We start from the raw sequence: 72,089 nt of genomic DNA on the forward strand, positions 1-72,089 counted from the left end.
ATTCAATGAGCATAGGTGCATTGCAGGTAGATACTGGAATGTACATAGCTGGGCTTTTGGATCTAGTGGAACACCTCCTGGGCTTTCAGAGCTTATTTCCATATTATTTACTTTTTAAAGGCTTCTATTTCGGCACTGGACAGGTCAATCTTAAACAGCAAGATATTCGTGAAATCAAACTGAAAAGCCCTATATGACTATGCACTTAGTATAACCTCCTAACATCATGTCAAAGGTCAGCTTAATTTTTTTTATCTACTCTCTCATAATCAAAAAATAACAATTCCAAGTGTCTACATAACATACCTCGACCTCCTCTATCTATATTGGTGTGGCCCAAAATTTTACAATTTTACAAGTACAATCATTTTTCCATTTTGGCTATATCATAATGTATGACAGAATTGTCCTTCTCTTTCTTCCGAGTCTTTAAGATTTCCAGTGCAAAATTGTTGGGGGAAAAAAAAAGCTTATGGAGAAGGTTCTGTATATCGGTTACACAAATCTACACATTACAGTATACAAATTTGTAATTTGATTATATTCCTGTTTTTTTTATTTGTAGTCGGGATCGGTGAGAAAATAAACAATAAAAGGCTAATGTGGCTAACTATTGTGGGGGTCAATATGTCTATTTCTTCTAGGCAAAAAAAAATCTTTTTTTTTTTTTTTAACGCTATTTTTTTGTTTTTCTCCTTATAAAATAGGACCTTTGTACTAGCAGCTAGTAACTCTTACCTGTGTAATTTATAGCACTATGACCTAAGACCTGGATTTTATTATTGCTATGAGCTAAGCACAGACTTATTTATTGTCCTGACCGATTGTAACGCCCTGTTTTCTTCGGTAACCAGCTGTCTTTTTGGTTACCTGCATCCGTTTCTATTTGCCTTTGGTAATAGTTGAGTGTTAGTTTTATGTTTTTATTTTTTTATATCTTTAGGGTATAAACCCACACACCGTATATGCAGCGTATTTACTGCTGCGATACGCAGCAAACTCGCAGCAAACTCGCAGCAAAATCGCAGCAGATTAGATCTAAATAACTGAACACAGCATCAAATCTGTACCAACAAATCTGCTGCATATTTGTTGCATATCTGCTGCATATACGGTGTGTGGGTTTATACCCTAAAGCGGAACAAATCTAACCTGCTGATATGTCCCTTCTGTGCAGGAGGCGCTGAGGAGGAGGGTATGTGTCTCTTACCTTCACCCTCCATTCCCATGCACTTAGTCACTCCACGGTCCGGTGAGGCCATTTGGAGCACTGCCCCACCCTAATAGCGCCAATCCGCCCCCGGACAGCCCACTCCTTCTAATGATTATCAATGGAGCGGACCGGGCGGGTACGGGCTGGATCGTCACTAGAGGGCGGGGACAGATTCGTCTAACCTGCTGATAGTTCTCCTTCAAAGAATTTGTCTAGGAAAAAATAATAGATAGTCTATCAATAGTTCTGACACCTGCTCCTGCCAATCAACTGTTCAGCATCCTTATTATGGGGACAACGGGGCAGGAAACATCCATATTCCTCCATATTCCTTGAGGCCATGTTCACACACACTGTAAAATAACGTCCGCCATTTGAATTTAGAATAACGACCGTTGTTTTCATTCTTCAACGATTTAGCATTGAAGTCTACAGAAACACCGGTCATTGGTTCACACAATGTTTAAAATAACAGCAGCTGGTCGTGTCATTAATTTGCGGACGTTATTGCGTGAACAGTGGACGTCATTTTAAGTCGTTCACACATAGTATTTTTTTTCCCACCGCCCTTTGTAATAAAATCAGTGGACGTTTTTAATTAAAGTCACACCCAAAAGGGCCGTCTCTGACTTTAAACTAGGATGACGTTATTGCAATGACGGCTGCTGGAACATGCTAAGCCACGGCCGTTGTCTGGTGCTCAAAACAATGGGCAGAATTTTGAGTATCAAATAACGGCCGTAGAAAATCGTGGTGTGAACATAGCCTGAAGAGGCGGCATTGGGTTACTGTATAAGCTATATATAGTCTATCAATTATTTTTTTCCTCTTTAAGATATGCAAAACCTGAACATATAAAAAATAATAATAATAATAATAATAATAATAATAAAATAAATAAATAAATAATAAAAAACATTCATTAGGTTGAAAAAAAAAGTATTGAAAGCCCTGCAGTTCTCAACACAGCAGATAGATTTATTCTCTGGAGTACCCCTTTACATACTGTACCAGGAAAAACGTTTAAAATTTTTTTTATTATTATCATCCTGAATGATCCTATGAAGTTGTGGACCGTTCGGATTTCATGGATAGAGAAGAACAGGTCAGCAATATTAATGGGTGTCCATGCATCATTGTGTTGCACCAGGGTGGAGAGTCTGTGCTGTGGACAGGCAGATTCAACCAACAAAACACAGTAATCAAGGAGACCAGTGAAAAAATTAATTCCAATGAAGTCCTCAATCAAGAGTCCGTGGAGTCTCGGTTGCGAGTCTCAAAACACGGGATAGCCAGATATCTCTAGCTCGTTGAAACGGGGTGCCTCCATGATGGGGAGAGCACCACACCACCCTGATAGGTAGCCCCTTAGGTCCTACTTGGTTGTGAGTTTTTTAATTTGGGGGCATCAGTGGAGACTCTTGATTGAGTACTTCATTGGAATTTTTTTCACTGATCTCCTTGAGTTCAGTGATTACAGTGTTATGTTGGTTGATTTGTCATTGCCCCAACTATCCAGACTCCTGCTCCACACTGACGAGGGGCAAATACCCTAAAACAGCTGTCTGTGGATGGCTGGAGGCAAGCCCTTGTCATGATCACTATACTCGCACCTTGAGTTAGTTATTGACAGAAAGGGGCCACCCTGGTGTTTCCCTATTTATGTTCCAATACTCGCAACCGAATGGGACTTAAGGGGCTATTTATCAGGGTGGTGTGGTGCTCTCCCCATCATGGAGGCACCCCGTGGCAACAGGCTACAGATATCTGGCTATCCCGTGTTTTGCGACTCGCAACTCCACAGACTCTTGTTTTGCAACAGGCAGATTCACATTTACATTGAGGAATAAAGATTGGGATTGTTTTACAATGCTGCTGGAAGATAACTTATTAATATGTAACTTCCCCCCCCCAGGTTTATTGTCCCTTCTAAGCCGCCTATCAGTGCGGTGACACAGATCAGACGGGAAGGTCTGCTCCATGTGCCGATGTCTCCTGGAATGTGGATTTTCTCACGCTAATCAATAGCTGCCAAGCTTAATACTTTGACAAATATTTTATTGATTTTATCCTTTCCAATATGACAAAGATGCAAACACAGCGACAAAGCAGCAGTGACAGCAGGTAATCATAATCACATTACAGTCAGTAAAGATGACCGAATGGCTGAACTTCATAACAAGTAAAAAAGAAAGGTAAACTTACATCTTAAAGCGACAGTACCATCAGGTGCATGGCTTTAAGTTTTTTACATGAATGGATCGGTGCCGGTGCGGGGATGATGGTGCCACAGCCTTTTTTTTAACCTCCTCTCTGTTCCACTGCACGGCGCCAGTCTATTCCCCAGCACCAGCCCGGCATGAAGCATCGGCGCCAAGTGTGACGATCTCCCATCTGTGACGCAGTTCCATTAGAATAAATGGAGCCGCATCACAGAGGGGAGGGGGTTTTATCACACTGGGTGTGGGCGGGCCCGTCTCCAGTGCTTCATGCCGGTCTGGTGTCGGGGAATAGACCAGCACCGTGCACGCAAGCCAGACGGTGGTTCAAAAATAGGACTGTGGCACCGGCATCCCTGTGCCGGCACTGATCCATACATATATACCCTTTTTCTTGTGGTCGGTGACCTGCCGGGTTGTGAGGGGGTCCCTTGAGCAAATATCACAGTGGTCCGGAGTGGATTTGTGACCCACCCGGACTATCGGTACCGCCACCTCAAAGGGGAGATGACCCAAGATGTGGTTTCCACTGTGTAGGTGCATAAACAAGAATCACTGAGTCCCGTTAGCATAAATAAATCTTCTTTACTGAGAGTATACTTTATACAGCATTTAATAGCAGACTGTAGACTAGACAAGACAGGAACGGACCTTCTGAGTGAAAGAGTAGAGAGTAGTTGAGAGGAGTTAGTGTTGAGAGTTTAGCGTGGCGGGGAGGAGTTTGTACTGCAGGTTCAGAGTAGAGGAGAGGAGTGTGTCCTGAGAGTCCCAACCCAGGGTAGAAGTGTACTCTGCTGGAACTTTGGAAGAAGAAGTAGAATACTGTAGACTTGAGAGAAGACTTTTACTTTTGCCTGTGTTTTGACTTCTTGTCTTTAAACCACCTACGGCCCACCAGTGTTGGGTGACCCGTCCTAGAGGGTGACACAAGCCCCAGACCCTGTTACCTGGGATGAGCAGAGTGGCCAAGGTTTCCTGGTGACACCCGCGCTGTGAGATACAGTATATAGGCTTCTAGCAACTTTGCTCTATCTAGATCAGTTCCTCTTGTTATCAGGAGACTGTCCTGCCCTTTTAGACTGGTTCTCGGTGTGGGTTGGGTTTTTCTCTGACTTGTCCTCTCCCTAGAGTAGCTTAACACTGCAAAGTGCTGTTTTCAAAAAACTGGTGATTAAGTCTCCCATATACGTCTACTCTGCTCAACCACTAGACTAAGAACTTGCCGAGTGTAGCTCTCTCTAGAGTTGGGACCTGGCAAAGCCAGAGCCCAGATGGACCTGCAACAATCCCTGTGAGTGGTTGGATGCAACAATCCCTGTGAGTGGTGGAGAAGAGAAATATAGAAGAAAGGAGCTCAGAGATAGGCAGAGAGAAGAGAAGGTCCTCATTGGTACACAGATCGCAATACACCATAACTCTTTGGTTACCTACAGCTGTGAAAAACATAAGTACTGTTACATTCAAAAGTGACATCTTGTGGCGAAACTTAGGTACTGCTTCATCACCGCAGTTTGCACCAGACTTTTGCAAAGGGTGTAACCATAAGCAACACCCGTGGTGGGACACCACACCAGGTCGAGTTAGGATAGTCCCTCTAGACCTAAGGAAAGTAAAACAATATTTGGGTCTCTTGGCAGTGTCACTCTGGTCACCTTCTATATTTGCTTGAATACCTGCCTCCAGATTGGTAGCACCAATGTACACCTCCACCAAATAATGGCATAATTGTACCTGTATCTTTAAGACATCTCCAACACACATTGGAGGCTTCTGGATATATCAGTGAGAGGCGGTAAGGAGTAAGGTACCACCTCAAGCACCTGAAACAAAACTCTCTGTGTTGTCTATCAAAGGAAAAGGACATTGTTCCGCACTACGTTTGTGATATTTTTGCTCAGCTGTCAATCCCTGTATTGCACTGAAGAGATTTCTAGGTAAAGTTCCACCTTGGTTAAGTCTTGGAGTCAGTCCTTACTCCGCACCTGCACCCACACATTGTGTTACCCTTACAAAGCTAGTGCCAGTGTGTATGGGGGTGGGTATCACACTGTGACAAGTGGCCATACAAAACCCCAGCTGGCCCACACCTGTTACCACCAAGCTACCCCGGGTCATGGCATGTAGCGTTGACTAGACTAAACTACAGAACTAACTGGAACCCCCTAAACTGGCCCCACCAGCGCTAAAAGAAAAACAGTTTTGACGTATTAGTTCTCATTTTAGAGTAAAATTAATGTAAGAGGTGAAAGTCCTTACAGAACAAAGTAGGTCCTGACTTTTAGTAGCCACATGTGCCGTTCTATGATAAGATGGTGCTCGCCCATGCATAGGTTTTTGTTTCACTGGTGTATTGTACACTTCTTGTAATTTTTTTTTTTTTTTTTTTATAGAGCTCAAGTATATGATGAGAAACAGCAGAGGCAAAGGAAACTTTTGTCCTTTCACATGTGTCAGATTCGCAGAGGAAGTGTAAGAGGAACCAGAAGCCAGGCAGGAGGAAGGCCGCACTATCTAAGGAGACAACAGCACCTACTAAAGAAACCTCAACATCTACAGCTCCTGATCCGGCAACCACCCCAGCCCAACGTCCCACATCTGTGGTTTGAGTCTCGGGAAACAGTTGGAGGTAGAAAGTGAAGCCCTGTCCTTTTTTATTTGGCTTCTTTAGTTAGAGGTTTGCATTGTGTTGCCTTAGGATGCCTTTGTGGTGGCTGCCCTGCAGCTGCGACTGGTCACTTAATAGGTGGTACTGTGTGGCGCCACTCGTATGGTGGATGGTCGGTTGAATATAGCTCAGCCGGTTAGGAGGTTGTCGTGACACCAGTCCTAACTCAGCTCACAGGTGTGATGGTATAGTGGCTTTTAGTTTTTTGTGGCTGACTATATTGATCCCCAATGGTTGGTGAACTGCCGGGTTGTGATGGGTCCTTTGGGAGCTTATAACAGTGGTCTGGAGTGGAGAGGTGACCCACCCGGACTGTTGGTACCACCACCCACAGAAAGGGGAAATGACCCAAGGACGGTGTAGCTTGTGTGTAGGTGCTGGTGCAATGATCACTGAGTCGGTAAAATAAATACATTTTTCTATACTAGCACGTCATGACTGTTAAGATACAGACTTGCGTTCACTAGATCTGTGCGGAGAGATACTGAAGTAGAGAGCGAAATTGCTGTGCTGACTTGGTTGCGTGCTGAGAAGAGTAGAGAGTTCAGAGTAGTGGAGAGGAGTTTGTCATTAGAGTCTCAACCCAATGTAGTACTGTGCTCTGCCGGAACTTTAGAAGAAGAAGAATACTTGAGAAGAATACTTGACAGAAGAAGAATACTTGTGCCCATGTTTTGACCTTTGCTGTTATACCACCTTTTGTCCTGCAGTGTCGGGGTACCCGTCCTATCAAGGTGACACAAGCCCCAGTCTTAGGTACCTGAGATGAGCTAAGTGTCCGAAATTTTCCGGTGTCACCTGCGCTGCGAGATAGAGTACGTAGGCTCTTGGCTGCTTTGCTCTATCCGGATCAGTTCCTCTGCTTTAGGATACTGTCCTGCACTTTTAGAGATGTTCACAGCGTGGGTTGGGGTGATCCTTGACTTGTCCTCTCTTTAGGTGTTTGGCACTGCATCTTTAGTGGAAAGGTTGCTTCAAGAAAGAAAGTCTCTGTGTTCTGTACACTTCAGCTGATCTGTCCCAGACAGGGAACCTGGCTAACCTCAGCAGGTATGCCTGGTCTGTGTGTCTTGCTCCACTGAGAAACAAAGAAAGAAAGACTGAACTAAGTCTGGATCTACACTTCCTCTCCCCAAATGACTCCTTCCTACAGGGTGTATGTAACAGCTCCTGTGAGTGGTGGAGAAGAGAGCGTGAGAGATAGTAAGATAGAGATAGGTAGAAGGAAAGAGTCTCTCTCATTGGTGTACAGAATCACACGATACAATACAGTAACCCTTACATGACTACAGCTGTGCAACATATATACATCAATACACATAATACTGACATCTAGTGGCCAAACTTATACAATACTTCATAACCACTTTAGTTTTGAGGTACCAGGCTTTTGCCAGGGGTGTTCCAAACAGAAACACCCGTGGTGGAATACCACACCTCCTTCTGATAACTTTGTGTCATCCATCTATACCACGGCAGCATTCGTCAGTTTGCTAACTTTTTTCTATACTCTCTCTCCCCACCCACTACAGCAGTAGGCCCAAAGAACAGCACCAACCCTATGACTCCTCCACCCTCGAAGACTATCCCCCCTTCTTTTTACCAATTATGGGTGGAGGTGGAGCATCAGCTTGGAGGTGGAGGTGTAATTTGCTTACTTCTTTAGTTTCATGTAGTGATTTGTAGGACAACTCCTTCTTATAAAGATTTCTTTAAAAGGAGTCCAGCCTCCAGGGTGTTTTATTTAAAGGGGGAAATAACAAAGGGTATTAACTCACCTCTCCCTGTGCCTCTTTAGCATGTCCATCAGCCAGGACTAGCATTTTCCCCCGAGTTATGACGTCATCACAACTCGGAAAGTGCCTTCTGGTGGGACATCAGATGGCGCGTCATGGGCACAGGGAGAGGTAAGCAATGCTTCATTGTTACTCTCTCCCCTGCCCCTGCCACCTATGAAAAACTGGCTGAGGCCAGACTTCTTATTTAAATTGATTTAAAGTAAAAAAAAAAGGAGTTTTCCACAAGGCTACAGGAATATTAAGGGATTCTCTGGCAAGTCCTGGTTGTGTACTGCATGTGACCTCAATCTCCTGTATTCTTCATATGTAAGAGCTGTGATATTCTTCTTTTTCTATGTGCATACTGATGTTTCCCAGGGGGCAATACACCTAGGATTTCACTGTATTGAGCGCTGCATTTAGCCGACAGTGTCTTCTTTGGCTGGTCTCCCTGAGAACAGGGATCTTTTTGCTGTATCTTTTTCTATTAAAGGGGTTGTACACCAAAATTTTTTTTCTTTCAAATCAACTGCTGCCATAAAGTGCCAGAGATTTGTAATTAACTTCTATTAAAAAATCTCAAGCCTTCCAGTACTTATCAGCTGCTGTATGCCCAGCAGGAAGTTGTATTATTTCCAGTCTGGAGAGCAGGAGAGGTTTTCTATGGGGATTTGCTGCTGCTCTGGACAGTTCCTGACATGAACAGAGGAGGCAACAGAGAGCACTGTGTCAGACAGGAAAGAAAACACCACTTCCTGCAGGACAAACAGCAGCTAATAAGTACTGGAAGACTTAAGATTTTTTAATAGAAGTGAATTACAAATCTCTGGCACTTTATGGCACCAGTTGATTTGGAAGAAAAAAAAAATTGGTGAACAACCCTTTTAATGCACCATAATAAACACATAAAGACAGGAAAAGAATATCATGGTCATTACTATATCCATAGAAATGCTTTATACCCATTAAAATGTTAAATTTAACATTTTTAATTGTTCCTATTAAAACATAGGAAGGACTACAACAGTGTAGTGTCCCATCATTAAGGACAAATATAAGACAACATCAGGTCCACCTCGTTCTTGATGATTGGAGGTCCTGGGTGGATGTCATCTGGAAGATAGTGGCAGGACGTCATGTCCCAGACATCCAGGATTACGACCCTGGTTCCCTTGAAGGCTGCCCTCAGTAATGTGTCCAGCTGAAGGGACAACCAGTCACTGCCGTATATTGTCTTATAACCTGTGTTGGCCGATTTGATGATCACCGTCGTCTGAGGGCTTCGAAACAGCAGAGATGATATTGACTGACGGACTCTCTCCAGTCGTTCTATGTAAACCCTCACAGGGTAGGTGGTAAAATGAGCCCATAGAGTCAGCACTATGACAGTGTGAGGTCCTCCACCAATCCCAGCCAAATCAGCTGCTTCATAGTGGAGGTCAGCCATCATGGTCTTGGTAGTCCTTAAAGGTGGTCCATGGGCGCGCCATCGCATGATCAGACCAGCATCAGCATCTACGGCTATGAGAGGTCCTGACTGGTAGGTAACGTGCAGGTCTATCCTCTTGAGACCTTCAAAAGAAGAAAGTGAATGCTTAGAGGAAAAGTGAGAAAGGTAAGTATTTTCCCACACCCCCTCCCAACCTGCAGTTTGTTAAGACAACATTTCGATTTATAAAATCCTTTGAATTTCTTACTGGGAATAAATCTCTCCAGATATTCAAACCACTGGCGGAGAGTTGAGTCTCCAAACATGTGGATGTCTTTCCCTTTCAGGCAGGTGAGAGCGTCCACAGGTCGAGGGAAATGGCGTCCTAAGCATGTGAGTGATGTCCAGCTATCATTATAATAGAACCCAGAGGGCCGCCGAGGCTCCTGGCCAGGTCTGCAGACCGAGAGGTTAGAGGTGAGGCCTACAAGACAAAGGAGAGATAAGGGATGAGATGGGGAGAAAGTGAGCTTTTAAAATTTCACATCTATCTATATAAATACAATATGCAACAGGATATAGGTAAATCATCTCTACCTTACTGAATATATATTGTTGTCTACAGAAGAGACTGATATAGTATTTATATTTGAATCTCTATGCAAGCAGTATTATAGTAGTTATGTAAACAGTGAAGACAGAGGTCCGGGCACTCACCGATCTTCAGGAATCTTTATTCAGGCACAGTATACATCAGGGAAGGGAGGACGGGTGAAAGTGCGGGCGTACGCTACCCCAGGACAGCTGTTGGGAAACAGCTGTCCTGGGGTAGCGTACGCCCGCACTTTCACCCGTCCTCCCTTCCCTGATGTATACTGTGCCTGAATAAAGATTCCTGAAGATCGGTGAGTGCCCGGACCTCTGTCTTCACTGTTTACATTACACATTCTTCTGTTGTACGGAGCACCCCGTTGGAATTTCTGTGTCACTGCATATCCTCCTGCTATCACAGCGTCAGTGGTGCCGACCGCATTCTGCTTTAGAGATTATAGTAGTTATATTCTTGTATATAGGAGGCAGTATTATAGTAGTTATATTCCTGTATATAGGAGCAGAATTATAGCAGTTATATTCCTGTATATAGGGGGCAGTATTATAGTAGCTATATTCTTGCATATAGTAGCAGTATTATAGTAGTTATATTCTTGTATATAGGAGGCAGTATTATAGTAGTTATATTCCTGTATATAGGAGCAGAATTATAGCAGTTATATTCCTGTATATAGGAGCAGTATTATAGTAGTTATATCCCTGTATATAGGGGGCAGTATTATAGTAGTTATATTCCTGTATATAGGAGGCAGTATTATAGTAGTTATATTCCTGTATATAGAAGCAGTATTACAGCAGTTATATTCTTGCATATAGGAGCAGTATTATATTAGTTATATTCTTGTATATAGGAGGCAGTAATACAGCAGTTATATTCCTGTATATAGGAGCAGTATTATAGTAGTTATATTCCTGTATATAGGGGGCAGTATTATAGTAGTTATATTCTTGTATATAGGAGCAGTATTATAGTAGTTATATCCCTGTATATAGGGGGCAGTATTAAAGTAGTTATATTCCTGTATATAGGAGGCAGTATTATAGTAGCTATATTCCTGTATATAGGGGGCAGTATTATAGTAGTTATATTCCTGTATATAGGAGCAGTATTATAGTAGTTATATTCCTGTATATGGGGGCAGTATTATAGTAGTTATATTCTTGTATATAAGAGCAGTATTATAGTAGTTATATTCTTGTATATAGGAGCAGTATTATAGTAGTTATATTCTTGTATATAGGAGCAGTATTATGGTAGTTATATTCTTGTATATAGGAGCAGTATTATAGTAGTTATATTCTTGTATATAGGGGCAGTATTATAGTAGTTATATTCCTGTGTATAGGAGCAGTATTATGGTAGTTATATCCCTGTACATAGGAGCAGTATTATAGTAGTTATATTCTTGTAAATAGGAACAGTATTATAGTAGTTATATTGTATTTAGGAGCAGTATTACTGTAGTTATATGTTTGTACATCAGAGCAGTATTATAGCAGTTGGTGTTGGTAATAAAATGAATTCCTTCAGGGAAGTTGAGATACGAAAATTGTTCTGTCAGAGCAGTACAGTTGCATAGCGTATACCCTGTAATACTGCATCTTACCTATTGAGCAATAGTCAGACATGACAGTGATTGGAGGTAGTGAGCCAGGTACAATCTTATTGGTTACAGAGCTGAAAGAGGATAATAAGAGGTAGAATAGAATGAGCTATAGGATAAATACAATTAGCCTTTTGGCCCATGTTTCCACATTTACGTTAAGAACTGCTCTGCATAGATAATGCTTTATGAGCAGCAGAACATGATTTACTAACAGTCTTTACCATACACAATAGGACATGCCTGGTAATGCTGATCACATTTCAGACAGACAATTTCAGTATAGAAACTGGGAATGTGGGAACACAGCCTAAACCTGGTTTTGAGGTAGCGGATAGAATTACACTGCATGTGACCTATGTACGTTTACTGTTACTGCAGTGTCCCAGAGCAGGCCCACTGTCTTTTCTAACAAGTATAAGTCGGTACCATATGTTTTTGTAAACTCTGAGACTGAAGTCTGTAGTATGCATCTTCCACCACCAGATGTCACTGTTCTATTGAATGGCTGATAGTCAGAAGTGTATAAGGGTTAACTGATGTTTCTATTATTGAATGTGTATTTACTGCCACTCACTTCTGATTTCTACCAACCAATCGGTTATTACTAAGCTTATCAGATCCCCTCCTGTTTGCTATATATATATATATATATATATATATATATATATATATATATATAGTGGGGTGGGAGTAGTGGGTTTAGTAGTATTGTTAGTGTATGAGAGGGCATACCTTCACAGAGCCTGCTGACCGTGTTCTTCCAGGCCCTGGCCTGCTGCCAGTAGTCTTGTGCAGGACTTCTGTTAATTCTTCTGACTGCTGGATCCTAGCTATGTCCAGCTAGAGCACCGCATGTAGGGACTGCGGTAAAGGACGGGACTAACCTATTCACACTGAAGGACTGTCTTCTCTACCTCTGCTACCTCTGAAGGGTTCTACAAGTAACTAAGGTACCAAACTAGTCAATAGTTTAGCTAAGTGCAAGGTTCTCCCGGACAAATAGCTCTTCCAATAGGTGGACCAGAACTCCCTGATCATGTGACATTCAGCGTCCTACGTGTTAGTGTAGGCGGATGTCTCTCTACATGGATTCAGCCCCAGCTGAATCACTGTGTTTGAATAGTCCCCGATTCCATGGCCATCAGTACCCTAACTTAACCCTTTCATGTCAGCAATACATAGATATACGTTCCTGCTGCACATATCCTGTGCAGTAGGAATGTATATGTACGTTCCTGACAGTGAGGGGCTGTAGATGTGTGCGGGACCGCTGAGAGCGGTCCTGCACACATCAGTGTCCGGGGATCCAAGCATAATGACAGGCAGCTGCGATCCTGCAGCTGCCTATCCTTAACTCCTTAAACGCTGTAATCTATAGCGTTCACGGCGGTTAAGGTACTCACTAACAATACAAGGTCCTGTCACTGAGTGATCACTTACCTCGGTCCTGTCGGATTGGTTTTCTATGCAAAGAGTTTTATCTCAGGCAGGCTCTATGCATAGATCGCTGATAACACTGATCTATGCTATGCTAGTTCACACCAGTGGAGTCACGCTGTTCCATCTAACCTATGACTGTCCATCACTGCACACCGGCAGGGCAGGCCACCATACTTAGTCACCCCCTTTTTGCATTCTGACTTCTCTACACAGGTGTAATGGGTAAGTTTTGCAGTTTTCATACCTTATTTTATATCATACGTCATTATGCTTGTTCCAGTAAAAAGTGATCTTTTATCATCTGCGGATTGTGCTACCTGGGCAGGGCTTCTCGACCAAAGCACCACTTAGCCCCGCCCACATCGCCCCGTGGGCCGTGCCCCATGATGTAATTGATGCATAGGCCCCGCCCCCTTAAGGTCTAGGCCTATGCATCGATGACATCAGGGGGGCGAAGCCTATGGTGGTGACATGGGCGGGGCTAAGTGGCGCTTCTACCGTGAAGCCTTGTCCAGGGAGCACAGTGCGCAGATGATAAAAGATTACGTTTTTATGGAACAAGCACCATGACGTATGATATAATATAGGGTATGAAAACTGCTAAATTTACCCTTTACACCTGTGTAGAGAAGTCAGAGGGGGAGATTTATCAAAGGGTGTAAAATTGAGACTGGTGCAAACTGCCCACAGGAACCAATCACAGCTCAGCTTCCATCTCTGGTGAAAGGAAAGAGGAGCTGTGATTGGTTGCTGTGGCCAGTTTGCACCAGTGTCACTTTAAGGCCAGGCCGGTGCTTTATAATAAACCAACGCTGTGCACAAGATCTGGGCCACGGTTTTAAAAATGACCGCGGCACTGTCTTCCCTGTGCCAACGCCGGTCTATTCATGGTAAACACAGAAAAGCAATGTACCGCAGGCACATTCGCTTTAATTTTATGAGTTCCTTTATAGTTGTCTACTCTTTGATATGAATATACAATATAAAAAAGAATAAAAGAAAAAACACAGAATGAAAAGGTGTGTCCAAACATCACCCACTCACTGCACTCACCCATCCAGCAGAGAGTCCTCAAGATGGTTTGTCACCTTGCGGTATCCACCCATGGAGTGATAGACCAGGGAGTTACACGGCATCTTCTGTGGTCGCACGCACTGCCAGATGTCTCCACTTACAGGGTTCTTATATGTGCACACGTCCTGTCCTGACACCTCCAGGTTACACTCCGTCACCGCACTGCTGCCATTAAACTGGAAATACCCACTAAAATACACCTGCAAAGGGGAAGCATAGGATATAATTGTACATAGAAGGAATATTATAGTTGTTATATTCTTGTATATAGGAGCAGTATTATAGTAGTTATATCCCTGTATATAGGAGCAGTATTATAGTAGTTATATCACACAAGCTACAAAGAGATGTCGGCACTATCGCATTCAGTGGTAAGCAATGCGTTCACAAATGTGTTTTAAGTGTAGGAAGTGTCACTTATGGTGTCTCGGGTAACGGGATTGTTTAGACCCGATAGAGTTGCCTTTATGTGGTGCTCAGACAGGTATGCAGAGGTAAGTTAATCCAATATAATGCACAAGCCAAGTAGTGAAGCAGCAGAAAGATGACCCGTAGCACTCACCAGTCTTCAGGCAGTACGTATCTTTATTTCAGGGTGACATCAAACAGGTTGGTGTGGGGCAGGGGGAGACAGATCCAGCAGATGCTGTGCCCTCGGGCTACAGCCGTTTCGCGGGTAAACTTCCCGCTTTCTCAAGCCACTGAGGTTCAAACCCGGGAGTCAGTTAGTAACCTCTCACTCTGACGTCACCGGTGGGGGGTGTGACAGCACACAAACATAAACACAAACACACGTGGTGGAAAAGTGACACATTAAAAATGTAACAAGATGTGGAGGAAAGATGGGTTAGTTACATAAAGTACATAGTATTAGGGATCGAAGTGATCCTGAACATTGCTGGCCGCTTCTGAGTAGAATCGGTGTTCCAGTAGTTTTGCCAAAGCAAACTTTATGAATGAACTGTAGAGTAGTAGTGTAGTACCGTTCTTGGCCACACTGGTGCTGCACTCATACCAGCTTCAGCTAATGTGTCAGTTTTGTATCCAATTGGAGATGAGGCAATTAAATGTGGCAGAAACTTCAATGGGCAGACTTGGTTACAGGAAAGCCACCAGTTCATTGCGCTCATTTAGTCCCAGGCCTCCTAAGGCGTTTGTCCTAGAAATCCATTTTGCCTCTTTCCTTAGAAGCAATTTGTGGCGATCTGTGCCTGGGGACCAGGTGTTAACTCTTTCTATCCCAGCAAAGGACAGGGCATTCTGGTCACTGTTGTGCGCGCTTCTGATGTGGTCGATCAGCCGATAACATCCTTGTCCGGTCCTAATGGATCTAAGGTGTTCTTGGAATCTTTTGAAGAAGCTTCTTATTGTGGATCCTATATAGAACCTCCTACAGGGGCAGAAGATAGCATATACTATGTAGTCGCTACGACAGCAAATGGGTTGGCGTACTTCAGCCTGATAGGCTCCCAGTGTGACCCGGGGGCCTTGTTCCATGAAGTTGCAGTAGTTGCACCTGCCACATTTCTTGTTCCCTGCGGGGTTTAGTTGCTGTAACCAGTTCTTCTTCTGGTTGCCTGATTTAAAGTTACTTGATACCAGGACGTTTTTTAATGTTTTGCTTCTTCTGAATGAAATGAGAGGTTTTTTTGCAGCGATCTCTCCTATGGCGTTATCACTTTCCAGTATATGCCAATTGTTATATATCACTTGTCTTATAGTGTTAGCTGCTGGACTGTACTTGAAGGTGAAGATAAATCTTTGATCTTTTTCTTCCTTTTTCTTTTTTTTAAAAAGGTCCTTCCTGGGTATTTTTCTCACTTTTTCCAGGGCTGTATTTATTACGTGCAGTGGGTACTCCCTTTGGAGCAGGTCAGTTTTGAGTCTTGCTGCTTGTTCTTCAAAGTCCGAATCAGCTTCATTTATTTTTCTAAGCCTGATGAATTGGCCGTACGGGATCGCTGTTTTCACATGTGTCGGGTGATAACTGTTGAAGTGCAGGTAGCTATTTGTTGCTGTGGGTTTTTTAAAACCTTTTGTGGTGACTCCATCGCAGGTTTTTTCAACTTTTACATCCAGAAACTCTATTGAGGTTTCACTGAAATTGCTTGTAAAGTACATATTGAAAGTCTTATTTGCATTCAGGTATATTATGAATTGATCAAATTCTTCTTTAGTGCCTTCCCAGGCAATGAAGATGTCATCCACAAATCTGGTATATTTTTTAATCTTTAGTATACATGGGTTGGTGGCATTAAAGATAAACTTTTCCTCAAAAGCAGCAAGATAAAGATTTGCAAATGTGCATGCTACCGGCGTCCCCATTGCAGTCCCGGATCTCTGTGTGTACCATTTGTCATTAAAAGTGAAGCAGTTATTAGTGAGTATTAGCTCTAGAGCCTCACAGACAAAGCTTATGAACTCCTCACTTTTTTCGGCTGCTTGTAAGAAAGAGACGATTACCTCGATCCCTTTTCCCTGTGGGATCTTGGTGTATAAGCTCTCGACGTCTATCGAAGCTAAATTCCAAGAATTTTCCCACGTGCCATCTTTAAGGATTTTCAGGAATTCGGTCGTATCCTTGCAATAGGATGGAGTTGAGTCCAGTATTGGTCTGAGCAACCAGTCGATGTACTTGGATAAGGATTCGGTGGGGCTGCCTATCCCCGAGACTATTGGTCTACCTGGGGGGGCTGTGAGAGACTTGTGAGTCTTGGGTAGGAAATACCATCTTGGTCTCTTTGGGTTTTCAGCCACTAATTTCTCTGCAGTCTTTTTACTGATCACATTCCTTTCCATGCTTTTTCTCAGAAATGTCTGGATTTTACTCTGGATTTTCACCGTGGGATCAGAGGGGAGGGGTTCGTAAATTTCTTTGTTCAGGAGTTGTCTTTCTGCTTCTTTTAAGTAGTAGCCCTGTGACATCACTACTATATTGCCGCCTTTGTCGGCCTTTTTTATGACTAGATCTGTGCGGGATTTTAACCATTTGAGGGCTTTTTGCTCTTTTTGGGTCAAGTTGGGGTCCGCTTGGGGGTAGATGAGTGCCTTCATGTCCCTCTGTACTGCATTGTGGAAAACATCAATATTGCTGCCTTTTTGTATTTGGGGGTTAAAGCTGGATTTATTTCCCCCTTTGAACTCTGACATGCTGGGTTCAGTGGTATTTATGGCAGTGTCATTACTTAATTCAGCCAATGTGATTATACTGGCACGTTCCTCTGCTGAGAGGTCTGAGGCTGCGCTGAAGCCTAGGGGTCCCACTACTATCTGCATTTCACCTTCCCGTTTTTCTTTATTTTGGTTATTATACTTGTTCTGCTTGAAAAATTTGCATAGATTAATTTTTCTGATGCCCTTATAGAGATCAATTTCGAAGTCAGCACTGTTGAATTCTTCAGGTATGCAATAGTTAAGTCCTTTTTCCAGTAAGTCTAAACAGTCCTTATCAAGATCCACTCCAGATAAATTTACGACCGAGTATTTATTGTTTTTCTTTGTTAGTGGAGGTCTTTCCAGGTGACCTTCCTCTTCTTCTCTGCTGTTCTGGTCGTTCTTTTTTGTTTTACCCCTTCCTCTCCGTGTTCTTCTCCTTCTAAAGGGGTTGGTGTGGTTTTTGGTGCGTTTTTTGATGTTCCTGCAGCTTCCGATGTGCTCCTTCCTGGATTCCCTGTAGTTTTACTTTGCTCATCTGAAGAGCTAGATTCCGTTTCTGTGGTCCAATAATCTTTTGTTTTGCGGGTTTGTTTTGGTGTCTTTTTCCTGTAACTCCTGTTTGTTTTTTTCTTTTCTTGCCAGGAAAAAACCTTTCCTTCTTCGTAATCTTTTCTGTCACGTATAAATTTGTCTTTTTTTCTTTCTTTAATTTCTGTTTGTAAGGGAACTAGTCTTCTCTCTAGTCGCCTGCAGAATTGCTGGTTTTGTTGTTCCGTTTGTCTTGTCCTCAGTTCAATCTTTGCCTTACATAGCTCTGTGGTCACTTTTTCATACTCTTCTTCATTGCGTTTAAGTGTCAGCAGCATGAATTTGAATGAGCTCTCGAGTTGAAGTTCAGTCCACTCTGCAAGGAAACTCTGATCTTCTTGGAACTGTGATACTTCTTTATATATTCTCAGTCCTCTTGGGACCCTTTTGGCATTTTTATACGATTTTAGTGATTTTACAGTCCAGAATAATCTGATTTCTTTCTCTGCCAGCTGGATGATTTTGAACTCGAGGCTTTTGGTACTTATAAGTTGTAAATCTTCTTTGAGATCGCATTGCTCAAAGAAATCCTCCACACCTTCTCTCCCTGCACCCAGAGCCAACTCTGCCACGTCCTGAACCAATAATTCTTCTTTCATATCACTTGCAGACATAAATCAGAACTGAACCACCGCGATGTGCTCAGACAAAAGTACAGTCAATTAAATCACACAAGCTACAAAGAGATGTCGGCACTATCGCATTCAGTGGTAAGCAATGCGTTCACAAATGTGTTTTAAGTGTAGGAAGTGTCACTTATGGTGTCTCGGGTAACGGGATTGTTTCGACCCGATAGAGTTGCCATAAATACCACTGAACCCAGCATGTCAGAGTTCAAAGGGGGAAATAAATCCAGCTTTAACCCCCAAATACAAAAAGGCAGCAATATTGATGTTTTCCACAATGCAGTACAGAGGGACATGAAGGCACTCATCTACCCCCAAGCGGACCCCAACTTGACCCAAAAAGAGCAAAAAGCCCTCAAATGGTTAAAATCCCGCACAGATCTAGTCATAAAAAAGGCCGACAAAGGCGGCAATATAGTAGTGATGTCACAGGGCTACTACTTAAAAGAAGCAGAAAGACAACTCCTGAACAAAGAAATTTACGAACCCCTCCCCTCTGATCCCACGGTGAAAATCCAGAGTAAAATCCAGACATTTCTGAGAAAAAGCATGGAAAGGAATGTGATCAGTAAAAAGACTGCAGAGAAATTAGTGGCTGAAAACCCAAAGAGACCAAGATGGTATTTCCTACCCAAGACTCACAAGTCTCTCACAGCCCCCCCAGGTAGACCAATAGTCTCGGGGATAGGCAGCCCCACCGAATCCTTATCCAAGTACATCGACTGGTTGCTCAGACCAATACTGGACTCAACTCCATCCTATTGCAAGGATACGACCGAATTCCTGAAAATCCTTAAAGATGGCACGTGGGAAAATTCTTGGAATTTAGCTTCGATAGACGTCGAGAGCTTATACACCAAGATCCCACAGGGAAAAGGGATCGAGGTAATCGGCTCTTTCTTACAAGCAGCCGAAAAAAGTGAGGAGTTCATAAGCTTTGTCTGTGAGGCTCTAGAGCTAATACTCACTAATAACTGCTTCACTTTTAATGACAAATGGTACACACAGAGATCCGGGACTGCAATGGGGACGCCGGTAGCATGCACATTTGCAAATCTTTATCTTGCTGCTTTTGAGGAAAAGTTTATCTTTAATGCCACCAACCCATGTATACTAAAGATTAAAAAATATACCAGATTTGTGGATGACATCTTCATTGCCTGGGAAGGCACTAAAGAAGAATTTGATCAATTCATAATATACCTGAATGCAAATAACACTTTCAATATGTACTTTACAAGCAATTTCAGTGAAACCTCAATAGAGTTTCTGGATGTAAAAGTTGAAAAAACCTGCGATGGAGTCACCACAAAAGGTTTTAAAAAACCCACAGCAACAAATAGCTACCTGCACTTCAACAGTTATCACCCGACACATGTGAAAACAGCGATCCCGTACGGCCAATTCATCAGGCTTAGAAAAATAAATGAAGCTGATTCGGACTTTGAAGAACAAGCAGCAAGACTCAAAACTGACCTGCTCCAAAGGGAGTACCCACTGCACGTAATAAATACAGCCCTGGAAAAAGTGAGAAAAATACCCAGGAAGGACCTTTTTAAAAAAAAGAAAAAGGAAGAAAAAGATCAAAGATTTATCTTCACCTTCAAGTACAGTCTAGCAGCTAACACTATAAGACAAGTGATATATAACAATTGGCATATACTGGAAAGTGATAACGCCATAGGAGAGATCGCTGCAAAAAAACCTCTCATTTCATTCAGAAGAAGCAAAACATTAAAAAACGTCCTGGTATCAAGTAACTTTAAATCAGGCAACCAGAAGAAGAACTGGTTACAGCAACTAAACCCCGCAGGGAACAAGAAATGTGGCAGGTGCAACTACTGCAACTTCATGGAACAAGGCCCCCGGGTCACACTGGGAGCCTATCAGGCTGAAGTACGCCAACCCATTTGCTGTCGTAGCGACTACATAGTATATGCTATCTTCTGCCCCTGTAGGAGGTTCTATATAGGATCCACAATAAGAAGCTTCTTCAAAAGATTCCAAGAACACCTTAGATCCATTAGGACCGGACAAGGATGTTATCGGCTGATCGACCACATCAGAAGCGCGCACAACAGTGACCAGAATGCCCTGTCCTTTGCTGGGATAGAAAGAGTTAACACCTGGTCCCCAGGCACAGATCGCCACAAATTGCTTCTAAGGAAAGAGGCAAAATGGATTTCTAGGACAAACGCCTTAGGAGGCCTGGGACTAAATGAGCGCAATGAACTGGTGGCTTTCCTGTAACCAAGTCTGCCCATTGAAGTTTCTGCCACATTTAATTGCCTCATCTCCAATTGGATACAAAACTGACACATTAGCTGAAGCTGGTATGAGTGCAGCACCAGTGTGGCCAAGAACGGTACTACACTACTACTCTACAGTTCATTCATAAAGTTTGCTTTGGCAAAACTACTGGAACACCGATTCTACTCAGAAGCGGCCAGCAATGTTCAGGATCACTTCGATCCCTAATACTATGTACTTTATGTAACTAACCCATCTTTCCTCCACATCTTGTTACATTTTTAATGTGTCACTTTTCCACCACGTGTGTTTGTGTTTATGTTTGTGTGCTATCACACCCCCCACCGGTGACGTCAGAGTGAGAGGTTACTAACTGACTCCCGGGTTTGAACCTCAGTGGCTTGAGAAAGCGGGAAGTTTACCCGCGAAACGGCTGTAGCCCGAGGGCACAGCATCTGCTGGATCTGTCTCCCCCTGCCCCACACCAACCTGTTTGATGTCACCCTGAAATAAAGATACGTACTGCCTGAAGACTGGTGAGTGCTACGGGTCATCTTTCTGCTGCTTCACTACTTGGCTTGTGCATTATAGTAGTTATATTCCTGTATATAGGAGCAGTATTATAGTAGTTATATTCCTGTATATAGGAGCAGTATTATAGTAGTTATATTCTTGTATATAGGAGCAGTATTATAGCAGTTATATTCTTGTATATAGGAGCAGTATTATAGTAGTTATATTCTTGTATATAGGAGCAGTATTATAGTATTGAAAACTCTATTTTCTTTTTGTCTTTTGTCTGGGAGCACCACAAGTACAAGCACATCAGGTCGGTGTTTCCACTATACGTCCTGCACTCTACTGCTTCATTATAGTAGGTATGTCAGTGTAGGGACCCGTGTGAACCCGGGGACCTGCACGTGGTACACGGGGCTATAATGGTTTGATCAAATTATATACCGACACCCTGACGGTTTTTAAAATAGGCCTAGCGGCACGAGTGTCAGCCATATGTGGGATGTGCAGCCGCTCCTCTCTCTCCATGTCGTGTATCATAGTAGTTATATTCTTGTATATAGGAGCAGTATTATAGTAGTTATATTCCTGTATATAGGGACAGTATTATAGTAGTTATATTCTTGTATATAGGAGCAGTATTATAGTAGTTATATTCTTGTATATAGGAGCAGTATTATAGTAGTTATAGACACAAACCAAAAAGACAGAAATGGCTGCACATCGCACCCATGGCTGACACGAAAGCTTATTCAGCTTCATTTAAAACCAACATCAGAAGTTAGTATATAATTTGGCCAAACCATATTGCCTCATGTACCACGTGCAGGTCTTCTGATACACATGAGTCCCTAACCAAAAAACATCACTGTGTCGGTCAGCGACCACAATCCCCGCAAAACGTGAGCAAGCAGAGAAGGGGGGCCACGGAATGGCTCTGCAACCCCATTGTCACAGGACCAGACCCTAAAGGGCCCCCCCGGACCCCGCAGACGCCACCGGCGGAAAAGTGGACGCCAAGAAACACAAGTGTGAACAAGCTCTTACCTCTCTCCATTCCTCTGCAGGTAGAATGGGAGAGTACTAGGAGATCCTCCCCTTATGTACACAGGTGCTTCCTGCTAATTTGGATCACATGGTTCTTACAAAGCACGAGTGCTAGCCACAATTAGCAGGAAGCACCTGTGTACATAAGGGGAGGATCTCCTAGTATTCTCCCATTCTACCTGCAGAGGAATGGAGAGAGAGGGAAGAGCTTGTTCACACTTGTGTTGCTTGGCGTCCACTTTTTCCGCCGGCGGTGCCGGCGGGGTCCGGGGGGGCCCTTTAGGGTCTGGTCCTGTGACAATGGGGTTGCAGGGCCATTCCGTGGCCCCCCTTCTCTGCTTGCACACGTTTTGCGGGGATTGTGGTCGCTGACCCGCACAGTGATTTTTCTTGGTTAGGGACTCGTGTATCAGAAGACCTGCACGTGGTACATGAGGCAATATGGTTTGGCCAAATTATATACTAACTTCTGATGTTGGTTTTAAATGTAGCTGAATAAGCTTTCGTGTCAGCCATGGGTGCGATGTGCAGCCATTTCTGTCTTTTTGGCTTGTGAATATTATAGTAGTTATATTCTTGTATATAGGAGCAGTATTATAGTAGTTATATTCCTATATATAGGAGCAGTATTATATTAGTTATATTCTTGTATATAGTAGCAGTATTATAGTAGTTATATTCTTGTATATAGGGGCAGTATTATATTAGTTATATTCTTGTATATAGTAGCAGTATTATAGTAGTTATATTCTTGTATATAGGAGCAGTATTATAGTAGTTATATTCGTGTATATAGGAGCAGTATTATAGTAGTTATATTCTTGTATATAGGGGCAGTATTATAGTAGTTATATTCTTGTATATAGGAGCAGTATTATAGTAGTTATATTCTTGTATATAGGAGCAGTATTATAGTAGTTATATTCTTGTATATAGTATCAGTATTACAGTAGCTATTTTCTAGCATATTTTCTGGCAAATCTGGAATATGCTGGCATCCCATTCCCAGAAATGATGACACATATCATAAATGACATATAGCCTTGTATCAAGTGTGAGCCCAGACTTATTGTCTAATCATCCTTTTTTTGAGCTTTTCTTGTACCTTTCCTGGAGAATCTTCTCGTTTCTTCTTCAGGACATCAACAGCTTCACTGGAGTGAATGAGCCTGATCTGGACTTGGGCTTCTCCGGCCCATGGAAGAAGGAACGTGACCAAGTAGCTGCCATTTCTATAGTCCGTCACATGTCCGGTCACTCCGGCTTTCAGTGTCGGTGAGTGTAGTTTGGCCTGAAAGAAGTCTCCCCCATATTGCTTTGGTTGACCATTGTGGTTCCGAGCGGTGATGATCACTCCTATGTTCTCCCGGGTTCTATAGACTTCTTGTGGATTCAGCAGATAGTAATTACAATGTGTAGGACTGGTGGAGAGGGTATAGTCACTGACAGGAGTTGGGGGTCCCGGCCAGTCAATCAGTGCTAATAGATTTTGGAAATTGGGGTTAGTGGTGGTGGGAGATACAGTTGTGGTTTCGGGGGAGGTCATAGGAGGATTGTGCTTCATAGGGGCCGGAGGTTTATAATTCTTCCCAGAATCTAAAGGTCGGAACCTGAGAACAAACTAAAACCAAGAACATTATACATTAGAAAATGTAGTAATAAAAGGACTAAAAACGTGGAATAAACTGAACAATAAAAACATATACCAAATCCATTGTCTAATGAAAAGAAAAGTAACAATGCATGCGTTGCATCACTGGAAGCAGTCTGTTTGTTAGGGTGCATTCACACGTACAGATTTGATGGCGCAGATTTGAAGCTGCAGATTCAAAGCAGATCAATTCTACAACTACCAGGAGTGGACTTCAGGCTGATCCCAGCAGGGAGGCACAGATTCTGCTAAGGGCCCCCCCATATTATTGAGGGGACACACGGAATTGAAGCCCCCCCCCCTTTTTTGTATTAGGATATACAGTATGGACAGACTTGGTCTGTCCCGTTATTTGTGTTGTTGTCCCCCCCCCCCCCCCCCCCCTATTTCTCCCCTTACAGGTGGTTCAGTCCAGTGCTAGAAGAATCTACTGAACAGCTGTTACTACCAGCTGATTAGACCAACGGTCGAGCGGGAAAAGAGTTGGGAACTGTGATCAGCTGTGATTGGCTGTTAGAAAAAGTGCGGGAAACTCGTTTTGAATTTAAGCAGAGACACAGTGCTGGGAGCTCAGTCGGCGCTGATCCCTGGATGAAGAAGCTACCTGCTGAGGAAGACTGAAGAGGTCCGGGGAGCGGAGGAGCGGCGGCGGCGATCCACAGCGGCATCCAGGAGAAGAAGGAGCGGCGGCCAGGAGAAGGTCCAGCGGTGCTGGCGGCGGTTCCTCTGGCCAATGTTTGGGGTGTTTCGGTGATGACCACCTTGTTTCCAGAGCGCTCCTTTCCTCCATGTTTGGAGAATGGGGTGAAGGAGAAAATATGGAAAAAAGAGTTTGTTGATGTGTTGTCATTGCTCCCTTCGGTTAAAGATCCTGTGGTTAAAGTTGATAAAAAAAGAGGACAAGGAGGATGAGCGTAAGAAAGTGCCCAGATCTATTTTTAATTGGATTTAAGGGTTTTGTATTTATTCTGCTGTCCTTGGGGAAAGACACCCTGAGTTATGTTCAGCCTTATTCCAGCACCTGGATAGCATTATGGAAGCGTTCAGACATTTCGGTGGTATGGGATGGTTCTCCTATGACGAAATGATTTGTCAAAAATTACCAGTACACTCTAATATGCGTTTTGGTGCTAAGGATGTTGGTTTGTGGCTGAACTTAATGTTACCTCAAAGAGGAATTATGGCTAAGCAACCTGTGGGTACTGTAAGTAAGTATCGCCACGAATGCTCTCACTGTGGTGGACAACACCCCATGTCTCGCTGTTTGAAGAAGGCAGCTCAGGTGTCTCAGCAGCCCACCACCAGAGAGGCGGTGGTTAAAAGAGTGGACGCCAGTGAACCTCCAAAACATGTCCCCTTGGCTAGAAGCCTACCCAGACAAACAGAAGGCTGACCTAATTTACAATGGCTTTGCATGTGGTTTTCATGTATCGGCTTATACCGGGTCAGGTTGCGTTATTCTTGATCATTTAAAATCTGTACAGCATTTTAAGGATGTTGTGAAGGAAAAAAATTTTTTAAGGAGGTGAGAGAAGGGAGGGTGGCGGGTCCGTTTCTCGCCCTTCCTTTTCCTGACTTCGAGGGTGTCCCCTTTAGGCATTGTTCCCAAAAGGGAACCAAATTAATTCAGGTTAATACATCATCTATCTTTTCCAGATGGGGATTCTTTAAACGCATTGACGGACAAAAGTAATGCATCAGTAGAGTATGCTTCCTTTGAGGATGCATTGAGTCTTTTAAGAAGTTTTGGTTCTGGTGCATTATTGGCAAAAAGTGATGTTAAATCAGCTTTTCGGCTTTTGCCCGTCAATCCGGAGGGTTTTAATTCACTGGGTTTTTTCTTTGATGGTAATTTCTTTTTTGACAAATGTTTACCTATGGGTTTCACCCTCTCATGTTTTTATTTTGAAAGCTTTGCTACATTTGTTGAATGGGTGGTTAGTGTGGGGGTGCCAGAAGGGGGTTTTATACATTATTTAGACGATTTTTTGTTTATTGGTAGAGCGGGTTTAAGTGTTTGTTCAGAGTTATTAAGTAGATTTTGTTTGGTTACTAGCAATTTTGGCATTCCCATTGCAGAAGACAAAACTGTTCCCCCTTGTCAGTGTTTGGATTTCTTGGGCGTTACTATAGATTCGGTAAACATGGAATTTCGTCTCCCAGTAGATAAGTTAGCCAGATTAAGGAAGTTGTTATTGCAATTTTTAAGTAAAAAAGAAAGTATTGTTGAAAGAAATGCAATCTCTTTTAGGATTGTTAAACTTTGCACTTAAAGTGATCCCAATGGGCCGCATATTCTCCAGGAGATTATATATGTCCACCGCGTCACCTTGTGCGCACATTCAGTTGTCTAAACCGTTAAAGGAAGATATAAGCATGTGGCATGAGTTCTTGTCACGCTTCAATGGTAGGTCAGTCTGGCAGGAGGATTTTGTTGATGCAGAGTCATTACTGTTGTATACGGATGCAGCCAGTTCAATGGGTTATGGGGCTTTTTGGGTGGGGAAATGGTCTGCGGAGTGTTGGCCTGAGTCCTGGATAAAAAATGACTTAGTAAAAAATATTGTATTGTTAGAACTTTTTCCTGTAGTTGCCATAGTGATATGGGGTCAGTATTTTAGGAACAAGAGAATACGGCTGAGGTCAGATAATAAAGGTGTTATTTTTGCGGCAAATTGCCTCTCTTCCAAGTCCCCTGAGGTAGTAAAATTGTTACCCCATTTAGTGCTATGTTGTCTATCTTTTAACATCTGGCTTAAAGCAGTATACCTAGAAGGTTAAAAAAATGTAATTGCTGATTCTCTATCTCGCTGACAGTTTACAACGTTCAGAACCCTGGCGCCCGAAGCGGATCAAGAAGGGGTATCCTGCCCAAGTAACCTATGGGATCTCGTCTGGGAATAGTTCCTAAGTTATTGTGTAACTCCGTATCTAGCAAAACATGGGCCCTATACTCTGGGAGTATAGACTGGAAGCGTTTTTGTACGGCTAGGGATGTTGAGTATTTAGAAGGGGATGTGTGGCTAGCTTTAGCGTATTTAGAGCATGTTTCTGGTAGGAATTGGTCCGTTGCTACATTGTCAAAGCATTTAGCTGGTGTGTCTTTCTTTCTTAAACTGTTTGGCGGTCAGAGTCTAATGAGTTACTTTCCTGTTTCTCAAGCTATGAAGGGTTACAGGAAACAAACTCCTCTGAGGGATCACAGACCAATTACTGTGGAGCTATTGCTGAAAGTTTGTAACGTCTTGCAGCTTCTATGTACTTCTCCATTTGAAGTTGTTTTGTTTAAAGTTGCTTTGTGTTTAGCTTTCTTTGCTGCATTAAGAATCAGTGAGCTGGTGGCTGGGAACAAGACTACTGTCTCCGGTCTGATGTTGTCGGATGTTAGATTACTTGGTGACGAGTTACATATCTTAATTCGTTTTTCTAAGACAGATGTATTAGGTAAGGGGTCTATGGTTCGTGTTAATCGTTACGCTGACTCACCTGTTTGTCCTGTGAAAGCTGTAGAGGATTACTTAGTCATTCGTCCACCAATTGAGGGTGTATTTCTGTTGCATGAGGATTGGTCCTTCTTATCTATGTTTCAGTTTAATTCAGTACTTAAAAAGTGTTTGGGGCAGTTAGGTTTGGCCTGTTTAAAAATTAGCAGTCACTCTTTTAGAACTGAGGCGGCTGCGCTGGGTCTACAGGAACATGTGGTTTAAGGGGTTATTCAGCGCTTCAAAAACATGGCCACTTTTCCCCCTACTGTTGTCTCCATTTCAGGTGCGGTTTGCAATTAAGCTCCATTTACTTCAATGGAACTAAGTTTCAAAACCCCACCCAAACTGGAGACAACAGTAGGGGGAAAGTGGCCATGTTTTTGTAGCGCTGGATAACCCCTTTAAGCATATTGGTAGATGGAATTCTAGTAGGTATAAGTTGTATGTGCGCCCTGGCCTCGTGGTACCTTAACTCTTTCTCTTCTAGGTAAGAAACTTTCTGTCTGGATAGAAAAGGGATCTATGCTTACTAAACCTTCTTTTTACACAGGCATGTTTAATATTTTGTAATATTGTACCAAGGCTGGAATTGCAGATTGAGGCTGGGTTCACACTACGTATATTTCAGTCAGTATTGTGGTCCTCATATTGCAACCAAAACCAGGAGTGGATTAAAAACACAGAAAGGCTCTGTTCACACAATGTTGAAATTGAGTGGATGGCCGCCATATAATAGTAAACAACAGCCGTTGTTTGAAAATAACAGCAAATATTTGCCATTAAATGGCGGCCATCCACTCAATTACAACATTATGTGAACAGAGCCTTTCTGTGTTTTTAATCCACTCCTGGTTTTGGTTGCAATATGAGGAACACAATACTGACTGAATTATACGTAGTGTGAACCCAGCTTAAGGCTGCGTTCACACTACGTATATTTCAGTCAGTATATTTCAGTCAGTATTGCAACCAAAACCAGGAGTGGATTAAAAACACAGAAAGGCTCTGTTCACACAATGTTGAAATTGAGTGGATGGCCGCCATTTAATGGCAAATATTTGCTGTTATTTTAAAACAACGGCTGTTATATTGAAATAATGGCCGTTATTTACCGTTATATGGCGGCCATCCACTCAATTTCACCATTGTGTGAACAGATCCTTTCTGTGTTTTTAATCCACTCCTGGTTTTGGTTGCAATACTGACTGAAATATACGTAGTGTGAACGCAGCCTAAAGGTACTATGTACTGTGAGCGTATACGCAAACGCATCAATCACAGTTTAGAATTTTTTTTGCCAACGATTGGAGGTGTCTCTTACAGACACACAGAACTAGAAGGTTTCTTGCCAGGGCTGTATTGGTCCGACTTGGTTCATTTATCGGAAATAGGCTCAGATATCTTTAATATGGACTTGCATTCTATGGTTGAGGTTGGTGCTGCGGTGCTTTTTTGGGGGGGCCTGGACCGTTGGTCTCAGGCTTGTGGGGTATAATCGCCCAGTCTATTCTGGGCTGGATAGGTTCTGTTTAATGGACTATGAGGTTTTATTTAATTGTTTAATTATTTATTCATATTATAATAAATGTTTGTAAACCCTTACGAAGTTCCGCGGCCATAAAATTTTCAAAAGGTAAAGGTGTTGTGTCTTCTTTTTAGTTTAAGTTTGTTGGGGGGGGGGGGGGTTTGCACTTCCGTGTGTCAGAGGGAGTCATCAAACCTTAGGTATTGAAGCAGTTGCCCATAGCAACCAACTAGGCCTCTAGAAAGTGAAAGCTGAAATCTGATTGGTTGCTACACTGCTCTTCTGCACGTGATCTGATGAATCTCCTGCATTATCCAGTCATACCCCCCCCCCCCCCATCTTATTGAAGTATATAGAGGTAGCAGCCATATTGCACATCATCATCTATGACATTCAGGATAACAGACAGCTCATGGGAGTCACCGAATACACAATATAATCTGAATATAAAGTACATCAGGCAGCACAGATGGCATATCAGATTAACCTCTTAATGTAACCACATAGTCTCTCACCTCATGACACCCCGGAGCCGCCACACACTCCACCTCAGCCTGCTCCCTGCCAAATAACTACAATTTCACATATATACCATGGGAGGCTGCAGCACTAGTGACACAGACAGCTTCCCCCAGTGTAATGTCTATTCTAATGGTAACATGTATTATATAGACATCAGGGGAGGCTGCAGCACTAGTGACACAGACAGCTTCCCCCAGTGTAATGTCTATTCTAATGGTAACATGTATTATATAGACATCAGGGGAGGCTGCAGCACTAGTGACACAGACAGCTCCCCCCAGTGTAATGTCTATTCTAATGGTAACATGTATTATATAGACATCAGGGGAGGCTGCAGCACTAGTGACACAGACAGCTCCCCTCAGTGTAATGTCTATTCTAATGGTAACATGTAATATATAGACATTAGGGGAGGCTGCAGCACTAGTGACACAGACAGCTCCCCTCAGTGTAATGTCTATTCTAATGGTAACATGAAATATATAGACATCAGGGGAGGCTGCAGCTCTATTGACACAGACAGCTCCCCCTAGTTTAATGTCTTTTCTAATACTAACATGTATATAGACATCATGGGAGGCTCAGTATCCTTAGCAATATGTAACTATGCCAAGACTAGGGCTTGTGCAGATTCCAGTACAGCCACCGGTGGCACTAGGGGGGTTGCATCTTGATAAATATATATTGTTATCTAACTTTTTGAAATAAATGTAAAATATATAAAATATTTTTTATATAATTTTTATGCACCAGAAAGTAGCTTTTCTAATCCTGGATAACCCTTTCAGGGTGCCTTGACACGTACCGGATCCACAGCGGATTTCACGCTGCGAATTCTCATAGTGCTCTCATAGGGATGAAAGGCACTGGATCCCCCAGCGGATTTAGCTACGAATTTGCAGCGTGAAATCCGCTGCGGATCCGGTATGTGTGAAGGCATCCTTACGGGTAATTCGACCTTATCACCTTCTCTTTATATTCATTATGAACTTTGGCCCAGATTGCCCCATGCTTGCCCTTCTGCTTTGGAGTGGACTCTTGATGGCCTTCCGGTGTGGAGTTACACTTACAGTATGTAGGTCTTTTTTGCTTAAAAGGGGAAGCTTCTCCATTCTGTCACACGAGTAACATGTTGTAAATACATGCTAGTGGTATCTGTGTCCCCAGACTGAGAACCCCTCACATATCCTTTTGGGGTTAGGAAACTTTACCACACTCAGTGGCTGCGGACCCTCTTCGGCACTGGCCAAGCCCAATAGTTCAGTGGTCTCCAATTCCCTCTCCTCTGTAAGGGATAACACGTCACCTCTTATATAACTCTGACCTCCTCCACCCCTATCTCATCTCACAGGGTAGGAAGGAAGGGGGGCGGGGGTCCTTCCCAGGGTGCACATATCAGATTTACAAACATTACACCCTCACAGTTTATTACTTTAAGGCTTCTCAACACATTCAATACCTAAAACACTTGTGATCCTACTCAACCGCTTAGTTAGTAGGGGTCCCTAGTGATGGATATAGAGATTCTGCAGCTTTAAACAATACAAGGTTTAGGTATTCTCTGGATACGGAGTATAATAGTAATAATGTATCGTACTTACCCCTACAACACATAGAAAAAGCAAAGCCACAGCGACCCCCTTCTTCTTATTCATGATGGAAGTCCAGGGAGAGGTTACCAGAGCGTCCTGTGCACAATACTCAGAAAGAGGAGGTGAGCTGTAATATCTTCCTTACGTATAATATGTACATTAACTACATCTTCAGGCTGGGGGTCCCTTAAGACGGAGTTTACCTATGGGCCACTTTTACTAAGCCTTTGTATACTCCCCTTCTGTGCTGTAACCATCTTGTATCCACTTTCCATCTTCCTGCTTCCCAGTTCTCCATTCCTGTGGGTCTAGAGTCCCCCGAGAAGACAATACTTGCCCTTCTCAACCTGTTCCCTTAAAATCTCCTGGGTCAAACTTAATAAAAAGTCAATGTCCTGACACAATCCATTGACATCCTGAACTAATTTTCTCTTCCTCTTTTTTTTTTTTTATTTTGAGCCCAGGCCCTTCCTGAGTGTGTCCGTCACGCCACATCCTGTTTTGAAGGGAGGAAACTGAAGCAATGGTGCGAACAACTGCTCGAGAAGAAAGCCAGGCTCACTGCAAGGCATAGAAAAGTGACAACTTAAGGTCCTATTCCATGGGCCTCGTTTGCTCCTCGTTCCCCGCTCAATGCCACCGCTATTCCACGCGGCTGCAGGGAACGTGTGAGTCCACGCGGCTGCAGGGAACGTGGGGCTGCCCAGGTGATTGCTAGATCATCCGGGCAGCCCATAGCATACAGCAGCGTCTGCTGCCACCACTCCCATTCCAAGGAGCGACAGCAGCAGATCGTTGCTGTATCAGACGTTTGTTTATCAGCATGTTTAAAAACAAACGACTGCAACGATCAGCCGACATGAACGATGTCGGCTGATCATTGCCTTCTATTCCACGGGACAATTATCGACCGAATACGGCCGATGATCGTTCCGTGGAATAGGGCCTTTAGTCTTACAGGCCAGAACACCTCTGAAGCCTCTGATGGTCTGTACACATAACATGTTTATTTAATCATGGACTGTGCAAGTATAAACTCCTGTGTACGTGAATGTCAACGCGTACATCAGATTTTAACAACTCCATGCTACAACTCCTTTAAGAATGTTGAAAGTTAAATTGTTTTGCAATTTTATTTTCTCTTTTTTATTCTTCCATCTACACAGCCATATAAGGGCTCGTTTTTTGCTGGATCAAATGTAGTAACAACACCCTTAATTTTTACAATTTTTATCAATTTTACAGGAAGAAAAACATAGTTGTACCTCTGTGTTCCTGAAAATCTGGCAGACTTTGGATTTTTTTTATGGATTCTCCAGAATTCCCATATGATGAGATCTACAAGACTGGGAATACGCAATGTCTCTTCCATTATCCTTATTGTCTTTCTTGTTCTTATTGTCCTTTATCTCCCCCTACTCTTTTCTCTCACCCTTCGTCTTCTTTACTTTCTGGCCTCTTGGCTTTTATCTCCTTTACCCATTCCTTCTTTCTCTACATTACTGGATGGGGTCTCTGGTGAGGATCAGAGCATCTTATCTTCCGGCTGTGATGGTCCCAGAAGGCACAGCGCTTGTTTGTATAGTGTAACGCTGCCAGACAAGACTCACTAGTGGCATCAATGTCTTGTTCACTCCTCTGCTGTGCTCCATGCCCATCCTGGGGCTACTCGTGTTTTCCAGCATCTTCTTCCACCTTCTGCTGCAGTGACACATCTGGCCCCTAGGGTGCGCAGGCAGCCAACTGCTTTGTATTTATAGAGGCAGCTTGTCTCCACCTGCTACTACAGTCTGCCAATCAAGAAACACCTGCAACTATTTAAACTAACTCCAGCAGCCCCTCCCCTGCCTAAGCATTGTCGGAGTCTAGCATTCCAAGCGAAGGTGTCTGTCTGCTATTTCCCATGTATTCTGACCCATGCCTGTTCTTTGGATTACTTTTTCATCCTGACCCCTGTCTGTGCCATTTGCTTCTCCTGTTGCCAACTCAAATTGTCTGACCTGCCTCTAAAGCCGCCTGCCCTGACCCTTTGCCTGGTTCCCGTCTCATTCCTGGTACTCCTCTGCTAACAAACTGGCTTGCTGACCATGTATACTTGGCCTGTTTCCCAGACTCTCTGTGGTTCTTGGGAACCAGCTGCTGCTCACACCGGGACCACGCTTAGACTCTGCTCTCTGATGTGGCCCAAAGCCAAAACGGTTGAGTAAAACAGCAGCTTCACACTTGCTGTCTGTTACATATAGTCATATAGACATTTGTAAAATACTGGTACTTATCAGCACTAGCCATATAGAGAGTAATTTGACTTAATCATTAGCTATTCTTGTATTTATCATGGACTTTGGACCGCGTTGTCCGAGGTGACTCACTTCCTTCTGCCTTGTTGAAGACGCTAATGGCTTTTAGATGTTGAGTTTTTATGGCTTAACAGGTGGAGTTGCTACACCTAAATAAATAAACCACACAGTCAGTAAGCGGGTCATCTCAGGTCCTGGACCCTCTCATTCACTGGCCACCTTCTTTATCACTGGCCAAACCCAATAGACTCACTGCTGTCCCCATTTCTCTGTCTCCGTTCAAGCTCTGGAGGTCAGCGAAGATCCCCGCTCTGCCTCCACTACCCTGCTACAGTTCTGTTGACTTACAGGATCACCAATGAAGCCAAACATGAGACTTTTTATAGGCCTCCGATTCCATCTAGTGGACAGTGTAATGCCAGTCTACAACGCTACCATGTTATTTACGTGACCCAGACAGGGCTTCCAGGTGACTGCCTACAACCCAAGAAGAAGGTACAACCCATAATGGTGATTGACAACAATGGGGGAGATTTATCAAACATGGTGGAAAGTGAAACTGGCTCAGTTGTCCCTAGCAACCAATCAGATTCCACCTTTCATTTTCCAAAGACTCTGTAAGGAATGAAAGGTGGAATCTGATTGGTTGCTAGGGGCATCTAAGCCAGTTTCACTTTACACCATGTTTGATAAATCTCTCCCAATGTTCCCACCACCATTGTAAGGCAGGGTAGGGCAGCGCCACCGAAACAGTCCACCATACCAAGTGATTCCAAGTAATAAAACATCCACAACCATCACAACCATCCTGTCCATTACCTGGCGGTCACTTACACCCACTTATACAACTCCTGCCTCCTCCACCCTCATCTCATCTCTCTTTCACCTCAGGGAGATGGACACAGTGCAAGAAAATGAGGGAGAATTAGAGAGATGAACCTCTAGTAACGTCAAGTACCTTGTACTCAAATAAATTGCATCAAAGTACTATATACTGTACACAACACAGCAGTGCATTGACCCCCTATAGACATGGGGAGGGGTCCTTCCCAGGGAGTAGATATCAGATTTAAGGGCTTTTTACTCGGGATGATTATCGGCCAGGAGAGTTGCTAGAAACGCTCCTGTGGCCCATAATCGTGACATCAAACAGTTGAAAATGGGAAAATGCCCGATCCACGGGTGATCGTCTGTTTAGAACAGGCTTTAAAATTTATCATTGTGTGCCCAATAACAATAAAGGGAAACCATACTGATCAACAATTATTTGTGATCCCCACGGCCAAGAAATCGTCTAAAAGGACCCTTACCCACAATCACAACACCAAAAAAGAGAAACAGGGGTATGCGATATAAAGGAGCACTCCAGAGAAAGAAATAATACAAAATTGTTTATTGGAAATACCTAGAAAGTTAACATATACAGACACAAAGGTTGGCAGAGGAACAAAAAATCCCTACACATTAAAAACAATTAAAATTCCCAAAGGAAAAAACACCACACGGTATAGGGGACCCCCAGGGTAAGACCACGGTCCTACAATATAGCTCAACTAACCCTCATAAGTAAAGCACAATGCATATACAACCTAGTAGTAGAAAGAATTATCATAAAAAATATATAAGTAAGTGTATATAATTGTGTGTATATCAAATGAATAGTGATTAGAAAAAATGAGTGTCAAAAAAAAGGAAAATGGAAAAAACATCAAAAAACACATCACCAAATAGAGAGGGAGAGGGGCGATCCGTGGCTACCCACAATCACACCATCACAGTTTGTTACTACCAAGAGTTAGAGCTAATGCACACGTCCATAGAATTCTGTCCGTACATGGACGGGGTTCTTTGGACTGGACCTTTGGAGCTCCCCAGATCATGATTAATTATCATTTTGGGAGCTCCTATTTTTTTGAAGGTTGCGCTAGCGTACTGATACAGCCACTGACACTAGCGCAAACTTCTAAACTGTATAGGAGCCTCGACACCATAACTAATCATGATGCTGGGAGGTCCAAAGGTCCAGTCCGTAGAACACATCCATGTACGGACGGAATTCTATGGACGTGTGCATTAGCCCTTACCTGCAAACCTGCCACACTTGTGACTCTACTTAACCCTTAGTAATTAGGGGTCCCCATAGTTAATATAGGGCTTCCATCTGATGGGGGTGATTATCTACCTACTGGGGCATCTACCTAATGGGGGGTGGGAATTATACACCAACTGGCTACATCTACCTAATAGGGGGAAATTCCCAATGTACTGGGGGCATCTACCTGATGGGGTGGTTATTACCAACTAGGGGAATCTACCTAATGGGGAGGGGCTGCTCTAGGTGCACACCCACCAAAATCTGTCACCTTTTTCCTGGTGTACACTGTACTCGCCAAGAAGATGGGGAAGGGGTTATTGTATGCCTCAAAGAGTCCTTCTCCTCTCCTTGTGCGGAATTTACTGCAATTTATTCAGTATTTATTCAACCATCAACATCAGGTAGGTGTTTCTAGTGGGACACTTATTCTAGTGCACTTAGAAGGAAGATCCTAACTAGAGATAAGTGAATTTCTTTTCATTTGTTTTGGATACGATGACTGAATCGGCTGTCGGACGCTATATGGTCAGAGTATATTTGGTCTGCAGTTGAAGTTCCCTGGAGGAGTCATGTATGACACTCTTAGGGCTCGTGGAGTCTGTGAACCTTTATATAGGGAGGTCTTTTTCTTGTACCACTATCTGTAGTTAGGCCCGTCCTTGCACCCTTTTTGTAGTTAGGCAACCACATAGAAAAAAAAGAAAACAATAAACAAAATTCAGGTTAACATCTCCTCAGTGGTCCCATGATAGGAAGCTGGTCCACTACCTGCTGAATCCTCCTGGGAGAAGCAGCACAAATAGTGAAGTCCCCGCTAAGCTGGGGTGCTGAATACTTGACTGTAATCTCAACCACAGGCCTAAAAAAAGCCAGCAGTCTATAGGGGAAGTGATGTGATAGGAACTAATGGCTCAGTCTACTGACAGTTTTTCAGTCAATTACAGATAATTGTCATGTCTGTCATTGTGGACATATATAAGACAACATCAGGTCCACCTCGTTCTTGACGACTGGAGGTCCTGGGTGGATGTCATCTGGAAGATAGTGGCAGGATGTCATGTCCCAGGCATCCAGGATTATGACCCCTGACCCCTTGAAGGCTGCCCTCAGTAATATGTCCAGCTGAAGGGACAACCAGTCACTGCCGTATATTGTCTTATAACCCGTGTTTGCCGATTTGATGATCACCGTCGTTTGAGGACTTCGAAAAAGCAGGGACAGAATTGCTTGACGTAGCTTTTCTAGCCGTTCTAAGTAAACCCTCACAGGGTAGGTGGTAAAATGAGCCCATAGAGTCAGCACTATCACAGTGTGAGGTCCTCCACCAATCCCAGCCAAGTGAGCTGCTTCATAGTGAAGGTCAGCCATCATTGTCTTGGTAGTCCTTATAGGTAATCCATGGGCGCGCCATCGCATGACCAGACCAGCATCAGCATCTACGGCTATGAGAGGTCCTGACTGGTAGTTAATGTGCAGGTCTATCCTCTTGAGACCTTCAAGAGAATAAAAAACATTATTTTATACATACTTGGAATTTGATTACCAGTGTAAATTTTAAATTTAGTAGCTGTTCATTGGAACTCTTAATATAGAGCCCAAAAAGGTGTCAATTCAAGGGAAGGCGCCAATGTTAGGCATAAAGAAACAGGACAAGCCACACCTACATATATGAACACTCATAGGTTAATTTAGTACATTATCCAACAGTGTATCACTATTCTGCTTAGGTTGTGGCACAACACAGTATTTACACTGATTCAGCTGCATGAAACATAAGTTCTGACAGTGACAATATGTACAGTATACCATTGTTGAAATGTTTTGGTCAGCTTATGACCTTTATCAACCTGTATACATTGGTGGGTGGAGAATAATATGGAGTGGTGACAAAAATGTTTGTCTACAAAGCATGGCCAGAACCATGGGTACTTCAGCCTGTCCAGATACTTCAACCTGTGTCCAAGTGAATTTTCTTTTTCAGTAAAATGTAAATTTTTGGATCGGTAAAATTTATTAAAACTTCAGTTTTACTGGGTCAACTGTTATTAAAATATAGATTTTGTAAGGGCAATTATTTAGGGGTTGGGATTTTATTGGGACAAATTCTATTTAAATGTAAATTTTACTTTGTATTAATCTGTAAATTTTGCTGGGAAGAATTTTGTTAAAATTGAAATCATTGTGCTGATTCAACAGTGTGCATGATGTACATATTCTACAGTGCTTTAAAAAAAAAACATGGTCAGTTTCTACATTCTATCATAATATCCCATTATGTTTAATACAATAATTTTTTTTATATTTTTAAAAAATTTACAAAGGCAGCCATATAGAGCTGCCTATGCTCTACCTTAGTCATACTGTACTGACTACTGACTACTGTACTGAGTACTGTACTACTAACACCACCGACAGATACCCATGTCTATGTTTATCCATTATATGCCATTGTATTATTGTGTCTGCCATTGATAACCCTAAACAATACGTTTAACATTGTAATCCATCTCGAATTGTTAGTGCCACCAAAAATTGTATAAGTGTTTATACAGTGTTATACAGTGCTGTTACACCTCAGCCTGTGCCCATGCTTAAATATAACATTGTGTTGTTCAAACATTTACCCAGTGCCATTGCACTTCAGTCTGTGCCAAAGTGACTATTGAAATATTGGTGCCATACGCACATTGTTTTGCAGTTAATATGTATTGTTCTGTCAAGCATTTATACAGCATAGTTGAAGTTCAGTCTGTTCAAAGTGATCATTTAATTCTATTTGCAGATAGCACCATACACCCACTGGTTTGCATATCTCTAATTGTTAGCGCTGCTGAAATTTGTATTACAGTCATATTGCTTTTTGTCAGCTATTTATACTGTAACATTATTCTTCAGTGGGTGTCCAAGGGAAATTTAAAATCTTATTTTTATCTATGCTTGCTTTTATGTAACTCCTACATATTCCGCAGCTTTATACAGAAATTATCAATTTGTCATGACCAAAAAATTTTCCTTACTCTTTTGTGCTTTTTTTTTCCAAAATGTTTTTTTGTGTTTTTTTTGCAAAAACTAATAGTCCAGACGATTTTAAGAAACTTTGTAATTGGGTTTATTAGGCAAATATGCCATTATCTGCATTCAAAAAGCCTTTCCCCAGCCCCCCCCCCCCCCCTCCCTCCTCTCTCTCTCATTTATTGCTCATTATCAGGAAATCTCGACTGGTTTACATCAGATGAGTCCTATGTAACCTATGGAGAGGGGAGGGAGGAGATTAGTCAGCAGCAGAGAACAAAGGATTACACAGCAGAACTGTGTGAAAGCTGCTATTCAGAGGTCAGAGAAGTCAGTGCTGACTTCAGAGGAGATAGCCCGGTGATGTAGCTGTAAATTAACTCTTTGTTGTCCTGTTTTGGTGCCTCATCTCCCTCCACCCCTCCCCTCTCCATAGACAACCATGAAGACAGGGGGGAGAGCTTCAAACTGCTTTTTCATGATAAAAATGCATTTTTCTAATAAACCCAATTTCAAAGTTTCTTAAAACCACCAATTAATTGACAGTGACACTTTAAGGTTTACAAATTACCAGCCTGCATTTATAGACACCAACAGGCATCTCCACCCAAAACCGGAAAGAGATAATTTTGGGACCTTCTTTTATTTTTATTTTTTTCAAAATGATGGTCGCCCAAAAAGACCAAAGGGAAAGGGGCCAAAAAAGATGTTTTGTGCGAATGTGGCCTATAAGTGGTAAGGATTGTTCGCTTTCTTTTAATCTATATATATATAACATATAAAGAATGTTTTTATACATTCACAGTTTCTCCTCTGCTATCATTGTCTCACCCTGCATGCAAACACGTAGATATACACATATATACTCACTGTTGTGTTGTTCTCAAATTTTGGGTGCAACAAGCTTAAGGGGAAAAAACGAGCTAAATACCATGGTGGAAGATGTCTGGAGAGTAAAGTGAATTTCTTACTGGGAATAAATCTCTCCAGATATTCAAACCACTGGCGGAGAGTTGAGTCTCCAAACATGTGGATGTCTTTCCCTTTAAGGCAGGTGAGAGCGTCCACAGGTCGAGGGAAATGGCGTCCTAAGCATGTGAGTGATGTCCAGCTATCATTATAATAGAACCCAGAGGGCCGCCGAGGCTCCTGGCCAGGCCTGCAGACCGAGAGGTTAGAGGTGAGGCCTACAAAACAAAGGAGAGGTGAGGATGAGATGGGGAGAAAGTGAAATAAAAATTTTATCTGAACTTCCGACAGATTTATATATATTAGGAAAGGGTATAAAAAAATTCTTCTACATTCTTATATATAAGGAGCAGTATTATAGTAGTTATATTCTTGTATATAGGGGCAGTATTATATTAGTTATATTCCTGTATATAGGAGTAGTATTATAGTAGTTATATTCTTGTATATAGAAGTATTATAGTAGTTATATTCTAGTATATAGGGAGCAGTATTATAGTAGTTATATTCCTGTATATAGGAACAGTATTATAGTAGTTATATTCTTGTATATAGGAGCAGTATTATAGTAGTTATATTCCTGTATATAGGGGGCAGTATTATAGTAGTTATATTCCTGTATATAGGAGCAGTATTATAGTAGTTATATTCTTGTATATAGGGGCAGTATTATATTAGTTATATTCCTGTATATAGGAGTAGTATTATAGTAGTTATATTCCTGTATATAGGAGCAGTATTATAGTAGTTATATTCTTGTATATAGGGGCAGTATTATAGTAGTTATATCCCTGTGTATAGGAGCAGTATTATAGTAGTTATAAACTGGAGAGAATGGAACGGCTGCACATCCCATCTATGGCTGATACTAATGCCGCTAGGCCTATATTAAAAATCAACACCAGAGTGTCTGTATATGAATTGATCAAGCCATATTGCCCCGTGTACCACCGTGCAGGTCCTCTGTTCCACACGGGTCCCTACGCTAACTCCACACCGTGTCGGTCAGCGACCGCCAACCCCGCAAAGCGTGCACGTGCAGGGAAGGGGCAATATGGCTTGATCAATTCATATACAGACACTCTGGTGTTGATTTTTAATATAGGCCTAGCGGCATTAGTATCAGCCATAGATGGGATGTGCAGCCGTTCCATTCTCTCCAGTTCGTGTTTCACAGTTCTCCCTATCTGAACAGCTAGCACTCCTTTATAAGACCCACATGACCAAAATTAGCAGGATATGCCTGTGCTCACATGTCTGGACCCTATGTCTTCCCCATTCTGTGAGAGCAGCAATGGTAAGTGTAATACCATATCCATACTTGTGTCGTTTGGGGGCAGCCTTCCCCGCCGGTGGTGCTGGCCGGGTTTTGGTGGGGCTTTTTGGGTCTGGTCCTGTGACATTGGGGTTGCGGGGCCGTTCCATGGCCTCCCTTCCCTGCACGTGCACGCTTTGCGGGGTTGGCGGTCGCTGACCGACACGGTGTGGAGTTAGCGTAGGGACCCGTGTGGACCAGAGGACCTGCGCGGTGGTACACGGGGCAATATGGCTTGATCAATTCATATACAGACACTCTGGTATTGATTTTTAATATAGGCCTAGCGGCATTAGTATCAGCCATGGATGGGATGTGCAGCCGTTCCATTCTCTCCAGTTTGTATTATAGTAGTTATATTCTTGTATATAGGAGCAGTATTATAGTAGTTATATTCCTGTGTATAGGAGAAGTATTATAGTAGTTATATTCTTGTATATAGGGGGCAGTATTATAGTAGTTATATTCTTGTATATAGGGGGCAGTATTATAGTAGTTATATTCCTGTATATAGGAGCAGTATTATAGTAGTTATATTCTTGTATATAGGGTGCAGTATTATAGTAGTTATATTCTTGTATATAGTAGCAGTATTATAGTAGTTATATCCCTGTATATAGGAGCAGTATTATAGTAGTTATATTCTTGTATATAGGAGCAGTATTATAGTAGTTATATTCCTGAATATAGGAGCAGTATTATAGTAGTTATATTCTTGTAAATAGGAGCAGTATTATAGTAGTTATATTCTTGTATATAGGAGCAGTATTATAGTAGTTATATTCCTGTATATAGGGCGCAGTATTATAGTAGTTATATTCTTGTATATAGGGGGCAGTATTATAGTAGTTATATTCTTGTATATAGGAGCAGTATTATAGTAGTTATATTCTTGTATATAAGAGCAGTATTATAGTAGTTATATTCTTGTATATAGGAGGCAGTATTATAGTAGTATATTATTGTATATAGGAGCAGTATTATAGTAGTTATATTTTTGTATATAAGAGCAGTATTATAGTAGTATATTATTGTATATAGGAGCAGTATTATAGTAGTTATATTCTTGTATATAGTAGTTATATTCTTGTATCTAGGGAGTAGTATCATTGTAGTTATATTCTTGTACATAAAGTAAGTATAGATGTACAGTGTATAACCCTAATGGATCTTACCTACTGAGCTGTTATCAGAAATTACACTGATTGGAGCTACTGAGCCAGGGATAATCTTGTTGATGATGGAACTGGAAGAAAACAATAATCAACGAATATACAATCAGCCAAAACAAAAACTGTTTTCTTTCTCTTCTTACACGTTGGCAAAAGTGTCTCACTCTTTTGTCACAGGTTAGGATAGGAGGCCGCTGTTCCTTCCTCCAACCACTAGATGTCACACTCTCACAGCACAGCTGCAGCTAACCTTAGATCTAGCTACACACACTTTGCCCTTTCTTATGGTAACAGCTTCCCTGTAGCTAGTTAGTTAGTGCCTGGCTTCAGGACAGGCAGAATGTGTATGTAGTTGTTCCTGCAAGCTAGCTACCCAACCACCATAGGTTTCTAGACTAGACCCCTAGAGAAAATGGAGACAAGGAAGTGGATTTACTTTCTAAAACAGGATAGTCGATCACCTTAGAGAAAAAGGGAGAGGTTACTCAAGACTGTACCTGCAGTAGAGCACAGTGCCAGCAAGCCGCTCTCTATGGAAAAGACGCTCAGCTTAGTAGGACACTACAAGCCAGCTCAACCCAGAGCAGAGACCTGGGACTCGTACTACCCCGGTAGGACAGAAACTCGACACTGTGGGGCAGAGGGCGGCTAGGTAAGATAACTGGGACTCATCCATTCATGAGTACGAATATGTATTCAACACTCTAGAGACATTCACCACATCCTGTCAGAGTACATAGTGCGTTAGGCAAGGGCCCTCCTATCCATGACACCTGTTTCTTCTATCAACTCACCTATCTGTTGTAGTATTATTAATGATAATTTTTGCACTAAGTACCTGAGTGCTGTTTGTAACTGTTTTTCACTAAAATACATTTTTTAAGTAAAGTTTGAAAGTTGTTTAACCCCCTCCCGCCGCCGCACTGTTAATTATTGTCACTGCAGCCTATGCCCGATGCTGCTGCGTCGTTAATTAACGATCCAGGATGACACAGGCACTGGAGCTGCGCCTGTGTCATCCGCGGCAGGTCCCGGCCATCAGTGATGGCCGGGGACCGTCCGCAACTCTCGGCATGGAAGCCGCGCTCCGGTGCTGGGAGTTAATCCTATAGATACTGAAGTCCGCATGACCGCAGCATCTATAGGGCTCCAGACAGAGAATTCTCCCTCTACAGAGAGAGAATTCTCTGTCTGCTGTCCATCGGGGCTCTGTGAAGTGATCGCAGAGCCCCGATGGTAGCCATGGAAATCAGAAGCCACAGGCTTCTGGTTTTTCGGGATACGGAAGCTTGCTGGGGTTGGGAGGGAAGGCTGGGCACGCGGGCCATGCGCCCCTGAGCTCTGCCCCCTCTCTCCCCTGACGCAGTTACAAGCTAGTAACAGCGGCAGGGGACAGCAGAGAGGGGACAGACACAGGGACATCAGTTTATGGGATAGTATGATCCAATAAGCTGATGTCCTAAAACGACAAAGTTGTTTAACCCCCTCCCACCGCTGCACTGTTAATTAATGTCACTGCAGCCCATGCCCGATGTTGCAGCGAGGTTAATTAACGATCCAGGATGACACAGGCGCAGGAGCTGCGCCTGTGTCATCCGTGGCAGGTCCCGGCCGTCAGTGATAGCCGGGGACCCGCCGCAACTCCCAGCACGGGAGCAGCGCTCTGGTGCTGAGAGTTAACCAAATAGATACTGCGGTCTGCACAACCGCAGCATCTATAGGGCTCCAGACAGAGAATTCTCCCTCTATAGAGAGAGAATTCTCTGTCCGCTGTCCATCGGGGCTTTGCAATGTGATCGCAGAGCCCCGATGGTAGCCATGGAAACCAGAAGCTTCAGGCTTCCGGTTTTCCTGGCTACGGAAGCTGGTGGGGGCGGGGAGGGAAGGCTGGGCACGCGGGGTGCGCGCCCCTGAGCTCTGCCCCCTCTCTCCCCTGTGGCAGTTACAAGCTAGTAACAGTGGCAGGGGACAGCGGAGAGGGGACAGACACAGGGACATCAGCTTATGGGATGGTATGATCCCATAAAGCGAGGAATCAATGACCCTAGGTCGTGAAAGGGTTAAAGTGGGACTCTACCGCCGCACTTGCACCTACACCTCGCACATCACCTTAGTTCAAACCGAGGTTCAGTTGCCGTGTCTCCTGGGGGTAGGTGTTGTTTAAGAACATGTCTATCCAGCTTCCCATATCTTCCCTCAAAAAATTCTATATTCCATTATGAATGTCTTATGACATTAGAAGAAATCTAGACCTCTAGGTGAAATTTGATTTATTGCCTGTCTATCTTGTAATACTATAAAGCGGTACTATTAGATCAACTCGTGATTAGAGAGAGGCAAAGTTTTCAAAAAAAAAAATTTATATTCCACGTTCAAAAACTTTTGGCATAAAATTGGCGAACTTGCAAACCGAACCCTAACAAACAGCACCAAAACAGCCTAACAATTGTTTAGCTGTTTTATGGTTCAAAATATTTTTATTCACAAAAATTTTTCATACAAGAAACACACAGTCATATTGGCAATGAACAAAGGATGGAGCCATACAGCTATGTGTGCACATCATCAAGTGCAGCAAGAACGCGATCCATAGTGTTAAACAATATTACCAATGAAAGCGCGATGAAAACAGAACGCGCAACACTCTAATGTAGGCCGTACCCAGTGCACTCCCCCCAATCTGAGGAGTTCATCACACATTAAAGATAGAATTAAAAGGAGAAAGCAAGGAAAATGGGAGGCCGCGCTTATATTCTGCAACACATCATTGTGCCTAAATGATATGAATAATAATACCTTTGCCCTAACCAAAAGGCAAGAGAAATAGTAAAAACCAATAACTCGAAAAAAAAGGGAGGGGAAAACCCCAACCAACCACATATAACAAGACAAACATATATACAAGGGGGAAGGGGGAGATGGAAACACAAAGGGGATAAGAAAGGGAAGGAAAGGAGGGGTGAGGGAAATGCTCTCACCGTACCCGGTCAGTCAGGTCCCAGGTATCCATAGGAAGTCACAGCCTACCCCCTCAGAGCGTAGACCCCGCCAGCCATGTGGCAAGCTCCGGAGAGGCTTTAAAGAGAATCCATGATCTCCATTTACTATTAAATTTGGCCCCTGTATTGTGTTCTTCTGATCTCAACTCCTCCATACGCATGATCAGGTTAAAGGCCTCCACCCAGTTGCTTCGGGAGGGGGGAGCCTGTGACTTTCACAATCTCGGTATAATCTGCCTGGTCGCCACCAAGAAATACCCCAGAAGGTCCCTCTTGATTTTGGAGAGAGGGCCAGGCAGCACCGAGAGAAGAGCCATTTCTGGGGTAAAGGTTATGGATGCCCCTGTGACCTTGTTGTATAGGTCCTGAACCCCTTTTCACAATGAGGCTACCGGTGCGCAGGACCACCATATATGCTTCATGGAACCCACCGCCGAGGCACATCTCCAGCACTGGTTGGATACTGAGGGATACATTTTATGTAATTTTTCTGGTGTCCTATACCATTGGGTCAGAATTTTATAGTTAAGTTCCTGAAGTCTACTGGATACTGATAATTTATGTGTCAAGATAAAAGATTTTGACCATTCTTCTTCGGTAAGCTCTCTACCAAGTTCTCCGTGCCAGGCGGTCTGGAACCCCAAGGGCAGGTCCCCTGTCCCTTCAGAAATAAGAATGCCATATATCAATGAAATGGTGTGCGTAGGGGCCTCAGTGGCCACACAGAGATGTTCGAATGATGTCAAGGAAGCCGTCAACACCGCCCAGGGAGCCAAGGACCTAGTTTTCCCCTTCAGCTGGAGATAATGGAGCCACATGCCCCCCCGCATGGGTCCGTCGCCCCTGATATCATTCAAGGGTCGAACCCCCGTCTGACACATCACATCTCGTATCCTCGGCGTGACAGAGTCCCCTCCGGGGAATAGGGGAGAGCCACTTAAAAACTGAGGGAAGTGTGGGTTCCCTAGCAGTGGGGTGAGTGGGCCAGGGATAGTGGCAAAGCCATTTTTAACTGAAAAGCGTCTCCAGGCCCTAAGAAGGGTGGACAGCATAGGCGATGTTTAGCTGTTTTAATGCAGTTTTAGTGCAATACTTACCTGTCCGTGCTCCTCCGGTGTCCATGTCTGTTTCCCCGTACATCCAGCCCGCCAGCCAATTATTGACTGAGACAGGACAGTACCACAGCCAGTGATTGGTTGAGCGGGTTGTCACTCCCCAGACAAGACTGACAGCCTGATCAGCCAATCACTGGCTGCAGCACTGTCCTGTCTCAGTCAATAATTAGCTGAGCGGGCTGGATGTACGGGGATACAGAAGCGGGACAGCGGCACTGGCAGGTGAACATATCATTTAAAAAAAAAAATGTTTCAAATGTTTCACTTCATCATCAAAGCAAATATTTGCAGACTTCACAGCGAATCCATCTTCACTCATCCCTACTTGCGATGTTATGGTTGCACACTGTACAAACGCTTACCCTGATGATACAACACACCACCATGAGTGGTTAGCAGGAGTTTAGGATGTCATTGGCCAAAGCTACACTCACCCACTCAGTAAAGAGTCCTCAAGATGGTTTGTCACTCTGCGGTATCCACCCATGGAGTGATAGACCAGGGAGTTACACGGCATCTTCTGTGGTCGCACGCACTGCCAGATGTCTCCACTTACAGGGTCCTTATATGTGCACACGTCCTGTCCTGACACCTCCAGGTTACACTCCGTCACCGCATTGCTGCCATCAAACTCAAAGTACCCACTAAAATACACCTGCAAAGGGGAAGCATAGAATAAGATTACCAAGGAAGAAAGAACTAGAATATTGTCACTAAATCTTCTTCCATCTACCCTGAAAGTCATAGAAAATACATAAAATATGCTATAGTAACTGTAGTTTTGCTTATGCAACCATTATTATAGTAGTTATATTCTTGTATATAGGGGCAGTATTATAGTAGTTATATTCCTGTATATAGGAGCAGTATTATAGTAGTTATATTCTTGTATATAGGAGCAGTATTATAGTAGTTATATTCCTGTATATAGGAGCAGTATTATAGTAGTTATATTCTTGTATATAGGAGCAGTATTATAGTAGTTATGGTTCAGGAAAGAAAAAGAGTGCTGCACCTCACACCTATGGCTGATACTAGTACCTCTCCGCTGCATAAAAAACATCAGAATTCTGTATGTGAATTGATCAAGCCACACTGATACACATGGGTCCCTACACTAAGTCCACACTGTGCCAGTCAGCGACCACCACCCCCGCAGGCGTGCACAGTCAGGGAAGGGAGGCCATGGAACGGCCCTGCAACCCCCATGCCACAGGACCAGACCCAAAAATGCCACACCAAAACCCAGCCAGCATCACCGGCGGAGGAAGCTGCCCCCAAACAGCACAAGTCTGGATAAGGTATTGCACTCACCATAGCTATCAAAGATAGAATGGGACAGACAGGGGGATTAAAACCATGAGCACTCAGGTGATTCCTGCTAATTGCGGTCATGTGGGTCTCACCAGGAGGAGTGCAAAACACAGAGAAAAGAGAGAAACAAAATAAGGTTCAGGGAAGAAAAAGAGTGCTGCACCTCACACCTATGGCTGCTCTCCCCATTCTGTGAGAGCAGCAATGGTAAGTGTAATACCATATCCATACTTGTGTCGTTTGGGGGCAGCCTTCCCCGCCGGTGGTGCTGGCCGGGTTTTGGTGGGTTTTTTTTGGGTCTGGTCCTGTGACATGGGGGTTGCAGGGCCGTTCCATTGCCCCCCTTCCCTGCATGTGCACGCTTTGCGGGGTTGGCGGTCGCTGACCGACACGGTGTGGAGTTAGCGTAGGGACCCGTGTGGAACAGAGGACCTGCGCGGTGGTACACGGGGCAATATGGCTTGATCAATTCATATACAGACACTCTGGTGTTGATTTTTAATATAGGCCTAGCGGCATTAGTATCAGCCATAGATGGGATGTGCAGCCGTTCCTTTCTCTCCAGTTCGTGTTTTACAGTTCTCCCTCTCTGAACAGCTCGCACTCCTTTATAGGACCCACATGACCAAAGTTAGCAGGGTGTGCCTGTGCTCGCATGTCTGGACCCTATGTCTTCCCCATTCTGTGAGAGCAGCAATGGTAAGTGTAATACCATATCCATACTTGTGTCGTTTGGGGGCAGCCTTCCCCGCCGGTGGTGCTGGCTGGGTTTTGGTGGGGCTTTTTGGGTCTGGTCCTGTGACATTGGGGTTGCAGGGCCGTTCCGTGGCCTCCCCTCCCTGCACGTGCACGCTTTGCGGGGTTGGCGGTCGCTGACCGACACTGTGTGGAGTTAGCGTAGGGACCCGTGTGGACCAGAGGACCTGCGCGGTGGTACACGGGGCAATATGGCTTGATCAATTCATATACAGAAACTCTGGTGTTGATTTTTAATATAGGCCTAGCGGCATTAGTATCAGCCATAGATGAGATGTGCAGCGGTTCCATTCTCTCCAGTTCATTATAGTAGTTATATTCATGTACATAGGAGCAGTATTATAGTGGTTATATTCCTGTATATAGGGGGCAGTATTATAGTAGTTATATACATGTACATAGGAGCAGTATTATAGTAATTATATTCTTGTATATAGGAGCAGTATTATAGTAGTTATATTCCTGTACATAGGAGCAGTATTATAGTAGTTATATTCGTGCACATAGGAGCAGTATTATAGTAATTATATTCTTGTATATAGGAGCAGTATTATAGTAGTTATATTCCTGTACATAGGAGCAGTATTATAGTAGTTATATTAGTGCACATAGGAGCAGTATTATGCTTAATATTAATCAATGTTTTCAACAAAAGGACTGCATTACAAAAGTTTTATTATAAGCCTTGAGATGTGGCACTTGAAGCAGTCGGTACTTCATTTTATGTACTTTATTTGCATTACTCAGTAGGGAGATAAAATAGGAATGTGATATAGATTTTTTTATATACATTTATACCCATTATTTCTCCGTGTGACAAGAATAGCTGAAAGACCTTTCGTACACCTTATATCTTACAAGCTATGACAACTAATTTCCTTGAATTTACTCTCTTGTACCTTTCCTGGAGAATCTTCTCGTTTCTTCTTCAGGACATAAACAGCTTCACTGGAGTGAATGAGCCTGATCTGGACTTGGGCTTCTCCGGCCCATGGAAGAAGGAACGTGACCAAGTAGCTGCCATTTCTATAGTCCGTCACATGTCCGGTCACTCCGGCTTTCAGTGCCGGTGAGTGTAGTTTGGCCTGAAAGAAGTCTCCACCATATTGCTTTGGTTGACCATTGTGGTTCCGAGCGGTGATGATCACTTCCAGTTTCTCCCCGGTTCTATAGACTTCCCGTGGATTCAGCAGATAGTAATTACAATGTGTAGGACTGGTGGAGAAGCTATAGTCTCTGACAGGAGTCGGGGGTCCCGGCCAGTCAATCGGTTTTAAAAGATTTTGGAAATTGAAGGTAATAGTTGGGAGGGAGGTCATAGGAGTATTGTGCCTCATAGAGGTTGGTGATTTATATGTGTCCAAGGAATCCTTAGTTAGGAACCTGAAAACAAACTAAAAGCAATATTAGCTGTAAAATGTAATAAACATTAATAGGCTTAATAACTTACAGTATTTTCTGAAACTTTGAGAAACAGGTCCCTGTGTCTTGTAGGTTGCAGTCAGGGAGAACTATCCGGTTGTTCATCATACCCTTGTTCTTATGTCGATAGAAGAGGTGCAGATCATATTCAGCTCTTTGTCATAGAGAACTCTGCAGAGATTCATAGCTGTCCAGTCTGACCACTGGAGGCAGGGAGGGAAGCTGAACACATTCAGCTTCCTGGCAGGACAAATCTCATCATGCTGAACGGACAAAACTTTGCCTTCCCAAGTACAATAGGAATTGGAATTTTGGGACAGGTGGAGCACCAAAGGTTCCCTATCCCTGAACTATGGCGTGTAAGGGTAATGATACTTACCCCTCCAACACATGCCAAACCCAGAACCATCGCCAGCCACTTCAGCTTCACATTCATGATGCAAATACACTAAGTGAGGAACTAACATTCTGGGATCACTGCAATAAAACATTACAAAACAAACTGCAATAAAACACTAAAACATTGGTTCCAGATCATGACGTACTTGACAACACAAAGGGCATGTGATGTGGAAATAAACAGTACGTAGATAAAAAAAAATGTGGCTCTCACCCTAGATGATTTTTTTTTTTTTAAATGACTCCATGGCATGGTTGTTGGATGGAGACCTGCAGAGTAACGTCAGGCATGAGAAGAAGCTAATGAGAGTTGGTGCGTGAAACGGCTGTTGCCTGTAGGTCTCAATCCCACAAACGTGCTATTGCCGTGACCTGGGGTAGCACTAGGCTTTGTAAGGGTAGCACTAGGTGTGTGTGGGTGCAGGTGAGGTGGGTAATAATAAGCACAGAGTCCAGCACTTAACCAGAATAACTTGTACTTAAAAACTCTTTAGTGCAATACAGTTAAGACTCTTTGAAGGTGGAAGTGCACCAAAAACAATCATAAAAATGCAATGTCCTTTCCCTTGATGGACAACACAGGAGTATTAACGTGGGTACTTGAAATGTAAATAGTAGGTTTCTTGAGTAGAATAGGTTAAAAAGTGTATCTTGAGTAGAATAGATTAAAGGACTGTTATGGGGCTCTGCCTATGTAGTACAGGATGACTTGTGGTGTGACTTTGTGTAGGAGAAGAATCTCATACTTACAGTTAAGAATAGGAAGAGAAGAAGACCTCCTTTTGCCAGAAGAGCCAACCAAGTGTCAGGTCTGGTAGTACGGGTCCCAGGTTTGAACGACTGGGTATAGCTAACCACTCAAGGTTTCCTGAGTAGACCAAGCAAGGATCAATGCAGATCAAAGCTGCTGGTGGGTCCATAGATTAAACACAACCATCAAGGTCCCCGGTCATGATAAACTGGGTTCTAACCTGGGGAATTAAGGGATCACAAGAGTACATGGAAGTTTTGGTGATGTCCTTCGAACCAATTTTGGTAATTTCTATGACATGTCGCATTCTCTTGCTGGAAGATCCCATGTGTCCCAGAGAAGACCATAAGCATGTATGGGTCTACATGATGTACAGGGATTTTCTTATGGATGAGTGGTCCAGAGAATGCCACAAGAATATCCCCCAGACCATAACGCTGCCCCCACCAGCTTGTGTTCTTCCAGCAATGGCTGCCGGGTGGTTGTTTCCTGATGTTTCTTTCCTGGCACTCTATCGTCCATTCATTTAATGAACCAGAAAATCTAAATTCTTTATAATGATTAATAGCTGGAACCAAATCCTTTTGTCAATATACTATATCTTAGACGTCTGCCATTAGCTTCTTGCTTTATGGATACAGAAGTTGTCTATGATCCCACTATGGCATCATAGCGAAAAAGCATCCATCTGTTAATATTGACGTCCGCAAAAAGTGATCATGATATAGTGCAGCACAAAGTAGTAGTAGTAGGATTGTAGCCACAAGCTGTGTTTGACAAGGATTTATGACCATAAGAATAATGTGTCCCGGCTCTCATAACGCCTATAAGACATTAATGATTAACCTACGGAACTGTGTTGCCCTGTGTTTGGGTATATGATCTTATATGAGATAATAACTCATAAATTTTAAAGCCCTGTTTATGGGAAAAAAATATATTTTACAATGTGAGGAGTGGCAGACGTACCAAATATCATTGATAGGGGAAGGGGTTAATAAGAAATTGAACAGATGAACCAGCTGTGCCCTCCATATAGTAATAATGCTCCTGCTGTGCCTCCATATAGTAATAATGCCTCCTGCTGTGCTTCCATATAGTAATAAGGCCTCCTGCTGTGCCCCCATATAGTAATAATGCCTCCAACTTTGCTCCCATATAGGGATAATGTTCCCTGCTGTGCCCCATATAGTAGTAATGCCTCCTGCTGTGCTCCATATAGTAATAATGCCCGCTGTTGTGTCCTCCATATAGTAACAATGCTTCCTGCTGTGCCCCCATATAGTAATAATTCCTCTTACTATGCCCACATATAAGAATAATGTTCCCCGCTGTGCCCCATGTAGTAATAATGCCATCTGCTGTGCCTCCATATTGTTATGTTCCCTGTGCCTGGATATAGTTATAATTCCCCCAGCTGTGCCCTCAAAATAGTAATAATGCCCCCTGTTGTGCCCTCCATATAGTAATAATGCCTCCTGCTGTGCCCCCATATAGTAATAATGCTTCCTACAGTGCCCCATATAAAAATAATGTTTCCCGCTGTGCCCCATATAGTAATAATGCCTTCTGCTGTGCCCCATATAGTAATAATGTCTCCTGATGTGCCCCCATATAGTAATAATGCCTCCTGCTGTGCCTCCATATAGTTATGTCCCCTGTGCCTCCATATACAGTCATGGCCAAAAGTCTACTGCTTCAGTTTTTAAAATGACAATTTGCATACACTCCAGAATGTAAATAAGGAGTGATCAGCTTAACAGCAATTACTTGCAAAGTCAATATTTGCCTAGAAAATTAACTTTATCCCCCAAAACACATTTCAACATCATTGCAGCCCTGCCTTAAAAGGACCAACTAACATCGTTTCAGTGATTGCTCCATTAACACAGGTGTGGGAGGACAGGGCTCGAGATCAATCTGTCATGATTAAGTAAGAATGATACCACTGGACACTTTAAAAGGAGGCTGGTGCTTGGCATCATTGTTTCTCTTCTGTTAACCATGGTTATCTCTAAAGAAACAAGTGCAGTCATCATTGCACTGCACAAAAATGGCCAAACAGGGAAGAGTATCACAGCTAGAAAGATTGCACCTCAGTCAACAATCTATCGCATCATCAAGAACTACAAGAAGAGAGGTTCCATTGTTGCCAAAAAGGCTCCAGGGCGCCCAAGAAAGACCAGCAAGCGCCAGGACCGTCTCTTAAAAGTGTTTCAGCTGCGGGATCGGGCTACCAGCAGTGCAGAGCTTGCTCAGGAATGGCAGCAGGCAGGTGTGAGTGCATCTGGACGTACTGTGAGGCGGAGACTCTTGGAGCAAGGCCTGGTCTCAAGGAGGGCAGCAAAGAAGCCACTTCTCTCCAGAAAAAACATCAGGGACAGACTGATATTCTGCAAAAGGTACAGGGAGTGGACTGCTGAGGACTGGGGGAAAGTCATTTTCTCTGATGAATCCCCTTTTCCTGCTTGGGACATCTGGAAAACAGCTTATTGGGAGAAGACATGGTGAGCGCTACCACCAGTCTTGTCTCATGCCAACTGTAACACATTCTGAAACCATTCATGTGTGGGGTTGCTTCTCAGCCAAGGGAATCGGCTCTCTCACAGTCTTGAATAAAAATACAGCCATGAATAAAGAATGGTACCAGAATGTCCTCCAAGAGCAACTTCTCCCAACCGTCCAAGAGCAGTTTGGCGATCAACAATGCCTTTTCCAGCATGATGGAGCACCTTGGTCCAGAAGTTGATTGAGAGCAGCCAGGGAGAGGTCCTGAAGAAGAAGGGTCAACACTGCAAATATTGACTTGCTGCATTAACTCATTCTAATTATCAATATAAGCTTTTGTTACTCATAATATGATTGCAATTATATTTCTGTATGTGATAAAAAAAAATCTGACAAACACACATAAAAACCAAGGCAGTAGATCGTGTGAAAATATAATATTTGTGTCATTCTCCAAACTTTTGGCCATGACTGTAGTAATAATGCCCCCAGCTGTGCCCTCAATATAGTAATAATGCCCCCTGCTGTGCCCTCCATATAGTAAAAACTCCTCTTGCTATGCCCTTTGTATAGTAGTAATGCCTCTGCTGTGCCCCCATATAGTAATTATTGTGCCCTCTATATATTAATAATGACCCTCTGGGGTGTGCCCCCATAGTAATAATGTCCCCTGCATTGCCCCTTAGTAATAATGCCCCCCTGCATTTCCCCCATAGTAATAATGTCCCCCTGCATTGCTCCCATAGTAAAAATGTTCCCCTCCATTGCCCCATAGTGCTGTGCCCCAACACATTAAAAAAATATATACTCACCTAATCCTGGCATGGAGCTGGCCTTCCTCTCTTCTGTCTTCTTCTCTACTCTCCAGCCTGTCAGCCGCCTGAGGGATCTGTCATCTGTTTTTGGCAACAGGGTGAATCTTGATAAAGCATCCCCCCCCCCCCCCCCTCCCCGGGACTCAGTTCTGCCCTGGGGAAGGAAGGGGGGCTTTTATTAAGATTCGGGTTACTGGGAAGAAGCAGTGTGTGAATTGCGGCATAGAGCAGTGTTGCACCACTACCAAATAATGTTCTACTAAATTCAAAAACATAATTCAGTGACTCATAGGTGATGTCTTCTTTCATCTGAGGTGTTGCTTTCCTTTTCCTCTTCATCTGGCTCAGACCACTGTGATGATTACTTGCAGCAAAAATTTGTCTTTTCAGAACCTGCCAAACAAACATCTTAGGCTCCGTACTTCCAGCAACTTCCTTCCCTTTTCCCACTTACAGGGTCCCAAACGGTAGTAATTGCACTGTTTGGTGCACTAAAGTCAGTAGGTATGTGGGTTGCCCCCTGTATGTAGGATCCCCTGCTGTGCCCCCATACAATAGTTATGCCCCCTGTTGTTCCCCCATATAGAAATAATGTCTCCTGCTGTGCCCCCATATATTAATAATGCCTCTTACTGTGCCTCTATATAGTAATAATGCCTCCTGCTGTGCCCTCCATATAGGAATAATGTTCCCTGCTTTGCCTCTTTATAGTAATAATGCTCCCTGCTGTGCCCCCATATAGGAATAATATTCCCTGTTGTGTCCCCATATAGTAATAATGCCTCCTGCTGTGCCCCAAATAGTAATAAGGCCTCCTGCTGTGCTCTCCATATAGTAATAATGCTCCTGCTGTGCCTCCATATAGTAATAATGCCTCCTGCTGTGCCCCCATTTAGTAATAAAGCCTTCTGCTGTGCCTCCATATAGTAATAATGGCTCCTGCTCTGCCCCAATATAGTAATAATGCCTTCTGCTGTGCCTCCATATAGTTATGTCCCCTGTGCCTCCATATAGTAATAATGCCCCCAGCTGTGCCCTCAATATAGTTATAATGCCCCCTGCTGTGCCCTCCATATAGTAATAATTCCTCCTGCTGTGCCCTCTGTATAGTAGTAATGCCCCCTGCTGTGCCCCCATATAGTAATTATGCCCCTGCTGTGCTCTCTATATAGTAATAATCACCCTCTGTGGTGTGCCCCCATAGTAATAATGACCCTCTGTGGTGTGCCCCCTTAGTAATAATGTCCCCCTACATTTCCCCCATAGTAATAATGTCCCCCTGCATTGCCCTCATAGTAAAAAAAAATGTTCCCCTGTATTGCCCCATAGTGCTGTGGCCCAACACATTAAAAAAAATTATACTCACCTAATTCTGGTATGGAGCTGGCCTTCCTCTCTTCTGTCTTCTTCTCTACTCTCTAGCCTGTCAGCTGGCCGGAGGGATCCCCCAACAGGTGCAATGATGTCATCTCTGCACCTGCTGGAGGATCCCTCTGCTGAAGAGATCAAAGTGGCTGAGGTGGGAGGTGAGCACCGAGGAGGGATGTCCAGGGTCCGTTGTACCACCCTCTGGCTGCTGCAGGGGATGCCACTGGGGCTGCCATTGGGTGGGGGGCCGGGTGGCTGGGTGCTGTCGTGCACTGTTGGGCGCCCCATAGCTGTCGGCGCCCAGCGTGGTGACCCGGCCTGCCCAGTCATAGAAATGGCCCTGAGATGAACAAGGGCCACAATCTGAGGTTAGTTGGTGGAGAGATCAGAAGCAACATGGGAAAATATTACTTTACTGAAAGAGTAGTAAATGCTTGGGGGAAACTTCCAGCAGATGTAGTTGGTAAATCTACAGTAAGTTACTGTAACCCTGCCTGGGATAAACAGATATTTATCCTAAGATAGTAATAATATAATGGTGGACTAGATGGAACAGGATGGGGGAGGCTTTTTCTGGAGGGGGGGAGTAGGGGGCTATGTTTCTATAAAGGTCAAAGGTCTTACAATCTTAACACACCTAAAACTGTTGAAGTCAGTTGTGCTCCAGTCCATCTTCTACCAGTCCCCTGCTGCTCCCAGTATCTGCCCACTTGGCAAATTATTGCTCAAGATCGGGCAATGTGGCAGCCAGTCATTGGCTGGGTGGGCAGTTTTTTCCCCCATTTTTGCAAGGTTCCAGCAACATATTTTTTATTTAAAGAGCCAGAATTCCCCTTTAAAGTTTGAGGACTTTGGAGGAAAGGATTATGGGTGGTGGGTGTTTATGGATCCAAGGCCATATAATGCAAGGCAGGAGTAATGATCTCAATGAGCAAACACCTGACTCACATGTAGTAAATTCCTGACACTCTGACACAGACATTCAAATACATAACTTACATATTACAGTCCCAAGTGGAGAATATAACATATATAACGTAAATGACAAAACAGGCGAATCTTGAGAAAAAGTTGGGGATCCATGTAAAGTGAAAACACAAGTGTAAATAAAAACACAATGCAATAATTAAAAATCTTATAGACCCATATTTTATTCACAATAGAAGATACATCAGATGTTATAAGGGAGGCATTCTACCACGTTGCAGTGTCCTGGTACAGTACCTGTATCTCAGCCTAAAGTTGTTGTGTGGCTGAGGAATATCTTGAGTTGTTTGTGAGTATTGTGAGGTGTATTTCACATGTTAAGGCTATGTTCACACAGCGTAAATTAGCGGCTGTTGTATTCACCCGGCCGGACACGTACGCCTGAAACTACGGCCGAAGAAATACGAGCATACGGGCTAGTCATGAAACTCTGGGCGTTGTTTAAATTTGCTTCCTAGTATGTTTCTAAGCGGGCTGACAAAGGTCATTTACTTTAAATACTGCGCCCAGCCCAAGAAATCAAGTTTAATTCGGCAGATATAAGTTTTACGTTCGCGGCCGCATTGAAATCCACGGCCGTTGTTGGAGCATTACCGGACGGAAATAATTGACATGTTCATTTTTCACGGGGCCATATAAACAACGGCCGTTGTCTGATACGTAGTGTGCATTGTACGACCGTAGTTCGTATATATTGCAGTCAAGTTTATAAACCTCAAAACAACGGCCGTAGTTTTGCGGCGACTACTACGGCCGTTGTTTTACGTAGTGTGAACATAGCCTAAGGAAGTAAAGATTTCAGTCTCTAGACTACAGGCGGCTTCAGCGTGAAGAGTGCTCTGAGGGGGGGCCTACCAGATTTAACCTTTTTGTTTGAGAACCAATCACTGTAGCGCTAGGTCCAATCCTCTCTCCCACAGGGATGGAACTTTCTAGTTAGTACTGGCTTCACCAGGGGAGTGACAACACCTACCCCTGACCCCTCCAGTGTGTTAGGCCTCACATCAAGCCTTAGGCCTAGACCATTTTTAGTTCCCTGCAACCTGCTGAAGCAAGTGACTGAAGTGTTACCTACAATCAGTTACACTTACATCCTTTGCTTAACCCCTTAACGACATCGGGCGTAAGTATACGCCCCCGCAGGGTGGGCTTTAACGCAAACGGCCGTATACTTACGCCCGATGTTTCCCCGATCGCTGTGTGTTCACACACAGCGGTCGGGGAAGATGGCCTGCTATAATGTATAGCAGGCCATCTCTGCTCGTCGGCACGGGGGGTGATTAACCCCTCCCGTGCCGACGATCGCTGCTATATGCTGATCAATACAGATCAGCATATAGCAGCTAAAAACAGCTTTCCGGGTCATCGGTGACCCGGTGACCCGGAAAGCAATGGCGATTGGTGCTGTCCGAGATAGCACCAATCGCCATTAGTGTACTGGGGAAAGATGGCGCCGATACCACCCCCACGATCGCCGTGATAGGCCGGCCAGTACCGGCCGGCCCATCATGGCGATCAAATGGCAATCTCCGGCAGCGTCGCTCTACTGCCCCCTAGCGGCTGATCAGTGAATATCATTCACTGATCAGTTGCTTTGGGTTAAAAAGATTTATTTTATTTTTTTTTCCCCCAATTTTTTTTTTTCTTTTTTTGCGCCCTAACGCCGCTGAGTGCTGATCAGCATCGCACGTAAGTGCACCGCTGATCAGCAACTCCTCCTTTTTGGTGTAGGGGCGTTTTTCCCCCCTATATCCTACCGCCACTGTCTGCTGATAAGTGCCGCACATAAGTGCGGCATTTATCAGCAGCTTCTTTTTTGGTGTAGGTATATTTTTTTCTTACTGTCAAAAAAACCGTAAAAAAAACACTACATTACACCACACTACACAAAATAAAGTTTTACACTACACCAGAACACATTTACATACCCCATATACTAGTCCTCGTATAAAGATGGCCCCCAGGGTGTTTTCGGCGTCAGAGGGATACGTTATTATTGCCTCCGACACAGAAACAGCCAGTGAGGATGAATGGGGGGATCCTTCTTTCCTCCATTCATCCTCATGATCCTCATCATCCAGTGACGTGTCTGGGGGTAGCGTAGCGTACGCTGCCCCCCAGACACGTCTTTTCCGCCAGTACCGTCCCAATAAGAGATCACGGTATGGCGTGAAATTCTACAAACTCTTTGAGCGTACCTCAGGGTACACTTACAGATTTAGGGTACGTGCACACTGCGGAATGGCGAAGGATAACCCTTTGTGCATTCCGCAGCTGGCACCCGCTGGCGGACTGATGCAGGCGTGCGTCTCCACCCGTGTTAAAGACTCCATTCTATGCACGGGCAGATTCCGTCGTCCGTCCAAAGAATGAACACGTTCATTCTTTGGACAGAGGGAAGAATCCGCCCGTGCATAGAATGGAGTGTGACACAAGCGGAGACGCGCGCCTCCATCAGTCCGCCAGCGGGTGCCAGCTGCGGAATGCACAAAGGGTTATCCTTCGCCATTCCGCAGTGTGCACGTACCCTTAGAGTGTATAAAGGAAGGGACACCCGAATCCAGCCCCCAGATGCCCCCCCCCCCCCATCCTCAGAGTTAGTGAGGAGATCGTTCGGGAATTGATCTTCCCACTGCTGGTATAAAGGTTACCACCGATACGGGGATAACCTTTATACCAGCGCCCCCTCTTCTGGTCCCTCGCTGCCCTGTAGCTTGCGGCACGATCCGAAAATATCAGAAGCAGTAATAGAGCCCTAATATTTAGCAGCCATGGAGCGGACCCAGCGCTTCTGGATATGAAGGACCCCGTATCGTACCAGGACAACATTTTCCAGGTGACGTCCCCCACACTGGAGAACGGGAGACCCCAGAAGAAGTGCAGAGTGTAAGGTAATAGGGGTATCAGGAAGGACACCATTTTCCAGTGTGACGCCTGTCCTGATCACCCCGACCTCTGCATACTGGATCACTTCAAGGCGCACCACACGTCATTGGGGTTCTACATTATCTAAATTCTGTCCCTTATTCCTATTTCAGGGGTCACGTTGATCCAGGGATTATTCTGATCGCCATTATGGAGTCGGGAAGGAATTTTTCCCCTGTGATGAGGCTACTGTCGTCTGCCTTACGAGGGTTTTTTGCCTTCCTCTGGATCAACACAGGTTGAATTTGATGGACACCTGTCATTTTCCACCTTATAAACTAATAATTGGCCTAATACCCCCAAATAAATTAATAATTGTCCCTTTTCCCCAGCTAAATAGGTATGGCCGCCATTCCCATTAGAGGATGCCATGATGCAATTACAAAGCCTCTGTGCGGCCAGGACAGTAGAAACCCCCCACAAGTGACCCCATTCTGGAAACTACACCCCATAAGGAATCTAACAAGGGGGGCAGTGGGGATATGGCCCCCTGGTGACGGCCACATTTGGGCCGTGAAAATGAAAAAAATGTATTTTTTATTTTCATGGCACATGTTCCATTTATGTGCCCGTCACCAGTGGGGTCCATATGCTCACTGTACCCCTTGTTGGATTCCTAATGGGGTGTAGTTTCCATAATGGGGTCACTTGTGGGGGGTTTCTACTGTCCTGGCAGCACAGGAGCTTTTTAATTGCGACATGGCCTCCATCCTCCATTCCAGCCTCTAAATGGCGCTCTGTCCCTTTGGTGGCTTGCCCTGTGCCCATATGGCACATTATATCCACATGTGGGGTATTTTCATACTCAGGGGAAACTACCCTACACGTTTTGTGTTCACTTTCTTTTTAACCCCTTGTGGAAAAGGAAAAAATCAAGGCTAGACCAAACATTTAGTGTAAAAAATGTAAAATTTTTACACTAAATCATTGATCTTGTCTTGATTTTTTCATTTTCACAAGGGGCTAAAAGATAAAAAAAAAAAACACTAAATGTGTAGAGCAATTTCCCCTGAGTACGGAAATACCCCACATGTGGACGTAAAGCGCCATGCGGTTGCAGGGTAAGCCTCCAAAGGGAAGGAGCGCCATTTGGCTTTTTGAGGCTGGATTTCGAGGGGCCATGTTGCATTTAAAAGGCCCCTGTGTTGCCAAGACAGTTGAACCCCCCCACAAGTGACCCCATTATGGAAACTACACCCTTCAGGGAATGTAACAAGGGGTGTAGTGAGCATATGGACCCCACTGGTGACGGGTACAAATGTGGAACAATATGGCGTGAAAATGAAATATTACATTTTTTACACTATAATGTTGGTTTAGCCTTAAATTTTTCATTTTCAAAAGGGGTTAAAAGAGAAAAAAACACACAAAGTGTGTAGAGCAATTTCCCCCGAGTCCGTAAATACCCCACATGTGGACATAAAGCGCCATGTGGGGGCAGGGGAAGCCTCCGAAGGGAAAGAGCGCCATTTGGATTTTGCAGGCTGGATGTGGCCAGAATGGATGATGAATGCCATGTCGCATTTACAGAGCCCTCGTGCTGCCAAAACACTGGAAACCCCCCACTAGTGACCCCATTCTGGAAACTACACCCCTCAAGGAATCTAACAAGGGGTGCAGTGAGGATATGGACCCCTTGATGACGGCCACATTTGTGCCGTGAAAGTGAAAAAATTAAATTTTTCCCTTTCACGTTACATTGTTCCACATTTGTGCCCGTCACCAGTGGGGTCCATATGCTTACTGAACCCCTTGTTAGATTCCTTGAGGGGTGTAGTTTCCAGAATGGGGTCACTTGTGGGGGGTTTCCAGTGTTTTGGCAGCACGAGGGCTCTGTAAATGCGACATGACCCTTGAAATCCATTCCAGTAAAATCCAGCTTGCAAAGGCCAATTGGCGCTCCTTCCCTTTGGAGGCTCGTCCTGCGCCCGCTTGGCACTTTATGTCCACATGTGGGGTATTTCCGTACTCGGGAGAAACTGCGCTACATGTTTGGTGTTTTTTTTTTCTGTTATCCCCTTGTAAAAATGAAAAATGAAGGCTAGAACAACATTTTAGTGTAAAAAATAGAATTTTTCCATTTTTACACCACATTGTTCTGAAAATCTGCGAAGCACCTGTGGGGTCCAGATGCTCACCGCACCCCTTGTTACATTCCTTGAGGGGTGCAGTTTTCTAAATGGTGTCACTTTAGGGGTGTTTTTTAGGTTTTGGCACCCCAGAGCCTCTGCCAACCTGAAGTGGTACGGTCAAAAATGACGGAGGCGTTGAAATTCACTAGGCGGTCCCTTATATCTGAGGCTTGTGGTTGCGTCAAATAGCGCAATAGGGTCACATATGGGGTATTTCTATAAACTGCAGAAACGGGGCAATAATTATTGGGGTGCATTTCTCTGGTAATAGGTTTATCATTATGAAAGATATTGGATTACAATAAAATCTCTGCACAGAAAATAAAAAATTTTCAAATTTCTTACACACTTCGTTTTTATTTCTGTGACTCCCCTAAAGGGTTAAAAAAACTTTCTGGATATGCTTTTGCAGAGTTTGGGGGGTGCAGTTTCTGAAATGGGGTGCTTTGTGGGGCTTTCTAACATACAGGCCCCTCACTACACTACTCACTACTCAATACACTTTGAACCTGAACAGGTCCCTAAAAATATCTCATTTTGAAATTTTACAGAAAATGTGGAAAATTGCTGCTAATGTTTTAAGCTTCCTATTGTCTAAAAAAAATTAAATATAGTTTAATAAATGCCGCCAACATAAAGTAGACATGTTGCTAATGCTATTTAATATATAATTTATGTGGCATAACCATTTTCTGTATAAGCAGAAAGGTTTCAAAGTTGGAAAAATGCATTTTTTCACAATTTTTCACGTTATTTTGGTGTTTTTCATAAAGATTCGTTATGAGTATCGACTCCATTTTAACAGAAATGTAAAGTACAATATGTCACGAGAAAACAATCTCAGAATCAGCAGGATAGGTAAAAGCATCCCGAAGTTATTAATGAATAAAGTGACACTGGTCATATTCATAAAATTTGTCTCTGTCATTAAGGCCATTTCAGGCTCTGTCCTTAAAGGGGTTAAAGGACAAGTGCCATGAAAAACTTTTTCCCAGTGATTGAAGCACATTACAAAGTTATATAACTCTGTAATATGCTTCAATCACCTATCTGCCTCCCTTCCCTGTCTTTTCCCCCCTCCACCCCCCAGCAGGAAGTGTAAGAAACTCACAGATACCTAATTACTGTCGTCCCCAGTTTCTTCTCTCAGTTCTTTCTTGTGACAATGATTCATCAGCAGGAGGGCTGCTCTAGCTCCTGTTACACCAGCTTCTCCCTCCCCTGCCTTGTCAGGGGATTTAGCTTGCTCAGCTCCGATTGGCTGAACAACTGCAAGCCATCTGAGTCATGTCACTTGCTTATCTTCCCTAGTGACGTGACTCCTTCACTCACTGAGTCCACTTGGCAGCAGGAGAGAGTATGAGGGGAGGGGGGAGGCTGCCTATGTGCTGGGAGTCGGAGAGAAGATAATCAATTGACATGACTCAGATGGCTTGCAGTTGTTCAGCCAATCGGAGCTGAGCAAGCTGAGTCACCTGACAAGGCAGGGGAGGGAGAAGCTGGTGTAACAGAAGCTAGAGCAGCCCTCCTGCTGATGACTCATCATCACAAAAAGAAGCCGAGAGAAGAGCTTGGTGACTACAGTAATTAGGTATCTGTGAGTTTCTTACACTTCCTGCTGGGGGGTTGAGGGGGGAAAAGACAGGGAAGGGAGGCAGATAGGTGATTGAAGCATATTACAGAGTTATATAACTTTGTAATGTGCTTCAATTACTGAGAAAAAGTTTTTCATGGCACCTGTCCTTTAACCCTTTAAGGACAGAGCAAATTTCGATTTTTGCGTTTTCGGTTTTTCCTCCTTGTGCATAAAAGGCCATAGCACTTGCATTTTTCCACCTAGAGACCCACATGAGCCCTTATTTTTTGCGTCACTAATTGTACTTTGCAATGACAGGCTGAATTTTTCCATAAAGTACACTGCGAAACCAGAAAAAAATTTAAAGTGTGGTGAAATTGAAAAAAAAAACGCATTTTGTTTATTTGGGGGAAATGTGTTTTTACGCCATTCGCCCTGGGGTAAAACTGACTTGTTATATATGTTCCTCAAGTCGTTACGATTAAAACGATATGTAACATGTATAACTTATATTGTATCTGATGGCCTGTAAAAAATTTAAACCATTGTCAACAAATATACAACACTTAAAATCGCTCCATTCCCAGGCTTATAGCGCTTTTATCCTTTGGTCTATGGGGCTGTGCGAGGTGTCATTTTTTGCGCCATGATGTGTTCTTTCTATCGGTACCTTGATTGCGCATATACGACTTTTTGATCGCTTTTTATTACAATTTTTCTGGATTTGATGCGACCAAAAATGCGCAATTTTGCACTTTGGGATTTTTTTGCGCTGACGCCATTTACCGTGCGAGATCAGGAATGTGATTAATTAATAGTTCAGGCGATTACGCACACGGCGATAGCAAACATGTTTGTTTATGTATTTATTTATTTACTTTTATTTATAACCTGGGAAAAGGGGGGTGATTCAGACTTTTATTAGGGGAGGGGGCTTTTTACTATTAACAACACTTTTTTTTTTACTTTTACACTTATACTAGAAGCCCCCCTAGGGGACTTCTAGTATAAGTGCTTTGATCTCTCATAGAGATCTCTGCAGCATAGATATGCTGCAGAGATCCATGAGATAGGCACTCGTTTACTTCCGGCTGCTGCAGCCGGAAGTAAACGAGTGCCGAGCCGGGGACGGCGCCATCTTGGAGCGGTCCCCGGCCGGCTTCATTTGCGGAGATCGCTCCTCCGGGACAACATCCCGGAGGAGCGATCTCCCCACTAGACACCAGGGATGACGCTGCGTCCGGTAATCGGATGCAGCTGTCAACTTTGACAGCTGCATCCGATTACTGTATTAGCGGGCACGGCGATCGGACCGTGCCCGCTAATACCTACGGTCCCGGGCTACACGCGGCACCCGGGACCGGCGCGGTTCAGAGCGGGGCCGCCGCGCGGCCCCGCTCTGAACTCCCTTACCGGCATCAGGGCGTAAATTTATGCCCGATGTCGTTAAGGGGTTAAAGCGTAACTGTAATTTCAGGGTCATTTTTCTGAAAACATTAAATATCAACAGTACAAGTGATTTTAAGAAACTCTTTTAATAGGTTTTATGTACTAAAAGAGTTTCCTTCTGTAGTGAAAAAGCAATCTCCCAGCCTCCCCCCTCACATCAGATGAAGCAGGATTTCTGTCTCCATTATGTGGCTATGGAGAGGGGAGGGGCTGTTAGGAGTGACTGAGCACGGAGCAGTCCTGCACAGCACAACACCCTGCAATCTTCTCTCAGTAAGTTCATAGATAATCACTGACCTTTCTGACACCTGAATTTAGCGTTTTAGGTGCCCAGAGAGTCTACAAACAGCTGACCTTCATGTCACCTCTTCCTGCTCCCTCATCTCCCTCAGCCCCTCCCCCCTTCATAGGCTTACAATGGAGAGAGCAGAGCTCGTCTTCACTGGCTTCTCTGTAATGAAGACGTGTTTGCCTGATAATGCACAGATAAGAAGTCAGGGGGGGAGGCTGGGAGATTGCTTCTTGAGTACAGAAAGAGGCTTTTTTGGCTGATGAAACCTATTACAGAGTTTCTTAAAATCGCTTATACTACTGATTTCTGCAATAAAAAAAAAAACATGACAGTTACACTTTAAGGACGGTTCTGAAGGCAGCAGACAGGAGCCGGTACATGTAAGGCTCCTGGGGAAGGGGGGAGGGGCGAAGAGATGGCGGCGCCAAGCCCCTGCACATGGGCTCTGGCGTCCGCCACAGATGACAGGCGCAGGGAGCAGGTGCGAGCGGTCGTAGCACATAAACTGTTGTTAACAGCATTTAGTGACATGCTTTACAGCACACCAACTGAAAAAGTGGTTTCCTGACAGCTTTACCGTGTCAATAAGTGCCTGATCTGTGGTTGAGGATATGTCACCATCTGTTCTATATTATGCTTACTTCCCTGTAATATCCGTGCTTTATCTTTTTATATACAATTTATACCTGATGACATTTGAGTTTGTATGGAATGGGAAACCAATAAAAAGATTGAGAGAAAAAAAAATTAAATTATAACTGAATTTAAATTGAATAAAAAAATTTTTTATTTAACTTATAATTGAATTTGAAAAAAAAAAATGAATTAAATAACAATTTTCAATATCAAAAAGTACAATATGTCACCAGAAAACAATCTGAGAATCGCCTGGATAGCATCACAGAGGTGTAACCGGAGTGCTGGAGGCACATAATAAGCTGCCTGAATACTGGCCCTAATTTAACCAGTCCAGTAGTGTGACCTCTATGCAGCATTACTGCCACAGCGGCAAGAGGGGGATGAGGACTTCCCTAATGTGCAGTGGACATTCAAAATAAATTACTAAAACTAATTCACTTAAATGTATTAAAAAAAATTATTTAAAATTGCAGTTAAATTAAAATTGATATAAATTAGATTGAATTAATTAAAAATTAAACTGACACTTAAATTGTTGCCACTTAGATTGACTGGGCAGACAAAGGTTTCCACACAAGGGGAGGTGAAAGGGTACTTAAAGGGGGATTAGAAAGTGTGAAAATGTTTCATTAGATTTTGTTAGGAGCCGGCCATCACGCCTGGCTCCCGCCACTGCTGGAGTGTGCCTTCCCGACACCGATAGCCTCCCTAGTTACTGGCCGTCCGGTTTGCTAGGGGCACGGCAGCGTCCTGTGATCTTGCTGCACCTGGGGCTTCACTGCCCCCCTGGCCTAGCGGTACAGCTGCCCTTTATTGTGTATATCCTGGGAATAGAGAGTTGCCGGCCATCAACTGGACCTTCGAGGAGTGGAGACACTTTCCTGAGGGAGCTTGGCACCAAGTAACAGTCCTCGCGGACCACAAAAATCTCTTGTACTTAGATAAGGCAAAGAGATTGAACCCTCGTCAGGCACGTTGGGCTTTGTTTTTTGCTAGGTTCAATTTTATGGTTATCCATCACCCAGGGGCCAAAAATGTTAGGGCTCATGCCTTGTTCAGGAGCTCTGGTGCCACAGAAGATGGAGAACCTGAAAGTAACCTCAGTCCTGGTGTGGTGGTTGCTGGTCTGTCAGCTGTTTTAAAATCGTCTATTTTAGGGTCACAAAACCTTGCGCCTGAAAATGTACCAACTTTTTGTACCTGTACATCCAAAGTTGAAGGTGTTAAAAGAGGTTCATCCATCCATATTGTCTAGTCATCCAGGCATAGCGGGCACTGGTTACTTGTTATCTCATTCCTGTTGGTGGCCATCCTGGCAGCGAGATGTCCAAGACTTTGTGGAAGTGTTTGAGACTTGCCAGGGCAAAAACTCCTCGGTCACTCCTTGAGGGTCTGTTGCACCCACTGCCTGTTACTGCCTGTTACTTTGCCCTGTAGGCCCTGGTCTCATTTTTTCCATGGACTTTATAACAGATCTTTGGTCCTCGAAGGAAAAAATTCAAAATTACTAACCTGGTAATTTCTTTTCTTTGAGCCCATGACGGCACCCCTGGAGAGGTCCACCTCCTACTCCCATAGGACAGGAAACAGGATACAGGAAATCCCTGGATCATATAAAGAAGTAAACTCCCCTCCCTCGTCAGTATTTACCAAGGACCTAGGAGCGAAGCTCACAAGACACACACAAAAAAACAAATACATATATACAAAAAACTTTTTTTTTTTTTTTTTTGTGTGTTTAAAAAGTTTACTTTTTCTATATTTATATAAGAAATTATTACTATTATTATTATCTCTTTTTTTTTTTTCTATATCTGGGCGGGATTTAGGCGGGGTGCCGTCATGGGCTCAAAGAAAAGAAATTACCAGGTTAGTAATTTTGAATTTTCTCTCTTCGCCCTATGACGGCACCCCTGGAGATTAGAATAGGAATATAACCGCCTAGGGAGGGACCACTGCCTGCAATACTCTACGTCCAAATGTTAAGTCTTCAGTGGAAGACAGTTGTAACCTGTAGTGTTTAAAAAATGTATGTGGAGTGCTCCATGTAGCAGCCCTGCAGATCTGATCAATGGAAACAGCTGCCCTCTCAGCCCAAGAAGTCGCTACAGCTCTAGTTGAATGAGCCCCGAACCCAACTGGCGGTATCATGTTTTTGGCTCTATAGCATTCTCCAACTGCCTGTTTAACCCATCTGGCTATCGTCTGTGTGGAAGCTGACTTGCCCTTGGTCTTACCCTGAAAGCATATTAGCAAGTTGCTACATAATCGCCAACTTTCTGTGACCTTTAAATAATGTAGAATAACTCTTCTAACATCCAGACTATGGAAACTTAATTCCTGATCGTTAGCTGGTGTGTTGCAAAATGATGGTAGTATCACCTCCTGAGATCTGTGGAAGTCCGTAACCACTTTTGGAAGAAAGGCTGGGTCGGGAGATAATACGACTCTGTCCTCTCTAATGGTCATGTAAGGAGTCTGTATAGAGAAGGCTCTAATCTCACTGACTCTACGGGCTGACGTTATTGCCAAGAGAAAAGCCAGTTTGTAAGACAGGAATTTAATACTGCAGTCTGCTAAACGTTCAAAGGGATTAGCAGTAAGGCCATTCAAGACCAGATTAAGATCCCAAGGCGGAACCCTAGACCTGATCGTGGGACACAATCTGGAGGTTGCCTTTACAAATCTTTTAAAAAACGAAGAATGGTCAGCACTCACAACAAAAAAGTCCCTTTAGATGGAATGTGGTGTTCTTATTATGGCTGTATGCCTCTCCACGAGCACGCGAGAAAAAACCCCCGGACCCAAGGGCATCCAACAAGGTATAAGCACGAAAGTACTCTCCAGCTCGCTTGATTACTTTTAAACCTTTATTGTATAATGTTTAAAAGGCCGACGCGTTTCGGGCTCTCTTGCCCTTATTCATGGCTCTAAACAACATGGAATACGGTGTGTTAGAACATACATATCTGCATATACAACCATGTAAGTAACAAAACAGATAAAAGAAAAAACCCACATATAAAGCATATATACATACAGAAATGTGAATGACATGCACAAAAACAAATACATGAAATTAGTAATGTTAATATTAAAACATGCAATGTCACGTATGAATTGAAAAAAGTACTGGGATGAAAAGAAAACTGGAATGAAAATGCTAGGATAGGAAAAAAGAAAAAAAAAACAAAAAAAAAAACAAAAAAAAAAACACAAAAAAACACAAAACACCCTCTTATATGATGTGTTTTTACCCAATCTTAACAGCAAAAAAATTTTTTTTTTTTTTTTTTTCACAAGCACTTTTTCTATTGAAATCAGTACGGGAATTATGGAGGGACTAAGCGAAGGTAGCGAATCAAACTTATATGCACAAAGAAATGTTCGGATGGAGGAAGTGTTCAATTCCACTGACAACCAAGACATTATTAAAATGACAGATCTTTTCAAAAAGTTAGAAAAACTATCGATCTCTGAACTAAGGACCTGGTGGGATGCCAATTCTTTAAATAAATATTTGAGTAAACAAATGATACCAAGAGGCCTTAGAATCAAAAAGAAACCCACATTTATATTCAACGATGAGTTCATTAGAAGATGGGAAGCAGCCCTTACGGAGTGCTCCAATAAAATTATGTCCCTCATAGTTGAATTTGAGGAGATCAGATTGGAGGATATAAAAAGAGAGTTGGAAACAACATGGTCAGAAGTAACTGCATTTCAAACATTGCAGGGTTATGAGGATTTAAACAATAGAATGAAGAAGTCTCTTGGTGAACTAGAGGATACAATTGTGTCCATCAAAAAATCAAAATATTTAAGGGACCAAAGTGATTACAAAAATAACAAGGTGTATGACTGGCAGGAGGACCGGGAAGGTCAACCACCTAGGTCAATTATGAAAAAGAAAAGGCGGGGCGCCCCCCAAAAAAAGGAACACACTCGTGTAACCTTCTCGACCACAGAGGTGGAATCCTCTGATTTTTCGGACTCAGATAGAGTCCTATCAGATCATGACACAATAGCAGTAGAACAGAGACCACCATCAAACCAAACAGGACATAGAAGATACACAGGAAACAACAACAAGAAACAAAACACACAATCACAATCAAAAAACGGGGTAGAAGGGCAGGGAGGAAGCACAAACACCATAAATCGAGAAAAAACAACGAGATCCAAAAAGAAATAACTAATGTCTTGGTTGGAAGTATAGACACTAATCCTTCCCCTCTTTGCCCATCTTTGTTGGATTCTAACAATGTTGTTAACTTGTCGTCATGTATTCTGAGTGTTGAACAATTGGAGATACTTACACGGGGTTTAAACTATGTTCCCTCTAAGCATTTCGATGTTTTTCAAACCATCTTAGATGTGAATAAAATGATTAGAACATTGACCGTAAAAAAGTTCTTTAAAAACAGCATGGCAGATGAAATTGAGGGAGAAAGTTCACAAGTGGACTATATGACCAATGAATTCATAGACCTTCCCTTTAAAGAACAATGCACCCTGGTATCGCTGAATAGCTTACAACTAGAATCTGATAGTAATCCCAAGCATATTGACAAGGTGAATGTTAAAACTAGCAATCCTTCGTTTTATCCCACGAATTCCAGAAACAATTTTATGGATATGTTTCAAACTACAGTAGAGCGTGATTTAATAAAACTCCATGACAGCAAGAAACATACAAATAGAGGTTTTAACACTAACCAGAAACAGTGGGCGGCCATTAAAGAACTCATGAACAATGACAATATTGTCATCAAAAATGCGGATAAGGGGGGGAAGGTAGTGGTCTTGGACAAGACAACCTATAAGGAAAGTGTACTCAACATCCTTAATGATAAAACTACCTATAGTAAAATCACCTACAACCCCACGGAAAATTTCAAAATAGCCTTAAGAGATCTAATAACCATGGGGGTCAATGAAGGCTTTTTTACAGAGAGGGAAGCAAAATACCTTGTACCTGACAACCCAGTGATTCCCATTTTTCACGGCCTTCCCAAGGTCCATAAAAATACCCTTCCTTTACCCCTGAGACCCATCATATCGGGCATAGGATCCCTTAATGAGAGACTATGTGTCTGGATAGATAACTTGCTACAACCACTGGTTTCACGTACTCCAGGATATATAAGGGATAGCAAAGAGCTCCTCAGAATTTTTGACAATTTTAAATGGAAAAAAGAATACACTTGGCTTACGTGTGATGTTACAGCCTTATATTCATCCATTCCACATGATGTTGCTATCATTGCCTTGTCACATCACCTATATAAATACAGCAAGTACACAGAGGACCTTTGTGAATACATTCTGGAATCTACCAGATTCCTTCTGGAGCATAATTACTTCATGTTTGATGAAAAGTTTTTTCTCCAGACAACAGGAGCCCCGATGGGCGCACGCTTCTCACCATCACTGGCCAATCTGGTCATGTCATGGTGGGAAGAGAAAACAATCTATTCAGAAACCAACATGTTCATGGATTCCATTGGATGGTATGGGCGATACATCGACGACATACTCATTGTTTGGTCGTCTGATGTGTCGTCCATACCATCCTTTCTTAACATGATCAATGATAATCCATACAATTTGCGTTTCACCTTTGAGACCTCCAGGGATGGGTTACCCTTCCTGGACATTGGTCTTAAGGGAGATGCCATGCTTAATAAAGTCGTTACGACTTTATACAGAAAACCCACAGCGGGTAATACGATCTTGCATGCTACGAGCCAACATCCCCTCCACACAGTCAAATCCATCCCTGTTGGGGAATTCATACGCACCTCTAGAGCATGCTCTGACCCTCTAACAGCCAAAGAAGCCATTAATCAAACCGAGTCTCGACTCAAACAAAGAGGGTATCCGTCGTGGATGCTTGAGAGAGCCAGGAACATAGTCTCCAAAAAACAGAGAAGAGATCTTCTTGCCGTCAAACAGAGACCTATTAGCCCTATACAGAAAACAGGGACTTTCTTCAGTACGGCCTTCAGTAGCGAATACCAGGGTGTTAAGAACATCATATATAGAAATCTAGGCATTTTACGCCAAGATAAGGACATAGCGGAAATCCTGGATGAGGGCTTCCACTGTGTCTCCAAAAGGGGCTCATCTTTGGGCCAACTTTTATCACCCAGTCTGTACACTGACCCCAAATGCAGTCGTGAAATGAGGAACAAGAAATTCAAAGGATTTCATCCATGTGGGGCCCCAAGATGTAGTGTATGTAAATATACGGGTGTCCACACCACTTTTGAATCCAGTGATTCCAGGAAAATGTTTAAAATTAACCATGATTTAACCTGCGATTCTGACCATATTGTATATCTCATCATGTGCAAAATTTGCAACTTGAAATATGTAGGCTGCTCCATTAGAAAAATGAGAACACGCATTGCGGAACATGTACTCAGTATAAAAAACAACAGTGTCCAATTATCAGGAGCAGCCAGACATTTCATTACTCAACACAGTGGAGACATTAGGTCGCTTGAATGTTATGCGATAGACCGAGTCAATAAACCCACTAGAGGGGGCGACTGGAGAAGAATTCTCCTGAAAAGAGAAGCTGAATGGATATTTAGATTAGACACAAGGTCCCCTAACGGTTTAAATATTAAAAACGATTTGAGTTTTTTTCATTGATGTTGCTTCAAAGTTTGGTGTTTCCTTTGTACTTTCCCCTTCCTTCACACTTATTTTCATCCATTCCATTTTATTTTTCACATTCATCTCATTTTTATTTTTTTTTTTATTTTTTCATTATTAT

At 43.3% G+C, this 72,089-nt stretch overlaps 2 protein-coding genes across 7 annotated transcripts; both read right to left on the bottom strand.

Annotated features, from left to right (window-relative positions):
• Window positions 1–8,743: 8,743 nt before the first annotated feature.
• Window positions 8,744–31,487, bottom strand: LOC138769895 (NXPE family member 3-like). The gene is made up of 6 exons (XM_069948634.1): window positions 31,005–31,487; window positions 23,326–23,841; window positions 14,017–14,237; window positions 11,524–11,594; window positions 9,573–9,788; window positions 8,744–9,447 (listed from the first exon to the last, which is right to left on the bottom strand). Exons 1-6 carry the CDS (start codon window positions 31,056–31,058, stop codon window positions 8,918–8,920), a joined length of 1,608 nt encoding a protein of 535 aa, XP_069804735.1. The 5' UTR covers window positions 31,059–31,487; the 3' UTR covers window positions 8,744–8,917.
• A 3,183-nt stretch (window positions 31,488–34,670) lies between these two features.
• Window positions 34,671–51,342, bottom strand: LOC138769856 (NXPE family member 3-like). Of its 6 annotated transcripts, XM_069948572.1 has the most exons (7): window positions 50,611–51,342; window positions 49,841–49,938; window positions 48,939–49,433; window positions 46,404–46,624; window positions 41,859–41,929; window positions 39,371–39,586; window positions 34,671–36,880 (listed from the first exon to the last, which is right to left on the bottom strand). In XM_069948572.1, exons 2-7 carry the CDS (start codon window positions 49,895–49,897, stop codon window positions 36,348–36,350), a joined length of 1,593 nt encoding a protein of 530 aa, XP_069804673.1. In that variant the 5' UTR covers window positions 49,898–49,938; window positions 50,611–51,342; the 3' UTR covers window positions 34,671–36,347. The 6 variants fall into 6 exon arrangements, with proteins under 6 accessions (XP_069804673.1, XP_069804696.1, XP_069804681.1 ...); XM_069948595.1 differs by lacking the exon at window positions 49,841–49,938 and having other exon boundaries at window positions 48,939–49,422; window positions 50,611–51,341; XM_069948580.1 differs by lacking the exon at window positions 49,841–49,938 and having other exon boundaries at window positions 50,611–51,341.
• Between the last annotated feature and the right edge of the window lie 20,747 nt (window positions 51,343–72,089).

This window comes from Dendropsophus ebraccatus, chromosome 1 (genome assembly GCF_027789765.1).
Source record: "Dendropsophus ebraccatus isolate aDenEbr1 chromosome 1, aDenEbr1.pat, whole genome shotgun sequence".
Lineage (NCBI taxonomy): Eukaryota > Metazoa > Chordata > Amphibia > Anura > Hylidae > Dendropsophus > Dendropsophus ebraccatus.

Bases quoted from the DNA above. Each gene is read 5' to 3' on its own strand.
- LOC138769895 (XM_069948634.1), bottom strand. From the start codon at position 31,058: ATGAATAAGAAGAAGGGGGTCGCTGTGGCTTTGCTTTTTCTATGTGTT. The intron at 14,238-23,325 runs GTACAAGAAAAG...TCCCCTTTGCAG, and splicing joins GAGAAGATTCTCCAGGAAAG to GTGTATTTTAGTGGGTATTT. The intron at 9,789-11,523 runs GTAAGATGCAGT...TTTGTCTTGTAG, and splicing joins GTCTGACTATTGCTCAATAG to GCCTCACCTCTAACCTCTCG.
- LOC138769856 (XM_069948562.1), bottom strand. From the start codon at position 49,646: ATGAATCTCTGCAGAGTTCTCTATGACAAAGAGCTGAATATGATCTGC. The intron at 49,434-49,571 runs GTATGATGAACA...TATTGCTTTTAG, and splicing joins CTATCGACATAAGAACAAGG to TTTGTTTTCAGGTTCCTAAC. The intron at 46,625-48,938 runs GTACAAGAGAGT...TCCCCTTTGCAG, and splicing joins GAGAAGATTCTCCAGGAAAG to GTGTATTTTAGTGGGTACTT.